The 72,089-nt window shown below is 42.1% G+C and overlaps 1 protein-coding gene across 1 annotated transcript; it reads left to right on the top strand.

Annotated features, from left to right (window-relative positions):
- Positions 1-15,462: 15,462 nt before the first annotated feature.
- Positions 15,463-71,002, top strand: LOC138783378 (N-acetyllactosaminide beta-1,6-N-acetylglucosaminyl-transferase-like). Its single transcript, XM_069958032.1, has 3 exons — positions 15,463-16,705; positions 58,448-58,537; positions 65,580-71,002. Exons 1-3 carry the CDS (start codon positions 15,784-15,786, stop codon positions 65,768-65,770), a joined length of 1,203 nt encoding a protein of 400 aa, XP_069814133.1. The 5' UTR covers positions 15,463-15,783; the 3' UTR covers positions 65,771-71,002.
- The last annotated feature ends 1,087 nt before the right edge of the window (positions 71,003-72,089 follow it).

The following is a 72,089-nucleotide window of genomic DNA, read 5'->3' as shown; positions in this document are numbered from 1 at the left end:
TTTTATCAATCCACTTTAGAAAATACGTCATAAAAGAGATCAAAAAGTCATATACATATAAAACTTGGTATCAATAGAAACTACAGATCTTCCCGCAAAAAATAAGCCCAAAACCAGCTCTGTCACGCAAAAGATGAGAACGCTATGGATCTTGCAATGCGGCAACAGTTTTTGTGGGTTTTTGCTAGGAAGATAGTTTCTATTGCGCCAAAGCGGTAATAGTTAAAAAAAACTATACAAATGTGGTATCACCGTAACCGTAGCGACCCAGAGAATACATGTATTATGTTATTAGTGACCGCCGATACGGATTTTTACGGCGATCACTAATGGGCTCTATTCTGCTGCCATCAGCTCTTTATGGCGATGGTGCAGAATAGTGCAGCAGCACCGGTAATGCCCGCAGCCCCCTCCTCTCAGCTATCGGAGGGCTGAGGGGTTGTGGCAGAGTGTGGGGTCAGTCCCGGCAAGTCCCCTCACCGGCTATCGCCGTTATTATCAGTATAATGGTGGCCACCGGTAACAGACATTGCCAGTGCAGCTGAACGCTTTCAGAGGAGATGAGAACATGTCCCCCCCCCTGTCCCCAGAATTAACCCTAGTGACCTGGCCACTGACCCTCCCCTCCCTGGGCGGTCATCTGATTCAAGATGGTCGCCGCCATGGATTCCTAAAAATGATCAAAGCTTCATTCTCTCCACCACCGGAGGTGGCGGAGCAGCATGGGGCAATGATCGGTGACTACCCGGTGTGGTCCCAGTACAAGTGATCAGTGGTATATACTATATAACACTGATCGCTTGTTCCAAATGGTGCCGGCACTTTTTTACGCCTATCACCAAAGTCAAGTGCCCTGGATTACTTGTAACCACCCTGGATTACTTGTAACCACCCCAGATTACCTGTAACCACCCCAGATTACCTGTAACCACCCCAGATTGCCCGTAACCACCCCAGATTGCCCATAATCTCCCCAGATTGTCCGTATCCACCCCAGATTGTCCGTATCCACCCCAGATTGTCCGTATCCACCCCAGATTGCCCGTATCCACCCCAGATTGCCCGTATCCACCCCAGACAGCCCATAACCGTCCCAGACAGCCCATAACCGTCCCAGACAGCCCATAACCGTCCCAGACAGCCCATAACCGTCCCAGACAGCCCATAACCGTCCCAGACAGCCCATAACCGTCCCAGACAGCCCATAACCGTCCCAGACAGCCCATAACCGTCCCAGACAGCCCATAACCGTCCCAGACAGCCCATAACCGTCCCAGACAGCCCATAACCCCATAACCATCCCAGACAGCCCATAACCCCATAACCATCCCAGACAGCCCATAACCATCCCAGTCAGCCCATAACCATCCCAGTCAGCCCATAACCATCCCAGTCAGCCCATAACCATCCCAGACAGCCCATAACCATCCCAGACAGCCCATAACCATCCCAGACAGCCCATAACCATCCCAGACAGCCCATAACCATCCCAGACAGCCCATAACCATCCCAGACAGCCCATAACCATCCCAGACAGCCCATAACCATCCCAGACAGCCCATAACCATCCCAGACAGCCCATAACCATCCCAGACAGCCCATAACCATCCCAGACAGCCCGTTACTACCCCAGATTGCCCATAACCATTCCAGACAGCCCGTAACCACCCCAGATTGCCACAGACTGCCTGAAACTACCCCAAATTGCCTGTAACCACCCCAGATTGCTCGCAACCACCCCAGATTGCCCATCACCACCCCAGATTTCCCGTCACCACCCCAGATTGCCTGTTGCAACCCCAGATAGTCAGTGAACACCACCAGATTGCCCGTCACCACCCCAGATAGCCAGTAACCACCCCTAGATAGACAGTAAACACCCCAAGATTGCCCATAACCACCCCATACAGCCAGTAAACACCCCAGATTGCCCGTAACCACCCCAGATTGCCTGTGACCACCCCAGATTGACCGTAACCACCCCAGATTGGCACAGACTGCTCGTAACCACCCCAGATTGCCCATAACCCCACCAGATTGCCTGTTGCAACCTCAGATAGCCAGTAAACACCCCGAGATTGTCTATTACCACCCCAGATAACCAGTAAACACCCACATATTGCCTGTAACTAAAATGACACTCCTTCTCTTCTGAGCCCTGCTGTGTGCCCATACAGTGGTTTATGCCCACATATGGGGTACCATTGTACTCAGGAGAACCTCCGTTACAAATTTTGGGGTGCTTTTTTCCCCTGTTCCTAGTGAAATTGAGAAATTTCAAACTAAACAAACATGTTATTGGAAAAATTCAATTTTTTTCATTTTTACGGTCTAGTTTTGAATACTTTCCTCCAATACCTGTGGGGTCAAAATGCTCACCACACCCCAAGATGAATTCCTTGAGGGGTGTACTTTCCAAAAAGGGTGTGAATTTTGGGGGGGGGGTTCTATTCTGTAGACATTACAGGGGCACTGCAAACGCACCTGGCGCTCAGAAACTTCTTCAGAAAAATCATGCACTGAAAATGCTTGGCGCTCCCTTCCTTCTGAGGCCTGCTGTGTGCCCACACAGTGGTTTATGCCCACATATGGGGTACAGTTCTACTCAGGAGTACCTGCGTTACATATATTGGGGTGAGTTTTCTCCCCTGTTTCTCGTGAAATTGAGAAATTTCAAACTAAACAAACATGTTATTGGAAAAATTCTATTTTTTTATTTTTACTGTCTTCTTTTGAATACCTTCCTCTAATACCTGTGGGGTCAAAATGGTCACCAAACCCCAAGATGAATTCTTTGAGGGGTGCACTTTCCAAAATGGGGTGACTTTTGGGGGGGTTCTATTCTGCTGACACTACAGGGGCTCTGCAAACGCACCTGGCGCTCAGAAACTTCAGCAAAATCTGAACTGGAAATGCTAATAGGCGCTCCTTCCCTTCTGAGCCCCGCTGTGTGTCCATACAGTGGTTTATGCCCACATATTGGGTACCATTGTACTCAGGAGAACCTGCGTTTACAAAATTTGAGGTGCATTTTCTCTCATGTTTATTATGAAAATGAGATACTTTAATCTTAACAAATATATTATTGGAAAATTTCTATTTTCCATTTTTTTCCGGCCTAATTGTGAATACTTTCCTCCAGCCCCTGTAGGGTTAAAATGCTCATTATACCCCTAGATTAATTCTTTAAGGTGTCTAGTTTCCAAAATGGGGTCACTTATGGGGGTTTTCAGTATACAAGCCTCCTAAATCAACTTAAAAAAAGAACTGGTCCCTAAAAAAATCAGTTTTGGAAATTTCATGAAAATTTGATAATTTGCTGATACATTTCTAAGCCCCGTAACACCCTAAAAAAGTGAAATATGTTTACGAAATGAAACCAGAATAAAGAGGACATATTGATAATGTGACTTACTAACCAATTTTTGTCATGTGCCTTTTTTTTTTTAGAAGCAAAGAATTTCAAAGTTTGTAAAGTGCAAAATTTTCAAATTTTTCATTATATTGATATTTTTCACAAAAAACACACAAGACAGTGACCAAATTTTGCCACTAACATAAAGTACCATATGTTACGAAAAAACTATCTCAGAATCGCTAGCATACGTTAAAGCATCACTGAGCTATAAGCGCATAAAGTGAGACAGGTCAGATTTTGAAAAATGAGCCTGGTCATTAAGGCCCAAACAGGCTTGGTCCCTAAGGGGTTAAACACAGAGATGTTTTCTAGAGCTGTGCCTGTATGAGAACAAAGCCAGTAGTGCACAACTCTGTACGGTGTAGTGGCCATATTGGATTACTGCAGCTCAGATGCGTTCAAAGTGAGTGGAGGGTGACCAGCAATAAACTAGCATGGCCACTCCACAACATATGGGACTGTCTGCTTCTGGCTCTTCTGGTTCTGGCTATGCCACTGCTGTGGTAAACACCTAATCAGTAAGGGCACCAGATGTCAGACCCTCACCAATCAGATGTTGATGGCCTATCTTGAGAATAGGCCATCGATAAAAAAAAAGTTTAGGAAATCCCTTTAACCCCTTTACAACCAAGGATGTAACTGTAAATCCTTGGTCGGGTAGGGCAGTTCAGAGCAGGCCGTGAGGTGACCGCGATCCCGCGTGTTATTAATAGCCGTGGACTGTGGCTTTTAGCAGGTGTGCTAATAAGCCATTTAGATGCAGCTGTCATGGCTGACAGCTGCATCTAAACTGCTATTTATGCTATCAGCTGCATCTAAACGGTTATTTATAGATCCCCCCCCCCCTGGTATTCTCTGTTGATCTGGTCTGCAGCAGACCACACCAACAGAGCGCCAATCTAACGGAACGGTGCTTTATTATATACGCAGCATTGATCTAAATGGGAGATCAACGCTGTGTACATAGAAGTCCCCCACATCTGGGACTTTTAATTACTTCTAAAACCCACCCCTAATAAAAAATTTAAATCACCCCCCCCCTTTTCCCACTTTATAAATAAAAATAAATAAACATATTTGGTATCGCAGCGTGCATAAGTGCCTGAACTATTAAATCATCACATTCCTGATCTTGCACGGTAAATGGCGTAAGTGCAAAAGTGCAAGATTGCTCATTTTTGGTCGCATCAAATCCAGAAAAATTTTAATAAAAAGCGATCAAAACGTTGCATATACCAATCAAGGTACTGATAGAAAGTACAGATCATGGCGCAAAAAATTACACCTCAACCAGCCCCATAGACCAAAGGATAAAAACGTTATAAGCATGGTCATAGAGCAATTATTAAGAGCAGTTAGATTTTTAAAAAGGTTTTAATTTTTTAAAAGCCATTAAATATAATAAAAGTTATACAAGTTACATATCGTTGTAATCGTACTGACTTGAGGAACATAGATAACATGTCAGTTTTACCATACGACAAACTGTGTAAACACGCCCCCCCCCAATAAAAAAAAATAGCGTTTTATTTTCAATTTCACTGTGCAAATATTTTTTTCTGCTTTCGCAGCTTATTGTATGTGAAAATTGAGTCTTTCATTGCAAAGTACAATTAGTGGCACAAAAAATAAGGGTTTGTGTGAGCCTGTGGGTGAAAAAAGGAAGTGCTACGGCCATTTGAGGATTACAGCCAGCCACAACACAAGGCAAGTACCACCATCATACCTGTGTGCTGGACTAGCACTGATGTCACAACAATACCATTTCTGGCTGTACAACAAAACCGTCACAAATCGAGGACCAAACTCATCACTCTCAGCTTTTGATCCAGTGACAGATGAAGAAGTCTACAAGCTCCTTTCCTCCTTTCATCCTCCTACCTTCCCTAGTGACCCTATTCCCTCACACCTCATCCAGTCACTCTCTCCTGATATCACTATTTACCTCACTAAAATATTAACCTTTCCCTTACCTCTGGTATCTTGCCCTACTTCTTCAATCATTCTGTAATAACTCAACTACTGAAAAAACAATCCTGTGCATCTATTGAACCGTCCCTAATCTCCATTTAATCTCCATCTGATTCTCCTGGATCTCTCAGCAGTGTTCATTACTGTAGACCACCAGCTCCTCCTCTCCATGCCCTGTCCTCTTGGCTTCAAGGACTCTTCTTTCTCCTGATGTTCTTCCTACCTCTCTGACTGCTCCTGCAGTGTATCCTTCTCTGTTTCTACTTCTTCTCCTTTACCTCTTAATGTTGGGTTTCCCCATAGATTAGTTCTGGGTCCCAACCTCTTCTCCCTCTATGCAGCCCCCATCAGAAAGACCATCAGCAGGTTTGGCTTTCAAACCCATCTCTACGCTGATGACACCCAGCTATACACCTCTTCCCATAACATCACCTCTGCATTCCTACAAAACACCAGTGACTGTCTATCTGCTCCTCTAATATTATGACCACTCTATTTCTCAAACTCAATCTTTCTAAAATGGAAATTCTTGTATTGGCTTTCTCTAACCAACCTAAACCTAAATATCTCACTATCAGCCTGTGGTACTAGTATAGCTCCTGTATAGTGATGAGCAAGTACTTAAATGCTCGGGTGCTCGTTACTAGAGACGAATATCTCCCAATACTCGAGTGCTCGTTTCGAGTAACGAACCCCATTGAAGTCAATGGGAGACTCGAGCATTTTTGCAGGGGACCCAAGTTAGGTAGGGGAAAGGTCGTGTGAAAACCTGTCAACCTCAGAAAATGATGGAAACACCATGGAAATAGAAAGAAAACAGCAGGGGCAGCATGTATGCATGCCTCTGAGGCTGCCTAATGGCACCATTATGCCTAATTCTTTGCAACAGCCTGATTAAAACAGAGGTAGGCATATGGACCACCCAAAAACATAGCCTGATACAGCATGGCAGTGAGAATACAGGAAACTATTAAAACAGAGGTAGCATATCATGAACCAACCAAAAATTTTAGCCTGACACAGCATGGCGGTGAGGACAGAGTGAACAAGGTAGAAGCGGTAGCCAGTTAGTCTTTCAAAAATTATGCCAGACCTAGCATGGCAGTGAGCACACAGAGAACCATTAAAAGTGAGTGAGGAAGAAAGTGACCCTCCCCAAAATTAAGCCAGACACTGCATGGCATTGAGCACACAGAGAACCATTAAAAGTGAGTGAGAAAGCAAGTGAGCCCACCCAAAAATTGGAGTGAGTCCAGGGGCTGGGATATTTAGTGGACACAAACCCGGGTGCTGACAGCTAACTGGCTAGGCCAGCTGTCAGTCACCATCAAGGGTACACCTGATGCCTCTCGACCAAGGGTGGTGAGGCCCCGGCCACGGCTAGACAAAAAATTTTTACATAAAACAGCCCCCGACAACCAGTCCCGCTCCTCGGCAGACGTAGTGTGACGTCAGAGCATGGCAGTAAGGACACAGAGAACAATACAGTCTTCTTAAGAGGCCCCGGAATTTGAACAAATACACTTTCAATCCTTTAAAGAGTCTCTAAGAGACGGCAAGTGCGGTAGCCTGTGTATTAAAAAGACCTGGTCAATCCTGCCTTCAAAAAGGCTACAACAACATCCAAGGAAGGTTAGAAGCTACTGATGAAAGGCCTGGTCAATCCTGCCTTTGAAACGGCTAAAACATCCAAGTAAGGTAGAAGGTGCTGTTCATCAGTTTTGCCTCGCACCCTCATGCAGTTTTGCGTGATAGGCATCACTTTGGAGGTAGGGACGAAGAATAACAATACAGTCTTCTTAAGAGGCCCCGGAGTTAGAACGAACACACTTTTAATCCTTTAAAGAGTCTCTAAGAGAGGGCAAGTGCGGTAGTCTGTGTATTAAAAAGACCTGGTCAATCCTGCCTTTAAAAAGGCTACAACATCCAAGGAAGGTAGATGGTACTGGTGAAAGGCCTGGTGAATCCTGCCTTCAAAAAGGCTACTACAACATCCAAGGAAGGATAGAAGCTACTGGTAAAAGGCCTGGTCAATCCTGCCTTCAAAACGGCTAAAACATCCAAGGAAGGTAGAAGGTGCTGTTCATCAGTTTGAGCACCGCCTGTTGGCGTTTACCCTCGGCAGTGCTGCTTCGCCTTAAACTAAAATAGCCGGATTATGGCTAGATTTTGCCTCAAACCCCCATGCAGTTTTGCGTGATAGGGATCTCTTTGGAGGTAGGGACGAAAAATAACAATACAGTCTTCTTAAGAGGCCCCTAGCTAAAAAATGAAAGAACGGCAGAGAACACCCGCAAGTTGACATCCACAGATTGTCTGGTACGAAATGGACAACACAAGGATGCTAAATTAGGATCCACCATTATCACTGTCTGTTCCTTTGAACAGTGGTGTGTTATCTTGGAGATACAATAGATGACCAGACAGCCCTGCAAAATTGCACTTGAATTGAAGTCGATTTGATTTTAAAATTTAAATTGAAGGTTAGAAAAAAAAAACATAAAGTGGCCATTACCAGCCTTTAGATGAGGCAGGCGTGGAACCTCACAAAAATTAGGCCTGACACAGAGTAAGAGTATAAAAAAAAAAAAATTAAACAGCTGGCTGGTTGGGGGGGCGCGATCGGCGGGCCACCGGCAACTAATCCCGCTTCTCCGCAGATGTAGTGTGACATCAGAGCATGGCATGGAGGACACAGAAAACCATTAGAAGTGAGTGAGGAAGCAATTGAACCTCCCAATAATTAGGTCAGACCCTGCATGGCGGAAGAAGACCTGGCTGTTGGCTGAGAATTGAAGGAAGAGAAGGAAGAGGAGGAGGAGGAGGAGGAGATAACAAGAATCTTCATGTTGAGCTGGTTTCCCCGGGTGGACAGTCAACAAGGAGGCAAGGGCAGGCACACCAGTAGTCAACATGGATGCCAGTTAAGGCCCAGCAACAAGGAGGCAAGGGCAGGCACACCAGTAGTCAACATGGATGCCAGTTAAGGCCCAGCAACAAGGAGGCAAGGACAGGCACACCAGTAGTCAACATGGATGCCAGTTAAGGCCCAGCAACAAGGAGGCAAGGGCAGGCACACCAGTAGTCAGCATGGAGTCCAGTTAAGGCCCAGCAGAAGCCAACATGGAGGCAGAGCCGGCACACCAGTAGTCAACATGGATGCCAGTAAAGGCCCAGCAGTAGTCAACATGGATGCCAGTAAAGGCCCAGCAATAGCCAACATGGAGGCAAGGGCAGGCACAGCAGTAGTCAACATGGATGTCCATTATTGCTCTGGTCAATCCTGCCTTAAAAACGGCTACAACATTGAAAAAAAGGTAGAAGGTACTGGTGAAAGAATGGCATAGGACACCCATAAGATAAGATGACATCCACAGAAAATATAGTTTAAAATGGACAAGACAAGGAAGGTAAGGGCAGGCACAGCAGTAGTCAACATGGATGCCAGTTAAGGCCCAGCAGTAGTCAACATAGATGCCAGTTAAGGCCCAGCAGTAGCCAAAAAGTAGCCTTCTACCCCCAGCACCCTTTCGATTTTCAATTTGACTGTAGCAGTTGGGTTAACATTCTATTGAAGTTCTATGCAGGTGTACTACAAATCCCAGCAATACAGTGTAGTACCCACTAGTTTTGGGGGGGCTGTACGAAAAAATCTGGTAGTGGCTGGAACTATAGACACTCTGTGATACCCCCTTACAATGAGCAGTGAAGTTTTATGCAGGTGTACTACAAATCCCAGCAATACAATGTAGTACCCACTAGTTTAGGGGGGCTGTACGGTACAATGTGGTAGTGGCTGGACCTAGACACACTCTCTGACACCCCCCTCTAATGAGCAGTGAAGTTCTATGCAGGTGTACTACAAATCCCAGCAATCCAATGTAGTACAGCAGCAGCACCACTAGCCCAAAAATCAAAAAAGAGTACACTGAGCACTTCTTAGGGGTCTGTATGCAACACCTAATGTCCCCTTTCTGCCAGCAGCCGATCACCACAGTGTGCTGCTGAAATCGTGGAAGCAGCACTGCAAGTCCCAGCCAGCAGTCTGTAGTAATATTAAAGTATTAGTAGTAAAAGGGCTGTTTGTTTATATTGCTAGTATATACCCTGCCTACTGGAACGCTAAATCCTACACTGACACTCTCCCTGACCAGCAGCAACTCTGTCCCTGATCTCTCACAGCATGCGTCTGAAGCGAGTACTGCCGGCGCCGAGTTTTATATGGCAGGGTCATCTGATTTGGCCAACCAATCTCTGCTATCGATATGTATGGGTCCCACGTGATCGCAGGATGTACCAAAGAGTCTTCTGCATGTTTATTGGCTGAGAAATAGCGCCCAAACTTACAGGAAACGGATTATGAGATTTCCTTGAGTATCGCGAGATGTTCGTCCGAGTAACGAGTACCATCGAGTACCCTAATACTCGATCGAGTACCAAACTCGAACGAGCATGCTCGCTCATCACTACTCCTGTATATTAAGCTCAATGTCTTCAGGTTGTGTTAGACTCTGATCTATCTTTTACTCCCTATATCCAAACTCTTGCACGCTCCTGTCACCTACACCTCAAAAACATTTTCAGAATTCGCCCATTTGTTTCCATTGTCTCCTCTTCCTCTCCAGCCGTTACACTGACATCTCCCCCTTGGGCCACTCACTGCATTGGTTACAGAATTTAGTTCAAACTCCTCACCCTCACCCATAAAGCTCTCCACAATTCTGCCTCTCCATACATCTCTTCCCTCATCTCCACCTACCATCCTAGCTGTGCTCTACGTTCTGCTAAAGATCTTACACTAACATCTTCCATAATCAGAACCTCTTACTCCCGCCTCCAAGACTTCACTTGTGCTGCACCAGTTCTCCTGAATGCTGTACTCAAAAACATCAGACTCATACCCAACACTTACAGTTTCAAGTGTGCCCCAAAGACTCATCTCTTCAGGTAGGCATATAAAATTCATTAAATTTTGTGTGGGAACATAAACAAAGTAAACTTACCTATCCACGTGCCCCTCCCAGCTGTCAACCAGCAGCCTCCTGCTGCTGCAGCAGCATCATGTACCTGGTAGAGAGATTGTCAGCTCAGCCAATCAGTGACTGGGGTAGGACACTGCTCCAGTCACTGACTGGCTGAGCGGGCAATTGTTCAACTGGGCTGTGACGTTGCAGCTGGAAGAGCCAGGTACGTCACGGATTCCAGTCAAAAATGACAGCCAGTGGCCGGTCAGCCCAACCTGGGAGTGGTGCTACAGAAGCATGGGGAAGGGTAAGTATATATTGTTTGTTACAGGGCAACTCCAATAAAATTCCTTTTCTTTTAATTCAATTGGTATCAGAAAGTGCCAGAGATTTGTAATTTACTTCAATTAAAAAATGTCAAGTCTTACAATTCTTATCAACTACTGTATGTCATAGATATAGACATAGATATGAAAAAAGTACTGGAAGACCTTAGATTTTTTAATAAAGGTAAATAACAAATTTCTGGCACTTTCAGTTGATTTGAAAGATTTTTTTTTTACTGGAGTTGCCCTTTAAGTTCCAGCACCTCCCTGCCTGCCTTTCTTTTTTATTTTTCATGGGACTTCCCATTAAAGTCCAGTACATGAGTCCACCAACATAATACCACTAGAGGGCGCTGGAAAATCACTAATGGCTTACAAATTTATACAGCTAGGTCCTGAGATGAAGAGGACAAGTTTTATTTTATAGCGTCACATCAGTGTTCTCGGAAGACTCAGAGAGGATCAACCCACTGAACATTTTTTTGTAAAAAATGGAAGTGTTAGATGATATCTTTCGAAACAAATAATAAGAGTTCAAATGTCGCCATTTATGTTGACAGCTAAAGTAACCTGTGTCAATACTTGTGGTCTCTGTAAAGCCAGCTTTATAGAGCAGTTGAGCTGGCAGACAACTCTGTGTACTGTTAAAAAGTTCATCCAGCTGCTGATCTGAATCCTTGAATGCTTTTGAGCGTGCCTATGTTTAGTTATTTGGTAAATGAGTTTTAATTGCAGCTGATATTACTCTTGGGTCAGTTGGTATGTCTTTGCTGAAATACCCACCTAACGCCTACCTTTTGAATCAATAATACATGGCATGGCGTTGTGTGCTCTTCTGTTGGATGTCTGTCCATGGTTCATCTAGTCTGGGTGCACTCAATACCAAGGTTTGGGAGCAGCCATCAAGTACAGCCTTTTCAGAAATACTGGCTATGCACCTCCCAGCCCATCAATCCGCTCTCTGTCAAAGATACTCAAGTCACCATGTTTTCTATAACTGGCAAATGTAGCCTTTTGCTGTGCATTTTACATTAACCATTAGGTACAGTATCACTTTATCATGTTATTGGCTGTAAGATGTCAGCTATTCCTAAGGTACTGATTGTTGAGTGTATATATAGTTGTAGGTGTAATTCTTTTCGCTCTTTAAAGTTTGTTTCCTCTCCATCCACACTGTATTTGCAATGTACAGTTGCTGTATATAATATCTAGGTAAAACATATTCATATGTCCTCATTCACCTTATTTAATAAGAGCCGTAATTGATTACAGTAATCCAAATAATGAACATGCTCATTATTCATGAGCTGCTTTTGTAAAATATGGCTGCTTCTTTCATCTGTTTACTATGTCGTATTTAGGTTTTATTTTACTGTGTGTGAACCCAGCCTAAAGTGGCTAGACATTCATGCAGCGAGCTGGGGTACTTGGAAGAGAGTGAGGGGAATGAGGAGAGGATGATGGTGATGGTAGTCTCTCCTGAGTGTGGCGCTGAGCTCCTCTGTGAGGGGATGCACTGAGGGCTGCAGAGTGAGGGTGTGCTATACCTGCAGGATAGCTGGATCTTGTCACGGTCACAGGTGGGCACGAGGGCTTCTGCAGGTACAGGGGAACCCTCTGGCGCTTCCCTAAGTTCTCTCTCTCTTCTGTGGACTACTGCAGAGGTTCCTGTAGGGGGGCTGCACCTGTATGTATGGTGGTCAATCATGTGGAACTGTAGTTCCCCCGGGGCCAACCCAAAATACTGTGTCCGGTACAATGGCCCTTGATGATGGTGTGGTGCAGATAACCAGGACAACAGGGAGACAAGGAGGGAGGCAGTATAACAATAACTCCTTTACTGATGGACTTGCAGGTGTTTTACAGTCCTGTGGCATACAGCAGTTAATACTGGCAGCCTTGACTGGGTTACTGCGCTTGTGGAGAGTCTGGTGGTGTGTGGAGAGGTGATCTGCCTCAGATTCTGGCCTGTCAGTACGAGTGGGACGCTGGTGGGCACTGTAATCTTGTGGACCTCTTCCCCAATGGCGCTTGAGTCTGTTTTCCCTCTGTGTCAGCTAGGGAGCTTCCTGCTTAGGTTACTGGGCCGGGCCTTAGGCCACAACTTTCGGGTCCCAGAGGTATCCAGGGGTCCTAGTCAATCTTACCCCCCGAATGTCAGGAAGATGGGTACAAAGGCCTCAGTTAACTCTGCTCCCTTTTACAGCCAAGTCCGTCTACTTAGGGTGTCGGTCTTTAGGATTCCCACTGACTGTATATGTGCTGCCCCTTTCCTGAGGGTGCACCTGACAAACTGTCTCTCAAAGTCTCTCTTTTCCTCTCACCTCCAGCTGTTTTCTTAGGCTGCTCTGTTCTTGTTCCCCTTAGCAGCTTTGCTCTGTGGTGATGGTCTCTCATGAGGTGATGTTGTTCCCTCAGCAGCTAGTCACTTGTCTCACCTTAAGGCCCCGTTCCCACTGAGCAAAAGTCATGTTCATTCTTCAGCGCGTACAGAGCAGGAGCGCGCGCCTCCCATAGACTCCCATTATGACCGGGAGGCTAACGGCATTCCGCGGCGGACAATTCCGTCGCGGAATTCTGCTACTTTTGCTCAGTGGGAATGGGGCCAAACACTGCAACTGCCAACCTTTTATGGGGGCCTATTTGCATACCCCGCTCACTTGCTGACACTTTCTAGGCTCACAAAACTACCTAGAGCAGTTCCCACTAAGGACAGGAGGTGTCGCTGTTTTGTGTGGTGTGCAGTGAAAAGCATGTAACCCATTCTCTGCCTGCCAGTTACACTGGTACAGAGAAATACACAGAACAGTTGAACATAAGACATGTTACCTCCTAGAATACACAATAAAACACTTGTGGACAGGTGCCAACCTCAGCCCAGCCGCAGGAATTACTCTCTGGTATACTACATTCATACATGGAAAGCCTCGGCCTCTTGGCATAAAGTATACACTTTCTTATATTCTCTCCTGTATCAACTATTACAGCTAACTAGCTGACGACATTTCCTGATACTAATACTCTGATGTGTCTACCTTGATCGCAGTGGTGAACCTCAGGATGCCAAAAAGTCTTTTGTTTCAAATGTATTAAAGGATATACAAAGGAAGAACTGTAAAAATAGTTATTTGTCAGGTCTTTGTTCTTTTTATGTCCGTCTATTATAATGGTTTTATTAAACAACTGGTGACATGAATAGTCACAAAATATCCTTCCACATAAAGGAATTTCTGGACTACAGACAATTTTTACAGTGTTTATCAATACTCCGCTCCTGGAATCCTGATATCAGACTTTTTATCTGGTACTTAGAGGGGGTTTGCTTTCTAAAATTAGATTCCCATGTCCTCCCCCCACTTGGCTGGCCACACTATCTACAATCATACTGCCATATTATCGGTAATCGCCTCCTAAAGGTTGTCTTTGATATCAAATGTCCGAGTCCAACTTATCACAATGAGGGGCCTTACCCTTCTCTTAGTAATTAGATTGCATTTGCTATGTGGAGTGGTGGTATACCTGTCATTCAGACGTTTCAATTCCGGAAATGAAAAACTGCTACAAAAAAATGTTTGCATACATGCCGCTTTAATCCTGTTCATATCCCCTAACAACAACCACCGTTTTAAAATCAAGACCATCCTGCATTTTCTGTCCCAGAGCTCAGTGAAAATGATAGAAATAATTTCCCTTAATTGTTACACATATTACTGTCTTCTGCCCCCTCACCCAAGGCAACTAGTACTAACACAGGGGTGCCTTTTTTCCACTGTTCACTACTACTGTATTCATGAAGAAATAACCAAATAGTATTAGCCACCTTATAATAACCACATCGAAATATTCAACTAGCTTCTATTCTACCAGACAAACAGCAAAGTCTGTGATGTTCCAATCATACAGCGATGCAATTTCTGCATGTCGCCTAAACAAATGTTTTCACCTTAGTGGCCCTAAGGCTAGAGCTACATGGTGACACAGCAACAAATCACATGGCCAGAATATTTTATGAAAATGGTCTATAACTCACTTTTGTGAGACTGTATTACAGATGTGATTTGGCTGTAAAAAAAAAAAAAAAAAAGCCAAATGGCAGAAAAGTTGCAAGCAGGTCGTAATCATTTCCATTGGTAACCATGGTGACAAAGTTCCATGCGACTTTTCATCTGCAACTAAACATCTATTAAATATAGGGGTTGTCATAGCCGTGTTGGGTCATTAGTCACAACACAACCACATTTTCAATAATTTCATGTTATGAATCCAATGTGGCCCTAGCCTAACACAATAATCTAACACAATACTCTTACACCATACTCTATAGCAGGGATGGGGAACCTTCGGCCCTCCAGCTGTTGCAAAACTACAATTCCCATCATGCCTGGACAGCCGAAGCTTTAGCTTCGACTGTCCAGGCATGATGGGAATTGTAGTTTTGCAACAGCTGGAGGGGTGAAGGTTTCCCATACCTGCTCTATAGCCCTGAACTGCAGTAACTCTCCCTATCTGTGCCAATACATGCAGTCAGATGAGAATAGAAGGCAGAACAGAAAGGATCACAGAGCAGTCCTGGTTTAGTTAAAAATAGGACCAGTAAAAACAAATCATTTATACCAAAAGAGAAAATATTATGCCGTTTGCAGACCTAAATTCCTGTAGACCAGAACCTATTTATACAATTGCTGCAATATAATTAGTTGTTAATCTGATGCTACTGTATTTCTAAATCCAGAGCAGATCCAGCAGCAGGGCTTGCTGGTGAAACATATGCAAGGAAACAGGGAAAGGACAGATTAAAGCAGTCAGTGACATGCTGCTGGGTGCCAAAGCCTTAACCAATGAGCGCACTCACTGTTTTCATATGCAAATGTTTAAAGTGAACAGAAGGTCATCACTGCTTCATGCAGCTTGCAGAAAATCATATGAAGAAAGGGAGAGAACATAGGCTGGTGCTGCTCCACACTCAACAGGGATGACACAAATACATTGCCAGAAAAGAGGCTTCCACAAGCAAAAGACGAAGCACCATTCAATCATCCGGGAGTGTGCAGTACATGAAAGGCACATTTAGATGGAGGTATAAGATTTCTCAAATTATTTAATAATGACTTCTTGGATGCGATGCATGTTTCCTATTCCTGTATTAAGTGTAACCCTTCTGTTGTTATATTATAATTATAACAATAGTCTCATAAAGAGGAAAGCTTTCCACAGGTTTAATGCAACTGAAGAAAAAATCCTTTTAGTGGAAGCTTGTGATGCACTTATAAGTGGACAAAAATCTCTATTTGAACCTACAGTGATTAACTCCCACGAAAGGTCGAACTGTCGAGATTATGTAAAGCGCAATCGCTACATCACGGCTCCCCTGTCAGATGAAGAGGCTGATTTTCCTCTAGCTTACATGATGACAGTGCACAAGGAATTTGATACCTTTGAAAGATTGTTTAGAGCTATATACATGCCCCAAAATGTATACTGTATCCATGTGGACGAGAAGGCAAGTGCAGATTACTTGCTGGCAGTAGATGGTTTAGTAAATTGCTTTCCTAATGCTTTTCTCGCCTCAAAAATGGAGCCTGTGGTTTATGCTGGAATATCAAGACTGCAGGCTGATCTGAACTGCCTGAAAGATCTGCTGCAATCAGATGTGCAGTGGAAATATGTGATCAATACCTGCGGACAGGATTTCCCTTTGAAGACAAACAAGGAGATTGTGCAACATTTAAAGAAATTTAACGGGAAAAATATCACCCCTGGGGTGCTGCCTCCAGATCATGCCATCCCTCGCACCAAATACGTCCATCGTGAGGATATAGTGCATTCTTTTGTGCTGAGGACCCACATTTTAAAGCCCCCTCCTCCTCACAATATCACCATATACTTTGGGTCTGCGTATGTGGCCTTGACAAGGGAATTTACGAAATTTATTCTAGAAGATCAGAGAGCTTTGGATCTACTGAAATGGTCTAAGGACACTTACAGCCCAGATGAACATTACTGGGTTACACTGAACAGAATACCAGGTATGTCGTAAAAATTGGCTAGATGCAGTCTGGTTGTTTTGTGTTACAGAGATTAACTCAAAATAACATTCTTTTAGAAAATGTATGTATCGTTTGTTATATATACTGTACCTTAGAAATATTTGCATTGTTTGTTAGAATGTAGCTAGTGGGCAACTTTGTTCTGTCTAAAATATTTTGCTAACTTTTGCTTGAATATATGACCTCTATGACTTTTGCACTATGTGCCTATTACACCTATTTTATTCAGCCTTTCATTGTTTCTATTTTAACGTCAAGGCTATGTTCACACACTGTATTATTGCTCAGTATTTTGGTCAGTATTTTGCAACCAAAACCAGGAGTGGAGTGAAAACACAGAAAGGCTATGTTCACACACTGTTGAAATTCAGTGGATGGCTGTCATTTAATGGCAAATAATTGGTGTTATTTTAAAACATTGGCTGTTGTTATTAAATAACAGCCATTATCTGTCATAAAATGCTGACCATCCACTGAATTTCAACAGTGTGTGAACATAGCCTATCTGTGTTTTTAATCTACTCCTGGTTTTGGTTGCAATATGACCAAAATACTGAGCAAAAATACTGTGTGTGAACATAGCCTAATAGTAAATCCACCCTGGTTTGACACTTCTACTTTAATAGTGCTATATAGTTGTTTTGGATAACATTATTCTAACATATTGAGAGCTGACTGTGGACTGTACTATTACTTCACTGTAGATGTAACAGTCTCTGTGGTCCAGCCCAGAACTTAACATATAAAAGTTGACGTCCACTACTTACACATTTTGCTGTAAAATTGCACATTTTTAGATTTAGGCTATGTTCACACTACGTAAAAGTACAGCCGTTGTTGCCATCGGCAACAATGGCCGTACTTTATGCAGTGTTTGCCTACATTTCTATGGGATCCAGGCCGGAGCGTATACACATCGTATATGCTCCAGCCGGGATCCCGTGCGTACCCGCAAATAACGGACGTGTCAGTTTTCTGCGGCCGCATTTCAATGAATTGCGGCCGTAGGAAACCCTGTCAGTTTACACAATGAAGCGAGCGGCCGGAAAGATCATCCGGTCATGGAACGGCCGGTCTCATACGTAGTGTGAACAAAGCCTTAGGTTGAGTTCACACACAGTATATTTCAGTCAGTATTGTGGTCCTCATATTGCAAACTCAACCAGTAGTGGATTGAAAACACAGAAAGGATCTGTTCACACAGTAAATATTTTCTGTTATTTTAAAACAACGGCTGTTGTATTGAAATAATGGCAGCCATCCACTCAATTTCAACAGTGTGTGAACAGAGCCTATCTGTGTTTTCAATCCACTCCTGGCTAGGGTTGCAATATGAGGACCACAATACTGACTGAAATTTACTGTGTGTGAACCCAGCCTCAGGCTATGTTCACACTGCGTATGATTCCGTCCGCAGTGCGAACTGCGAATATACGCACGTAGTTTTGAGGTTGATGCGTTCGCTTGAAAGTATACGATATACGCCCGCACAATGCACACTACGTATGAGCTTATGGCCGGATCGTATACGGCGCCGTGAAAAAATGAACAAGACCATTGTTTGAGGACAGAAATGTTGAAACTCACGGCCGTGGATTTCCATGCGGTCCCGTACGAAGTACTTATTTCAGCTAAACTGAACTTGATTTTTCGATCCAAAAGGTTCTGTGTGGTTTACGGGGCTGGGCGAAGATTTCCAAGTAAATGACCTGTTTCAGATCGCTTCGTAACAAGCTAGGGAAGCATAACTGTACTACGGGCGTACGTTCGCGGTTCATACGCATCCGGCCGCATGTCTATTTTTCCCACACCCGTTGTTTCAGCCGCACATGTACGGCGGCATACGATCTACGGACGGAATCATAGGCAGTGTGAACATAGCCTTAGGCTGCATTCACGCGTTCTGTGTTCCGCACGCAACACGGATGTGGAATGCCTGTAACAGACTTCTCCCCCTGCCTGGGCAGCATCTGTGATAAGATGCTGGGAGCGGGGGAACTGTACAGATATGCGCCATGCTGAAATGACAGAGCTGCTTGGCTGATTCATTACAGCTCGGCGCATATCTGTACAGTTCCCCAGCTCCCAGCATCTTATCACAGATGCTGCCCAGCGGGGGGGGGGGGGGGGGGGAGAAGTCCGTTACAGGCATTCTACATCCGTGTTCCGTGTTGAACAGGGAACGTGTGAATGCAGCTGAGCAAAACTGGTGGAATTCCGCAGCAGAATCCCGCCAGCCTCCCTGTCATAATGGCACTCTATGGGAGGCTTGTGCGCCTCCTCTCTCCGCACTGAAGAATGAACATGTTATATAACTTTGTATTGTGTGTTAATTAAGCAGAAAAAGTAAATGTCCGCACTACCCCTTTAAAGTAAACATATTGCAAATGTCTAACCCTTATTGTTCAAGGTCAAAGAAACCACCTGTCCCAGCTTCTAGAGGCCAAAACACCCAACTATACACTTAAAATAGACTCTAAGGCTATGTTCACACACCGTGAACATCCGGCCGTTCCGTCACCCCAGCCGAGTCACGGAACGGCCGGTCTCTGCCCGGATCATCGCGGCCGGTACTTAAGTACCAGCCGGATGATCTGTCCGGCCGCATCAGAGCGCACCCGCATCAGAGCTTCCCCCTGCACACTATGGAGCGAGCGGCTGGAGCCGCTCGCTTCATAGTGTGAACTGACAGGGTTTCCTACGGCTGCAATTCATTGAATTGCGGCCGCAGAAAACTGACATGTCAGTTATTTGTGGGGCTGACGGGATCCCGGCCGGAGAGTATACGATGTGTGTACGCTCCGGCCGGGATCCCATTGAAACTAAGGCATTGTTCCAGCCCAAACTATGGCAACAACGGCCGTAGTTTCACGTAGTGTGAACATAGCCAAAATATGCAAACCAAGTCATACTGTCGTTGTATGTCAGTGGAGTACCCTGGAGTAATGTGCCCTTACTGATCAAGCATTGTGTGCATAATTATTAAGCACTTTATTAAATATACATATTCAATGCTTGTTGTCTATTCAGATTATAGAACTACTTCTAATGCTCTTAAACATTTATACACCTGAGAACCACAAATATTTATACACAATTCAAATGCAAGATATTCCCTCATGCTACACCTACAATGACTATCTATGCTCAAAAGGAATTATCACAAATGTAATTTTATCACAAATCTTTATTAAATACTATCACAATAAAACAACATAAAAACAAGACTTGGGGAGGCGGGAGGCCATGTTACTGGGACAGTTCCTGTCAATATAAAGTGCTAGTGCATCATTACAGGTTTACTAATCCATTCCTACAGCATAAATGCATGTGATAAAGTGCAGCAAAATATCATGCTATCAGTAAGCTGAACAAATCATAGACCATATTGTTTATATAGATGCACAAAAGCACAACGCCGTTTCGCTCCTGCTTCGTCAGGTCTATCATTTGTTGAGCATACTGATAGAATGATATTTTGTTGCACTTTTATTACGTACATTTATGCTGTAGGAATTAATTTGTAAACCTGTAGTGATGCACTTATATTGTCAGGATCTGTCCCAGTAATATGGCCTCCCACCTATATACAAAGCTATAGAGCAATAGTCCTATTGGTTTCTATGGAACATGTTATGTTGTAGCTTTGTGTTACAGTTTTCCCTGTCAATCTTTACTCAATACCCTATAATGAGAATGTCATAATTCAACATAATTTTAGAAATTTTTGCACATGTATTAAAATAGAAAAACTAAATTTTGCAGGTTTAGAAGTATTTAGACCATTTGCTGATTGTGATTTTCATGCTGAGTGAACCACAAGTAATTGGCCCAGTCCCTGGCACTTTCTCTCTGCCCCACCAGGTTTGATTGATCACTTCCTGTTTAGGTCTAGAATTAGATCTATTAGTCAAGGTTGGTCCTGATCACCAATGGTTCCCTTGTAGGTTCTCCTCTAAATACTGTCAGGAAGGCTGTTGCAATATTACACACTTTCAGATTGCTGGTACCCTTGAGACGAAGAGCCCAGTACACCTGCAATAAAATAAAAATTATATATACAGTATATAAATCATACACATTCACATACCTGCAAATTAAAAATTGAAGGGGAACTATCAGCAGGTTAGATGAATCTAACCTACTGATAGCTCCCTATTGCATATGGAGCGCTGAGGAGGAAGGTATGTGTCTTACCATCCTCCTCTGGCCACTACTTCCCAGATGGGCCCCACTCAGCAGTATAACCCACTCAAAAAATCCTTGGCCACAGAGTTGTCCCGTCTTAGTCAGTGATTTGATGAGTATGCTGTCACTGCTGGGACAGGTCAGTTTTGGAAGTAACATCCGAAGCGACCAGCGGAGGACCTAAAGATATCACAGAGGGAATATGGAAGGTGAGAATAGGATGTGTATAGAAATTGTTATTCACTGGTGAATCTCCACATTTATCTACAAGTGACCTTACCCAAACGGATGTGTATATAAGTGCACTTTTGCTGAACATTCTATTTGGCACTTGTATTTTTTTTCACAAGACTGAGGTCTGACTTTATTTATGGTTTTGATGTGAGGTTTGATGCCCGTTTAGACTTGTTTAAACTTGGTGTTTCATGTCTGCCTTGTATCATACTTTATAGGGATCTATTTGAATAAAGGATTTTTTTAAACGCAACCGTTTGTATACATGAACTTTTCCCCCTTTTTTTGTAGTGTAACAAAAAAAAAATCACCTTTGCTGTTTTTTGTTTGTCTTGTCTCTGAGCAAAAGGTCAATAAAGGGGTTATTTAGCATTCAAAAGCATTTTATATGTTGTTGCCCACATAAAATATAACAAATATCTTATGCTTACTTCTCTGTACTCCCCTGGTGTCCTTCTGCAGTGTCTTTAAGCGCCCCATTGACTCTCAGATGACTTATTCAGCCAATCACTGACTGAGATAGAACAGCGCTGTGGTCACTGGTCACTGGTCTGAGTGGGCTGCCACTGCCGAGACGATTTTCAGTCAGTCATTGGGGGACCCAGAACCCAAAGATATAGCAGGAGGACATCGGGAGAACTTGGAGAGGTAAGAATAGGATGTTTGTTATGCTTCATGTAAGGGCAACAACAAATAAAAAGTGGTGGATAACCTGTTTAAAACAGTCATGTTTTCTAAAATGGAAACAACAAAAGCTATAACTTGTCCTACATTAAAAATCCCTCACACAGGTCTGTCAGCAGAAAAAAATATATACGGCTTTCAGAAATAGCAGCACAAAAACAAAATTATATTATATATTTTGTTATCTATTTTTATTTGGTTTTAGGTGTATTTATATTAAGCTAAAGTAGGTAAATATAAAAGAAAGGTATATACATTTGTTATTGTCATAGCTGTGCTAAAGAAAAAAAAAAATATATAAAATTAGCTATGTTAAAATTGCAAGTTTTTTTCCATGCCCCCAGAAGGAGCTAATAAAAGCTAATCAAAAAGTTATATGTATTGTACACCAAAGTTGCGGCATTGAAAATTGTGGATCTCAAAAATCAAACCCTCATATAGCCGTGACAATGAAAAAAAATGTAAGTTTTAGCAAAATATTGTTGCACCCTGAATACTAAAGTAGGCTGCATAGGTTTATCAGTTGTATTATTATTATTATTATTATTATTATTATTATTAGAAGGATAGAAAATAAATGTCTTGTCGGCTTCAATGGCCAACATTACATTAATTACTATGGAATTACAGCCGGAGTGTGTTCAATATCTATTGAATAGTGGCCGCACAAAATAGACTGTGCAGACAATGTAAAGTACAGCTCTGGATGCACTTTCTATTGTCTGCTATGGCTAATTGGAGTGCAAGCACACCCTAATGTGATAGAATTACAATTAAAAAGAAGTGATGTTAACCCGGCAGATACTGCAGTACCGGCTGGGTTGAACATCTCAGATGTTCTGTTATACAGCCATGTCACACAACGGCCGCTGCTTTACAGCATGTGAATATGGCCACGAACTGTATTTAGCTGTTGTTGTCAGTTATATATACTTTGAATAGAGCTGCAAGGTGTAGCATGCTTGACTGCTGGCCAATGTTTGGCTAAGGTGGCATGTCTTGCTTATGAATGCTTGTATTGGAAGTAGGAACAAGAGACAAGATAGGATGACTGAGGTGAATGGGAGCTGTGGGGAAGAAGTTGGGGTTAGGTAAATTCCCATCCGGCAGCATATATATTTTTATTCTAGGGTCAAAATACCCTTTTAAAGTTCTTCCAATTGCGGTCATGAAGTAAGGGCAAATGGAGGGCCCCAGCAATCCTACATTTATCACCTATCCAGAGCATAGGTCCTCTGTGCAAAAACCCCTTTAGGACCATGTTTACAATAGGCAAGAAATAGGCTGTTCTGTGACATGGCCACATCACTTCTTTTCAATCGGAATGCAAGCACATTTGGGTGTTCCCACACTCCAATTAGCCATAGGAGAAAATGTAAAGTACGGCTGGAGCCGTACTTTACATTTACATTGTCTGTACAGTTTATTTCATGCGGCCGCTATTCAATGTGGGGTTAAAATAAGTTTTACATTTCTATTAATGGATATTGAGGTTATAAACAAAAGCTCTATGTTTACTGTAAAATATCAATGTGAGAAAGTTATGGTGCGTTTCCACGGAATGATTATCGTTCGAATTTTTGCAATAACGATCACATTTGAGCGATAACTGGCTCGTGTAAACACAGCGAATGATCAAGCGATGTTCTTTCAACATGTTCTCAAATGGTCGTTGGTCGTTCGCAAAAAATTTGCAGATCGCTTTGTGTAAGCAGTCTTTCAAAGATTCACCCTATGTGTGAGATAGGCTTAAGCGATCTTAAAAACTATCGCAATAACGATTTTTCTAATGATTATTCTAACGATTTATTCGTCTAAACACTGATCGTTATAAAAACTAAATCGGTGCTTCAAAATCGTTAAACGACCGATTGGGCGAATTATCGCTTCGTGTAAACGGACCCTTAGGATTTGTTACTGCTAGGACAGTTATCGATGACCCCAAACCACATGCTTAATGGAATGTAAGAACCGAAGGTTCAGAGAAGTGAACTGCAAAAATGGGTTAAGCGGTTAAACAGTGCACTCTGTATCATAGAAATCATTAACTTTCTGGAAGACATATGCTGATTAGCATTGTGTGAGTTAGCTTAATCATTCTAAGACCTAATATATGTACGGTTATATAGATAGGAAGAGTACTTTTTAGTTCAGATAAAAAAGCAACATGTGTCTTGCGTTTGCCTGTGACAAATTTCAGCAATTCACTTCAGTCTTACGAAAGCATAAAACTGTCTACTTTCTGCTATGTATCTGTTCTCATAAATACAAATTGGATAGTTCTGTAGTTGCATGGCTACTATAGTTATGCCTTTAGGATCTTTTTTTGCCAGCAGCACATGAGAAATTCTTGTTCTATGAGCACTTTTGGTTATGTATGCACAATTGTATTTCACCAGTGCTGTGTTTTTTATTAACACAAAAACGACAAAGTTGACAAAATAAGAGATAAGAGCCATATAAAAGCAACTTGTTTAAAGTTTCATTTAAATGTGTTGTTTTGTTTTTTTTGTTGTTTTTTTGCAGGAATCAATGGTACCAAAAAAAAAAAAAAAGCTTCTTTCTGTACTCAAAAAGCTGTTCTCCAAACTCCCCCCTCTTCACTTCTTATCTGAGCATTATTGGGCAAAGCCATCCTTATTACAGAGGAGCAAAGTGAAGACAGGTTCTGCTGAATCCCATTATGACCCATAGAGGGGTCAAGGTAGATGAGTGAGCAGAGAGAGCAGAGAAGCAGCTGTACAATTTAGAGACTGTCTAGGAACATAAAACGCTAGATTCAGAGGTCAGAAAGGTCAGTGCTTATTTGGGAGCTTGATGAGAGAAGATTGCAGGAGGTTGTGTTTTGTACAGTTTTGCCTTTTCTCCTCTCTGTGCTCACTCATCCTCCTCAGCCCCTCCCCTCTCCATAGAGCATAATGGACACAGAAATCCTGCTTTTTCTGAAGGGAAGGGGGGAGGTAGGAAAACAGCTTTTTGAGTACAGAAGGAAACTTATTTGCTTAATAAATCCTATTACAAAGTTTCTTCAAATCACTTGTACTATTGATATTTATTGATTTCTGCAAAGTTACATTTAAATGACAGTTGCACGTTAAAAAAGAGAACTATTTAAAACATTGAATAAAGTAGAATAGAAAATATAGTAACAATATTAATAGTATTAGTAATAGTACAGTAATGTTATGGTACTCAGCTGTTACTTTGTCTTTGCAGTCAATAGAAGAAAAAGAATCAACATTTTCCACATTGGTTGGGACATACAGCTAAATACTATGCTAAATGACCCTACACGTACAGTGTTGTTGAAAAAAAAAAAAAAAAAAAAAACATTTTACTGCTCCAGTCTCTGGTCCTGTTAACTTCTTCTGGTTTCTGATACTTAAAAAGTGTAGATTTTCTTATAACCTTCTCACACTTCAGCTATTGTACAATCCAGCTATCGTGGCTGTATACCTGTGGCTCGGGACACGATTTATTTGGCCTATTTATTGAGTGAAGGCTTGGCAGAGCTCGCTGAATAGAATTTGCTTGCTAAGTACCATCAGGCCATGTAAAGCATGAAAACCAGTGATTTTAGCAGAATTAGGTGATTAATCTATGTCTGAGGTTTCCAGACTCTTCCCCAATGTTGAGGGAAGAAGAATCAAAGATATTTGATTTCAACATGCCTGATCCTTTACTTTAAAGATAAGCCTCTGCCAGAGGAGCCTAGCAGCAGCTTATAGAAATAAATGCATGCTTGGTCTAACATGCATGTATATACTTTGTGTGTGTGTGTGTATATATATATATATATATATATATATATATATATATATATATATATATTCTGTCTTGTTTACGATTGATAGCATAGTCTCCGGGGAGACACATGCTGAGTTTAGACTAGGACTTTTATTTAGGAATTGGAGCATAGTAAGGTGACAAGTGTATTGTTACTATCCCAAGGTATTTGGAACTACAGGTTTTGCTTGTATTGGTGTCTGCCATGGCCATTATTTTGGATGGATATAAGGCTGATCTAAAACTCATGCTGATTTATCTCTGTATTACACTGAACCTATGTTTTTGATGTGAGTTTTAGCTATAAACCAATTAAAAGTTTAGTTTCCAATGATTCATCATTCATTATGCTCTACTGAAATGTAATTTTTTTTGTGAAGCATGATGTCTGTTTTCTCATTATCTAAGCAATGTTTTACCAGGGGTTATTGAATCAATATCACAGCCATTCTTTTAAGTAGAGATTTGTCATTTTTTCACTATATTACCTACCTGGATTTTTGGCCAGGCTTTTCTAACTTTTCTACTTGGGTTTCATTATCCAGAATATGGTGATGCATTGGTTGGAAATTATGACACCTTTCCGAAAAGGTAGTATTTCCAAAAATGTCAATATTTTCTATATTAAACACAATCTTGTCCTGTGCTTATTTTTCCATATGGTCAACATTCAGCAGCAGTTGACATATTATGTCTTTAATATTTAATAAACTCTTAATTCAACACATACTTTTATGTCCTTAGATACAGTGAATTACTAATAACAAAGGTAAGGTTTAGTAGCATGTTACTTGCAGTGTATACACGTGTAATATGGAAAAGCTGGTCTCAAAAAGACCTTGACTCTCTTCCACAGTTGTTCATTAACTAGTCAAATGTGATTGTGGGAAAAGGTAAAATGAAAGATTCAGGGATATACAGTATCCAAAGTATAGCCAAGTATGCATCTCTCCCATCACTCCCCCCTGCCATATATCTGCTGTTAGGGGAGAGACCTTATACTAGTCTCTATACAAGATGGTCAACTGGTCATACAGAAATTGGTGGGCTTGCCTAAATTTAATCTAATCAGTATGATCAGAATTAGCATTTTAACCTCTTCCTGAAACTTGACATACGTGTTCTTGAAGATGTTAGAACTGGGAGCATGGAGCAAACATAAGAACTGAGTCTACTCCATACATGTTAACAGTCTAGTGTGAACAACAGATGACACCAGCTATCAACTGAATGAACTGTTAAAACCCATTAATGACACTGTTAAACCGGGTTTACACAGGTAAGACACCAGGCGTTCTGTGACCAGGCCGTGTAACAGGCCGGTGTCTGTGAAGATCATCCTGCACTGCAATTAACATTTTTCTGCTGTAAAAATGTCATTGGAACCTGCGCCAGATCTGAGCTGCCATAGGTTTCACTCTGTGCGCACTGAGGGTCTCCGGCGTTGCACCTCTACAAAATCCTCAGAGCCTTGGCACTGCAGGGATATTTTTAAGCCCGAAGCAAAAAATACCAGACTTAATGAATGTGGTTAATAAAAATAAAGCTACACTATAGCTATCTATGAATTTGCTAGACCACAGATTTTAGAGCAAAGGAGTGGTTGGTAACCTAGGAAAGGATAAGAGATGAGCGAACCGGGTTCGGGTTCGAGTCGATCCGAACCCGAACGATCGGCATTTGATTAGCGGTGGCTGCTGAACTTGGATAAAGCTCTAATGTTGTCTGGAAATCATGGATACAGCCAATGGCTGGGTTCACACTATGTATATTTGAGGCTGTATTTGTGAGGCTGTATAGCAACCAAAACCAGGAGTGGATTGAAAACACAGAAAGGCTCTGTTCACATAATGTTGTAATTGAGTGGATGGCCATCATTTAATGGCAAATATTTGCTGTTATTTTAAAACAACGGCTGTGGTATTGAAATAATGGCCGTTATTTACTGTTATATGGCGGCCATCCACTCAATTTCAACATTGTGTGAACAGATCCTTTCTGTGTTTTCAATCCACTCCTGGTTTTGGTTGCTATGAGGACCTGACATGAGGACCAAATACAGCCTCAAATATACATAGTGTGAACCCAGCCAATGACTATATCCATGTTTTCCACATAGCCTTAGGGCTTTATCCAACTTCAGCAGCCACCGCTAATCAAATGCCGAAAGTTCGGGTTCGGATCGACTTGAGCATGCTCGAGGTTCGCTTATCCCTAATGCTGATGCCAGAAGCCTCACTAATAAAGCTAAGGAATTAGAACTAATAATGGTGGAAGAGGAATATAATATAGTGGGGATAAGCGAGACATGGCTGGATGATAGCAATGACTATGCGGTTAATCTGCAGGGTTATAGCCTGTTCAGAAATTATCGAAAAAATAAGAAAAAGGGGAGGAGTCTGACTATATGTTAAATCTGCCTTAAAGAGGTTGTCCACCTTAAACTAACTCTATAGGATACAGGACAAGATCTCGCTGGGGGTCCAACCTCTGCACCCCTGCCGATCTCCTTCGTTATGAGTATGACACGTGACCCACGGCTCTATTCATTCCTATGGAGCAGCCAGAAAGAGCCAAGTGCTCCATAGAGAATGAATGGAGATAAGGCGGGCAACCTCTTTAAGCATGTGAGGATACATGTGATAATAATGTGGAGTCTTCTTGGGAGGAAATAAGGGGAGGAAAGAATAATAATCAAGTCTCTAAGTATAGTAGAAGAAGCTGAAAATCTCCTAATAAGACAAATAGATGAGGCAACAAAACAGGGTGAAGTCATTATTATGGGGGACTTTAACCCCTTAAGGACAGAGCCTGAAATGGCCTTAATGACAGAGACAAATTTTATGAATATGACCAGTGTCACTTTATTCATTAATAACTTCGGGATGCTTTTACCTATCCGGCTGATTCTGAGATTGTTTTCTCGTGACATATTGTACTTTACATTTCTGGTAAATTGGAGTCGATAATCATAACAAATCTTTATGAAAAAAACCCAAATAATGTGAAAAAATGTGAAAAACTGCATTTTTCCAACTTTGAAACTTCTTTGCGTATACAGAAAGTGGTTATACCACATAAATTATATATTAAATAGCATTAGCAACATGTCTACTTTATGTTGGCGGCATTTATTAAACTATCTTTCATTTTTTTTAGACGATAGGAAGCTTAAAACATTAGCAGCAAATTTCCAAATTTTCAGTAAAATTTCAAAATCAGATATTTTTAGGGACCTGTTCAGGTTTAAAGTGTATTTGAGGGGCCTGTATGTTAGAAAGCCCCACAAAGCACCCCATTTCAGAAACTGCACCCCCCAAACTCTGCAAAAGCACATCCAGAAAGTGTTTTAACCCTTTAGGGGAGTCACAGAAATAAAAGCTAAGTGTGTAAGAAATTTGAAAATTTTAATTTTCTGTGCAGAGATTTTATTGTAATCCAATATTTTTCATAATTATAAACCTATTACCAGAGAAATGCACCCCAATAATTATTGCCCCGTTTCTGCAGTTTATAGAAATACCCCATATGTGGCCCTATTGCGCTATTTGACGCAACCACAAGCCTCAGATACAAAGGAGCGCCTAGTGAATTTCAACGCCTCCGTTATATTTGGTCATTTCTGACTGTACCACTTCAGGTTGGCAGAGGCTCTGGGGTGCCAAAACCTAAAAAACACCCCTAAAGGGACACCATTTAGAAAACTACACCCCTCAAGGAATGTAACAAGGGGTGCGGTGAGCATTTGGACCCCACAGGTGCTTCACAGATTTTCCGAACAATATGGCGTGAAAAAAGAAAAATGTATTTTTTACACTAAAATGTTGTTCTAGCCTTCAATTTTTCATTTTCTTAAAGGGATAAGAGGAACAAAAAGACACAAAATGTGTAGCGCAGTTTCTCCCGAGTACGGAAATACCCCACATGTGGCGATAAAGTGCCAAGGGGGCGCAGGACGAGCCTCCAAAGGGAAGGAGCGCCAATTGGCTTTTGGAAGCTGAATTTCACTGGAAAGGATTTCAAGGGCCATGTCGCATTTACAGAGCCCTCGTGCTGCCAAGACACTGGAAACCCCCCACAAGTGACCCCATTCTGGAAACTACACCCCTCAAGGAATCTAACAAGGGGCACAGTGAGCATATGGACCCCACTGGTGACGGGCACAAATGTGGAACAATGTGACGTAAAAGTAAAAAATTTCATTTTTTCACTTTCATGGCACAAATGTGCCCGTCATCAAGGGGTCCATATCCTCACTGCACCCCTTGTTAGATTCCTTGAGGGGTGCAGTTTCCAGAATGGGGTCACTTGTGGGGGGTTTCCAGTGTTTTGGCAGCACGAGGGCTCTGTAAATGCGACATGGCGTTCATCATCCATTCTAGCCAAATCCAACCTCCAAAATCCAAATGGCGCTCCTTCCCTTTGGAGGCTTGCCCTGCGCCCACATGGCGCTTTATGTCCACATGTGGGGTATTTACGGACTCGGGGGAAATTGCTCTACACATATTGTGTGTTTTTTTCTCTTTTAACCCCTTGTGAAAATGATAAATTCAAGGCTAAACCAACATTATAGTGTAAAAAATGTAATATTTCATTTTCACGCCACATTGTTCCACATTTGTGCCCGTCACCAGTGGGGTCCATATGCTCACTACACCCCTTGTTACATTCCTTGAGGGGTGTAGTTTCCATAATGGGGTCACTTGTGGGGGGGTTCAACTGTCTTGGCAACAAAGAGGCCTTTTGAATGCAACATGGCCCCTTAAAATCCATTCCATCCAAATCCAGCCTTCAAAAACGAAATGGCGCTCCTTCCCTTCGGAGGCTTACCCTGCACCCGAATGGCGCTTTATGTACACAAGTGGGGTATTTCCGTACTCAGGGGAAATTGCTCTACACATTTAGTGGTTTTTTTTATCTTTTAGCCCCTTGTGAAAATGAAAAAATCATGACAAGATTAATGATTTAGAGTAAAAATTTTACAAAAATTACACTAAATGTTGGTCTAGCCTTGATTTTTTCCATTTCCACAAGGGGTTAAAAAAGAAAATTAACACAAAACGTGTAGGGTAGTTTCCCCTGATTACGAAAATACACTACATGTGGGCATAATGTGCCATATGGGCACAGGGCAAGCCACCAAAGGGATAGAGCGCCATTTAGAGGCTGGAATGGAGGATGGAGGCCATGTCGCAATTACAAAGCTCCTGTGCTGCCAGGTCAGTAGAAACCCCCGACAAGTGACCCCATTCTGGAAACTACACCCCATAAGGAATCTAACAAGGGGTGCAGTGAGGATATGGACCCCACTGGTGACGGGCACTTACGTAGAACATGTGCCGAGAAAATAAAAAATACCATTTTTTTCATTTTCACGTCCCAAATGTGGCCGTCACCAGGGGGCCATATCCCCGCTGCCCCCCTTATTAGATTCCTTATCGGGTGTAGTTTCCAGAATGGGGTCACTTGTGGGGGGTTTCTACTGTCCTGGCCGCACAGAGGCTTTGTAATTGCATCATGGCATCCTCTAATGGGAATGGCGGCCATACCTATTTAGCTGGGAAAAAGGGACAATTCTAATTTATTTGGGGGTATTAGGCCAATTATTAGTTTATAAGGTTGGAAATGACAGGTGTCCATCAAATTCAACGTGTGTTGATCCAGAGGAAGGCAAAAACCCCTCGTGAGGCAGACGACAGTAGCCTCATCACAGGGAAAAATTCCTTCCTGACTCCATAATGGCGATCAGAACAATCCCTGGATCAACGTGACCCCTGAAATAGGAATAAGGGACAGAATTTAGATAATGTAGAACCCCAGTGACGTGTGGTGCACCTTGGAGCGATCCAGTATGCAGAGGCCGGGGGGATCAGGACAGGTGTCACACTGGAAAATGGTGTTCTTCCTGATCCCCCTGTTACGCCACACTCTGCACTTCTTCTGGGGTCTCCTGTTCTCCAGTGTGGGGGACGTCACCTGGAAAATGTTGTCCTGGTGCGATACGGGGTCCTTCATATCCAGAAGCGCTGGGTCCGCTCCATGGCTGCTAAATATTAGGGCGCTATTACTACTTCTGATATGTTTGGATCGTGCCGCAAGCTACAGGGCAGCGAGGGACTGGAAGAGGGGGTGCTGGTATAAAAGTTATCCCCGTACAGGTGGTGACCTTTATCCAGCAGTGGGAAGATCAGTTCCCGGACGATCTTCCCACTTGTTCCGAGGATGGGAGGGGGGAGGGGGCATCTGGGGCTGGATTCGGGTGTTCCTTCCTACATACACTCTAAGGGTACATGCACACTGCGGAATCGCGACAGATAACCCTTCGTGCATTCCGCAGTTGGCACCCGCCGGCGGACTGATGCAGGCGCACGTCTCCGTCCGTGTCATAGACTCCATTCTATGCACAGGCGGATTCCGCTCTCCGTCCAACGTGTTCATTCTTTGGATGGACGACGGAATCCGCCCGTGCATAACATGGAGTCTATGACACGGGCGGAGACGCGCCCCTGCATCAGTCCGCCGGCGGGTGCCAGCTGCGGAATGCACAAAGGGTTATCCTTCGCCATTCCGCAGTGTGCATGTACCCTAAATCTGTAAGTGAACCCTGAGGTACGCTCACACAGTTTGTAGAATTTCACACCATACCGTGATCTCTTATTGGGACGGTACTGGCGGAAAAGACGTGTCTGGGGGGCAGCGTACGCTACGCTACCCCCAGACACGTCACTGGATGATGAGGATGAATGGAGGAAAGAACGATCCCCCCCATTCATCCTCACTGGCTGTTTCGGTGTCGGAGGCAATAATAACGTATCCCTCTGACACCGAAAACACCCTGGGGGCCATCTTTATATGGGGACTAGTATATGGGGTATGTAGTGGTGTAGTGTCAAACTTTATTCAATGTAGTGTGGTGTAATGTAGTGTTTTTTACGTGTTTTTTTTACAGTAAGTATAAAAAAAACCTACGCCAACAAAGGAGTTGCGGATAAATGCCGCACTTATGTGCGGCACTTATAAGCAGACCGTGGCAGTAGAATATAGAAAAAAAACACCCTACGCCAAAAAGGAGGAGATGCTGATTAGCAGCGCACTTTCGTGCGATGCTGATCAACACTCAGCGGCGATAGGGTGCGGAAAATAGGAAAAAAAAAATTTGGGAAAAAAAAAAAAAAATTTTATATTCTGAATATCCCTGTAGCTGCTGATAAGTGTATTACACATATCAGCCGCTAGGGGGCAGCAGAGCGCAAAATCCGGAAAATGACGAGGCTGGAGCCGAAAATAGCCGAAAGAAGACGACGAGGACCGCCGGAAAGACCCGAAGACCGAACGGAATGACGGAGGACGCCGCGAACCCGGAAGCCGCCGATCAGGAGCCCGGGACAGTTGAGTAATGTACAAATACCTGCTCTGGACCCCTCCGCTACCTAGCTGAGGGGTCCAGGGCAGGTATTTACTATTTTGTGGGACTCTGATCGCCGTGCCACCGGCCCGATCGCCGTGAACGGCCGGCCGGCCGTTCACGGCGATCGGGCCGGTGGCACGGCGATAAACATTACTTTTTACAGTAATGGCGGTCGGTGCCGTCCTCGGACAGCACCGACCGCCATTTTTTTCCGGGTCATCGGGTCACCGATGACCCGGAAAGGTTCCGATCGCCGCTATTGGCTGATCTGAATTGATCAGCCTATAGCAGCGATCGTAAGCACGGGGGGTGTTAACCACCCCCCGTGCCGAGAAGCTATGATGGCCTGCTATGATTTATAGCAGGCCATCTTCCCCGATCGCTGTGTGTGAACACGCAGCGATCGGGGAAACATCGGGCGTAAATTTACGCCCTGATGCGCTAAGTACCAGGGCGCCAGGGCGTAAGTTTACGCCCGATGTCGTTAAGGGGTTAACTGCCCAAATATAAACTGGAAAGCAAAAACCTGCAACTCCAGCAAAGGATACAGGTTTTCGGAAATAAAAAAAAAAACAATTAGTGCGCACACGTGCAGGAACCAACTAGTGCGGGTGGTGGGGGACACTTCCAGACCTAATTTTAACTATAAGGCCAGACAGAATATCAAAGGTAGAGGTGTGTGTGTGCGTTTGTTTGTGTGTGTGTGTGGGAAAGTGGGGGGGGGGGGGGTCACCCAGCTAATAGTGACCACAATATAATAAGTGCTATAAAAGAAACTCTAAACTTCAGGAAGGCTAATTTCTAAAATCTATGAGAGGACATTGGTGACCTAGAATGGGACTATGCCCTCAGAAGTAAAAGTAGAAGAGAAATGGGACATATTTAGGAGCATTCTGGGTAGATTGTGTGAACAACACATACCATATGGGAATAAAAGTAGTAGAAATAGGTGACAAACAATGTTAGGGATGCAATATATTATAAAAACAAAAACAAGCATTTTAACTACTAAAGACAGAAGTGGGTAAACACCGAATAATTACAGGCCGAAAAATAAATTATGTAAAAAAAAAATAGAAAATTTCCAACGGAAAGAAGGATTGCTACAGAAAGTAAAAAGAATCCCTAAATGTTCTTCACCTATATAAATAATAAGAGACTTAAAACTGAAAATGTTGGTTCCCTCAAAAACAATCTGGTTTTAATGGTGGAGGGGGATGAGGAAAAGGCCAACCTTCTAAATACATTCTTCTATACTTTATTAACGGAGGAGAATCCCATAACAGACGACATGACTAGGGATAATGTAAATCTTCCCATTAATCTCACCAGCCTAACACAACAAGTGTGAGGGTGCTTTAAAAGCATTAAAATCCAAAAATCCCTGGGCCCAGAAGGCATCCATCCCAGAGTTTTGCAGGTATTAAGTACTGTTTTAGACAGACCGTTATTCCTAATATTTAAAAATTCTATAATGACTGGCACATAGCTAATTTGGTACCAATATTCAAGAAGTGGTCAAAAAGTGATCCTGGAAACTATTACATCTATTGTGGGTAAAGTATTTGAGGGTTTTATAAGAGATGCTATACTAGAGTATCTTAATGAAAATAATCTTATAACACAGCACCAGCATTGGTTTATTAAAGTCCTATAATCTAATCAGCTTTTATGAGGAGGTCAGTTACAGACTGGACCTGGGGGGGCTGTGGATGTTGTGTATCTGGACTTTTCAAAAGCATTTGATACTATACTGCATGAAAGGTTGGTCTACAAAATAAGGATGCTGGGATTAGGGGAAACTATATGTAAATGGTAAGTAACTGCCTGAGTGATAGGAAGCAGAGGGTGGTCATTGATGGAACATACAGTACTCAGATTGGGTCACAGTTACTAGTAGGATTCAACAGGGGTCAGTATTGAGTCCATTTCTTTTTAATATGTTTATTAATGACCTTTTAGAGGGGCTACAGAGTAGAATATTCATTTTTGCAGATGACACCAAACTGGGTAAAGTAATAACCACAGAGGAGGATATTATTACAGAGGAATTTGGAGAAGCTGGAGGCTTGGGCAGATACATGGCAAATGAAGTTTAATGTGGATAAATGCAAGGTTATGCACTTGGGCCATAGAAATACGTACAGTTATAAACTAAATAATAAAACTCTGGGTAAAACTGGACCTGGGGGTATTGGTGGACAGTAAACTCAACTTTAGTGATTAGTGCCAGGCAGCGGCTGCCAAGGCTAATAAAATCATGGAATGCAACAAAAGAGGCATAGATGCTAAAGATAAAAACATAGTTTTGCCCCTTTATTAATAACTGGTCAAACCACATATGAAATACTGTGTACAGTGTTGTGCACCTGTATGTAAGGAGACAGCTAAACTACAGTGGGTGCAGAGAAGGGTGACTAAGTTCATTAAGGGAATGGGTGGGTTACAGTACCAAGACTGGTTCTGGCCACTGGGTCTGCTGATATCCACATAGAATAGTCCCGCATAAACAAGTCTTTAAAGTAGCCTCCACACAACCGCACTCCACAGGTCCCGTATACTCCAATATGTATAACACAATAGGTATGGAGGAAATAAATGGTTATCTCACCAATCAGTAGATCCACTCGGTCCGATATGAACCTTCATGCTCAGAGGATCCAGAACACAAAATACTCACGAATGTATCCATCAGAAACGGACGCCCAGGTACAGCCTCACCGCGGACGTTTCGGAGGACATAGACTCCTCCTTCCTCATGCGCAGGGACACAAGGGGCTGGACAATGTTATATGGATACTGCAATTAACTCTAACATGACCTGCACAAAGCATAATGGCCTATGATGAATACAACACACGCAATCCAAATAACATATACAATCCTAGGTGTGGGACACTGGATCTAAATATGCAAATGAAAATCATAAAAATGCTCTAAAGCTACAGACCTCATTGAGTCCATTCGGACTCAATGTGTCTAATCTAGAAATCCAAAAGGTCTCACAGCAGAGTAATCGCTTACGATTCTCCTCCTTGTCGGCACAGACTTCTACCTGCTAACTTGCCACCTTAGATCACAAACATTGTGGCGTGATTCACAAAAATGCCTGGCTACCGTAGTCTCACCAAAAGTCTTAACATCTCCTCTTGTCATCATCTCTGTTTCCTGATTCATACTGAATTTGCGGATCGCGGCTTTGTGCTCGTTCAGACGCAGCTTGATAGGACGGCTGGTCTGACCCACATAGCCGTACCCGCAAGGACAGTTAAAAAGGTAGACCAGGTTTTTGTCATTACAGGTGAAAAACCCTTTAACCGGGTACTTGGTACCTTTACTGGGATGACAAATGGAGTCACCCTTTATGATAGCACTGCAGTGCTGACATGTCATGCACCCAAAGGTGCCTTTCCGACGGCTGGCTAAAAAAGTCTGCCTACTCACTTTTCTCCTAGCTATGTCTCCTCTCACAAGTTTGTTCCCAATAGATTTATTTTTCTTGTAACAAAACAACGGTCTCTCTCTAAATATACTACCGTATTTCGGATCACATTGTAGCAACTTCCAATGCTTCAAAACGCATCTTTTAATAATCTGAGAGTGTCTATCATAAGTGCTACTAAACAGCAATCTATCACAGGTTTTTTCCACTTTTACTTTTTTTCTCCTCACTTCTCTCCTATCCAATCTACCAACCTCCCTCTCCGTGGAATTCACCTCCCTCTTATTGTATCCTCTCTCGATGAATTTAGTTTTAATTTTTTCAGCATTTTTATGATACTCTATTGCAGTACTGGCAATTCTCTTAGCACCCATAAACTGAGATTTGGGCAAGCTCTTAAACACATGGGGGGCATGCTGGCTCTCACGGTGCAATAAATTATTCCTATCAGTGGGTTTGGAAAATAATGTAGTTTCTAACATATTATCGCCTTTGCGAACTTCCAAAGTCATACTCCAAAGTAAACTTAATGGAATCATGACAGCTGTTTAACGTCTCCACAAATTTGAGCAAAGATGTTTCATCTGACTTCCATAGCAAGCACACGTCGTCCACGTAGCGCACCCACGTGGATGACGCGGGTAAGCAAGGGACGACAAATTTCTCTTCAAAAGAATGCATAAAAATGTTGGCTAAACTGGGGGCTACAGACGAGCCCATAGAAACACCATGGGTCTGTAAATAAAAATCGGTATCAAACCTGAAATAATTACGGCTGAGCACCAGGTCCAGTAAACCCATCAAAAAATTGATCATACTATTGCTAAGTTTGCAATCCTTATTAAGCTGTTCCATGATGCACAGCATGCCCTCCTCTTGTGGAATATTAGTGTACAAACTTTGCATTATGGGCGTCAGCCATACACCCTGAGCATCCCCTCAGCCCGTTCCGCCCTTGCGTTTTAAAATATGCATAGTAAGGCCTCTAGTTACCGTGTATGTGCAGGGAAGATCTCCCATTGGAAATGGGCTGCTTCTCGCGCATGCGTGATTCTCACTGTGCTCCTGTGCTCCTGAGTGACTGGCTGTGAAGAATCATACATATATGAACTTACATTTTCAGTGACCTCTGAGATGCTGAAAACGGTGCTGCATCAGGATTCTTCACAGCCAGTCAGTCAGGAGCACACGGAGAATCGCGCATGCGCCGGAAGCAGCCGCCTCCAACGGGACATCTTCCCTGCACGTGCAGTAAATAGAGGCCTTACGATGCATATATGAATATGCATAGTGGGAGGGATGGGTGGGGCGGGCTTGCTTGGCCAAGGGGGGTGTTGCGGGCACCAATAATGCTTTAAAGCCCAGCATTTGCATATCTGGAATTAGCAACAAGTGCCACAAAACAGGACAACAAAGAAATAAGATTAACAGCACTGCAATCAGATGGTAAAAAAGCTGCTGGGGGATATCAGCAGCTTCAGGGTGTGTTCACACCTACAGGATCCGCAGCAGATCCACAGCAGATTTGATGGTGCAGATTTGATGCTGTGTTCAGTTATTTAAATGAAATCTGCTGCGGATCTGCTGCGGAACCGCTGCAGATAATACGCTGCGGATCCAGTAAGTGTGAACGTACCCTCAATGGCCAGAACCTGCTTATAGTGTCGCTCTAAGTATTGTGATAACGGCTTCAAATTCTCTAATGTAGCCATATTGTAAAAAAAATGTTCTAAATGTAAGTAGTTTACATAGAAACAAAGAAGATTGTCGGCAGAAAAAGACCACTGGGTCAATCTAGTCTGCCCTTTTCGTATTTCTATTCTTATTATCTTAGGATAGATATATGTTTATCCCAGGCAGGTTTACATTCTGTTATTGTAGATTTATCAACCACATCTAATGGAAGTTTGTTCCAAGTATCTACTACTCTTTTAGTAATGTAATATTTTCTCACGTTGCTTCTGATCTTTTCCCCAACTAACCTCTCACTGTGTCCTCTTGTTCTTGAGCTCAGTTTTTTCCCTCATGAACCTTATTTAGTCCTTTAACATACTTAAAGGATTCGATCATGTTCCCCCTTTCCCTTCTTTCCTCCAGACTATACAAATTCAAATCCTCCAATTCTTTCCTGATATGTTTTTGTGGCTGGCACCCTCCACCGTTTGTGTAGCCTGTCTTTGGACCCATTCTATCTGTATCACCGTAGTACATGTATAAGACAATGTCTTACAATTGTCCGATACGAAATTGATTGCTAGATTTATAAAGCAGGTAATACACAAACATATTCAATGTAACATGATTAATAGACTATTTTGTTATCACTCAAGGTATACTGCTCATAAAACACGAAAGATCCAGTTCATAAAGCTCTACAGCATTGCTTAAAGAGGATGTACCCAGTACATCCTCTTTAACCTGAACCCACGGATCGATCAGCGCCGGCACGGGGAAGCCGGTGCCGCGGTCCGTTTTTTGGACCGCCACCCGGTTCCCGTGCACGGTGCCGTTCGAGCCAGCCGTACCGGCCGGTGCTGAAGCACTGGAGGTCGGCCGGGCCGCCCCCAGTAGAAGGGAATTCGCTCCCCTGTATGACGCGGCTCCATTCATTCTAAGCGAGCCGCGTCATACAGGGGAGGGAATTTCCTCCCACTGGGGGCGGCCCGGCCGACCTCCAGTGCTTCAGCACCGGCCGGTACCGCTGGATCAAATGGTGCCGTGCACGGTAACTGGGCGGCGGTCCGAAAAACGGACCGCGGCAACAGCTTCCCCGTGCGGGCGCCGATCGATCTGTGGGTTCAGGTTAAAGAGGATGTACCGGGTGGTACATCCTCTTTAAACTTCCTTCATTATTCTATGCACTGTGGTTACAGCTGACTGAAAATGATGCTAGCAGCAGCATAACTTCCAATATAATTTGAACAGCCACAATAGAAAAATAAAAGTGCTGTGCAGCAGATCTTACTCCCACGGTAATTCTTACATAGAAGTGACAGAGAGCAAAGTGCAAGCTCACACCAGTGCCATCAGAGAAGTTTGTAGTTAAAAGCTACAGAATAACCGTACTACTCTGTAAATACTGGCCGCTTGATAGCATTAGGGGTTCCATAGAATCTGCCCAGCTGCATCCTGGGCGTGCTACTCAGATCTCTAAATAACAAAGTAATAATAAGACACAGCTGGCCCACATACAGTAGAAACAAATATTAAAACAAATGAATGCAAGCAAACAGGTATGAATCAGTGCACATATGACAGCAAGGCAGCAATAGCATATAATAGCGTATATAGACTTAAGATGATCTTTCCAGCCGCAGGGTTCTAATGTGGGCGCATCAGCGCCCGCCCGCATCAGAACTTTCCTTAGCACACAATGAAGCGAGCGGTTGGAGCAGCTCGCTTCATTGTGTGAACTGACAGGGTTTCCTACGGCCACAATTTACTGAACTGCAGCCGCAGAAAACTGACATGTCACGGGATCAAGGCCGGAGCGTTTACGATGTGTATACGCTCCGGACGGGATCCCATAGATCAATAGGCGGTATTCACAGGCGTACAAAGTACGGCCGTTGTTGCTGATGGCAACATTAAAGTATGCTTATTAAAGTATGCAATAGAAACTAGTAACACCCCTACAGATAATATTCATGAGGGCTAAAAAAATCTAATTAACTGGCCCGACAAGTTATAACATTTAGATTAAATCTTGAATGTTGTATAGAAATGCTCAGGTTAGTGACATTTATTTGTGGAAAAAAAGATAACTACATCATTTACCTTACACAAATGCCTGTGTGATATAAGTCATGTAATTAACAATATACCACTTTGTATATACTTAACCTACATTCCATTGGTTCCTGTTGAGTCTCTAGTAGTCTAGTTAAGGTTTATTCTCTATAGGATTGTACCAGTTTTGACAGCTGTGTCTTGCATGACTTGATTTACATCCTTTGTTTATGACCAACCTCTGCATTATTGTGTTCCATTTGGTTCTTGCCTGACATCATTTTCTTTTTATAGCTATTGGTTAGTCAGACCTCTATGCAGTGGCAAAGAGTGGATTGCCTGCACCAAGGGCTAGGCAAAATATTGTGTTATTTGCGACACCGCACGGGATCAAGGCCGGAGCGTATACGATGGGTATATGCTCCGGCCAGGATCCCATAGATCAATAGACGATATTCACAGGCGTACAAAGTACGGCCGTTGTTGCCGATGGCAACAACAGCCGTACTTTTACGTAGTGTGAACATAGCCTAATACTGCATAAGGGCCCTTGCACACTGAGTAAAAGAGGCTGAATTTTCACACATAGTATTTCCATCAGTCTTTCGGTCAGTATTTTTTCAACCAAAGCCAGGAGTGGAACAGACAGGACAAAATTATAATGGAAAGATTTGCACTGTGTTTACAACCCACTTTTAATTTTGGTTGAAAAAATACTGACCAAAAGATTGACGGAAATACTATGTGTGAACATAGCCTAAACCTGACATGCCTGGATGCTCCTGGTAGATTGTGAGTATCTGGATTCCATATCTCATATCTTTTTTTTGCTTCCGATATTTCACTAATACCTTTTCATGGAAGTTATCTTATCTTTTTTAGCATCAGAACAGTGCCGTCAACAAAAGAACATATTACTGCTTATTAAAGTATGCAATAGAAACTAGTAACACCCCTACAGATAAATGTCATACATCAGTCATACAAACATTTGCCGGAATATTCATGAGGGCTAAAAAAATCTAATTAACTGGCCCGACAAGTTATAACATTTAGATTAAATCTTGAATGTTGTATAGAAATGCTCAGGTTAGTGACATTTATTTGTGGAAAAAAAGATAACTACATCATTTACCTTACACAAATGCCTGTGTGATATAAGTCATGTAATTAACAATATACCACTTTGTATATACTTAACCTACATTCCATTGGTTCCTGTTGAGTCTCTAGTAGTCTAGTTAAGGTTTATTCTCTATAGGATTGTACCAGTTTTGACAGCTGTGTCTTGCATGACTTGATTAAACAACAAGAAAAATGGCTGAAGAAAAGTACACTGCACCTCCTGATAGTAAGTAAAAAAAATATCTATGAGATCTTTATTAATTCATCAATGTAAAGGGACAAACATTTAAAATCATTTAAAAATACACACATACCAGTTCACCGGTTCCAATCAAACACGGCGAAAAACTGTTGTTGTTTGTACACGTTGTTTAGGTTGAGTTAACTAGCACTCCTTTCATATAATTTTTGTGGTGCCATCCCAGTTCTTTACATATATTGCATGACTTGATTTACATCCTTTGTTTATGACCAACCTCTGCATTATGCTACGTTTGCACGGGGCGATAATTGGCCCGATCGCACGATTAACGATGTCGGAGTAACGTTTTTTTTAAATAACAATCAGCGTTTAGACGGTACGATATATCGTACGGTAAAATCGTTTTGCGCTCATCCGCAGCCCGTCCCCTCGCTCATCCGCAGCCCGGCCCCCCGCTCATCCGCAGCCCCCTGCGCCGGCTTGATCGACACCCCGCCGCCCCCCCCCCCTCCGCCGCTCCGATAGCCCTCATCGCGAGCATACCTTACCTGCTAGGCGTAGCGGGTGTTCGAAATTCCCGGCTCACCTCTTCAGTGCATTGATTGGCTGAAGAGGGGACCCGGGAATTTCAAACAGCTCCTCTTCAGCCAATCAGTGCTGAAGAGGAGCACTGATTGGCTGAAGAGGAGCTGTTTGAAATTCCAGGCTCCCCTCTTCAGCCAATCAATGCACTGAAGAGGGGAGCCGGGAATTTCGAACACCCGCTACCCCGAGCAGGTAAGGTATGCTCGTGGCTGGGGCGGCGGGGGCTATCTGAGCGGTGGCGGGGGTGGTGATCGGAGCGGCGGTGGGGGTGGCGATCGGAGCAGCAGGGGTGGCGATCTAGCCGGCGCAGGGGGCTGCGGATAAGCGGGGGGCAGGGCTGCGGATGAGCGGGGGGCCGGGCTGCAGGCGAGGGGCCGGGCTGCGGGCGGCCGGACTTTCGCGACGACTGTTTACACGGAACGATCTGATAATTTTTTGCGAACGATCAAAGACGATTTGAGAACATGTTGAAAGATCAAAATGAACGATTTCTCGTTCGTCGTTTGATTGTTCGCTGCGTTTACACGTACGATTATCATTTGAATTAGATCGTTATCGGGCAAATTTGCATGATAATCGTCACTTGTAAACGCACCATTATTGTGTTCCATTTGGTTCTTGCCTGACATCATTTTCTTTTTATAGCTACTGGTTAGTCAGACCTCTATGCAGTGGCATAGAGTGGATTGCCTGCACCAAGGGCTAGACAAAATATTGTGACCCCCTGCAAACTAACCCCCCCCCCCCCCCCGATCCCCCTAGCATGGCATTATGCATGATGCCTATAGGAGTGTAGTTATTACCCCATGATGCCCCTAGCAGTGTAGTTATTCCCTAGGATGTCCATAGCAGTGTCGTTACCCCCCAATGTCCCTAGTCTGTACCAAATAAAAAAAAATTAGCACTTTAATCTGAACCTTTTCCCTAGTTTATGCCAGACATATTATTGTTAAATTCCTTCCTATATTTTTACATTACATGTATATATACCAGCCAGGACACAGCTTTTAGAGCAGAGTGGTGGTCAGTAACTTAGACGACGATCTGTCAACAATGTGAGGGAAAAAGCGGCATGTCAGGAGAAAGAAGTTTGCTGAATGAATGTTTTTGCTAAAATAGTTAATTTAATGAATCCTACACATATAACTGTATTAGTTTAGATGGTAATACATCTTTAGGAAAGCAGTTGGGTAGCTAGACCTCTAAAGGCCCTATTACACGGCCTGATGGTTTTCTGTAAGCGAGCGCACATCTCATAGATCAGCGCTCGCTTACTGAGGCCGTACACCTCCTGATAATTGGGGGGCAAGGGCTGCATGGAAATTGTTAGTGATGTCCGTGCAGCCCTTGTAAAAAAAATAAACTCCCACATACCTATCTACGCTCCTTGATGACCACTGTTGGCACTGTCTGAAGTCACAGGCCTTTCAGCAAATCAGTGGGACAGTGCTGCACAGTGTCAGGGTGCCTTCTCAAACGCCCCCCCCAAAAAACGCCAATGTGTGAAAGTCTCAAAGAGACTTTGGGCATTTTTAAGGTCAGCATTTTTCCCCGAACATGGACTTTAATACTAGACAACATGTTCAGGTCAAAATGATGACCCGAATGCACCTGCTCCAGAAAGGAAGGGGTTAAAAGACCCCCTCCTTGTTGGAGTGGTGGCAGACATGACACACAAAGGGTGCCGTGTCCCGGGAGGAGATGCAGAATGGCACAGTCTGGTCCACAGGGGGTTAAATGAACCCCCTGTGGACCAGACTGTGCTCCGTTCCAGGGGGAAATGCTTAACTTACCCTACGGTCTTTTCCCCTTCGTCTTCTCATCAGCAGCTGAGCAGGGACACTGCTTCAGCCGCTGATTGGCTGAGCTGATGCGTGAGCATCGTCAGCTCAGCCAGTCAGCAGCTGCAGCAGTGTCCTGGCTTTTTAAAGAGGCAGAGCCTGGTACACTTGTATCTTAGTGTGCCAGGCTCTGCTAAAGAACAAAGAGTATAAATAGGGTCCCTCTTTCTTGCTGGGATGGGTACATTGTGACATCAGTGTGACCCCCTAGGGATAAAGTGAGGATGTCAAGCACATTTTTTAAATAAATAAATAATTAATAATAAAAAAAAACAGTTGCCCCTATTTCCATAACCAGCTAGATTTAAAAACCATACCACAGCAGCCTAGTAATACCAGGGTTAGGAAGGGGCATTTTTTGGCCCTCCACAGCCTTATAATACTAGCCTGCTACCACCCACTCCAAGAGCGCCAAATTTGACACCCCGGGACTACTAATATCCGGCTTTTCCAAGTACCCATCTCAACAAAAAAATGGCATGTGTGCAAGGCAAATCATAAACTTCCATTGACTCCCAGCTGACATCTGGCCGCAGGCATTTTTGCACCAAAAAAAAAACAACAAACACAAAAAAACGCCAAGGTGTTTTTATTGACGTTTTTAACAAAAAAGGTAGCCTCAAACACTAACAGGGATACCAGGTTATGTAACCCAACTTCTAACAAGCAAAAAGGGCCAGATAGCCCACTAGAACCTGGGTTTTCCTCCTGAATAGTACACATTTTTTTTGTGTGTCATGATAAGAATATCATTTAATACATGATTAAAAAAGCTCTCTGCCAGAACCCTCCAAATAGCGTATGTAATATACTTATCTTGTGTGTTTTGAAATTTCTATCAAGCCGATTTGATTTTACTTAAAGGGGAACTCCAGGTAGAGGTTAAAAAATGAAACTTCTGCAGAAGCATATAGCATTACTTACCTGTCTATCCCAGTTTTGAAACGACCAAAAATCCATTTGTTTGGGGGGGCTTTGTTCTGTACTGTGTTTCTGTCCTTCCTGGTTGAGCAGTTCCCAGAATGCAATGCTTTCCCTCAGCTGATTATCACAGTCGCCCACCCATCACAATCAGTAAAATTAGTGCTGCACCTGCTTCTGGCCATTCAGAGATGGTGAATCAATCAGGGGATTGGGGGATCCAGCCAAGCCTCCTGTGACATCACGCCCTGCCCCCTGTCTGCATCATCAGCCTGTCTTTTTTTTTACTTCCTGGATTTCTATCAGCTACCAGTGTGGCAAAACAGTATAGATATGGTAATATATTGTATCGACACATCTATATGACTTTTAATGTACTTTTAATAGAAAACAAGTTTTTCTTATCCGGAGTTCCCCTTTAAATCCTGTAGACTGGTACTCTTTTCTGGCTATATGTCCAAAAAAGAGAACCTGTCAGGTCCCCAGGCCCTCCCACACTGGCCCCAGGACCTGACGGATGAGAACAGAATTAATACAATGGTGTGCCAAGCTTTCTGCATTCCCACAGAATGGGTTTCCTATGATTGTTATTATGGGAGGAGACATGTGCAACCCTGAGGACCTGGCAGAGTCTTAATAGATTTTAAACAACTAACAATTAGGTCATGCTGTAAATGAGTCTGCGACTAAAAAAAGCTGTACAAATTATATCTAGATGTGCCAGAGGCTATCATGAATACCTAGGTCCATCATTTTTGAACAAATGGGGGGACAAAACTATGCTGGTATACTTACCCATCCAGCTCCCGTACGGAGGAAATGATTGCTAAGCACAGACACCTTAGTGGCAGTTCAGAGGAAGATTAAATGCAAGCTTGACATGCTTCACAAGTTTCATCCACACACAAAGAATTCCTTTGCAGTTGGCATTACTCCTAGCAATGCAATAATCCAATAATGACTTATGAACTTAAATAAATCCATACAAGTATAGCTATTGCAGAGAATCAATACAGTGGCACTCACTAGTAATAGCACCAGTCTCTGAAATAGCCATCTAAATTTAACTATGTAATTGAGATGAAATTATCCCTTTAAGGTACCAGTTAGTGAATTTATATCATCATGTTTCCTTACTTATTTTGCAAGCTACTTAAGCGAACCTAGTTTAAAAAAAAAAAAAGCATAGTTTTTAGTTTTGCATGCATCCAGTCTATTAAATATCCAGCTCAAATTGTCTAAAAAGAGTGATAATCTATTTATGTAAAGTAGATTTTTTTCCAATAGCTAAACCTTTTGATAATATGGTCTTGTCTATTTCCGCCACTGCTCTAATATCCCTCCTGAGAAAGTATACCAAACAGCGCTCACTCTAGTCTGATGAAACGGGGTTGTTTCTTTGCTGACTAATGTAATAAATACTTAACACACAGAACACTAAAACTAATCAAAACTTTTCATATGTCCCTACAACATTAACTATAAATGTCCCCATAATAACAAAACACAGTCTAAACATAGAAAGTTCCATGTTTCTCAGGTCATCTGACCATGCACAGAGAAGACAGTCATGTGATTGATGGACATATTGGGGGAGATTTATCAAAGGGTGTAAAATTTAGACTGGTGCAAACTGGAAACAGCAACCAATCACAGCTCATCTTTCCTGGAAGCTGAGCTGTGATTGGTTGCTGTGGGCAGTTTGCACCAGTCTAAATTTTACACCCTTTGATAAATCTCCCCCATTGAGCTGTGACACTCTGTTTAGTCTCTTTTTTTTTTAACTAGCACTAGTCTAAAAATATGCCTTCAGGAGACTGGACCTGGATTTCAGAAAGTATAGCTTTACTTTACAGCATGATAACTAAAAAAAAAATATTAAATGTAAATTGCATGGATTGGATTTAACATCCCCTGTTGATTTAGAAAGTTATAATGACAGTGACACTTAAAGTGCATACAGTAAGAAAAATGCCCTTAACAAATTGACACAAGAATAAATAAAAAATAAATTAATTAATAAACCTGGACCTTAAAGTGACTGTGCCACCAGGCCCAGACTGAAGCACTAGAGGCGGGCCGATCCACCCTTAGGCTGCATTCACACGTTCCGGGAAGTTGTCCGTGCTCACGGATCCGTGCGCACAGACAATTTTACAGCCCATTGCTTTCTATGGGGCTATTCAGATGTTCCGTGATTTCACGGATCCGTGATCCGTTCCGTTAAAAATAGGACATGTCATTACTCGGAACAGATGCACGGAAAGGAGTCCCCATAGAAATCAATGAGATCCGTGTTTTTCACGGATGTACACGGATGTGACATCCGTGTTCATCCGTGAAAAACACGGATGTGATGTAATCAATGTCATTTAAAATGCTGTAAGACAGATTCGTGAAAAAAACGGACACTGATACAAAACGGATGCAAAACGGACTGTTTTGCAGGGATCACGGAGGTAGCTGCCAAACCACAATCACGGACCGGGAAAATCACTGAACGTGTGAATGCAGCCTTAGTGGGAGGAAACCCCTGCCCCTAAAAAAGTAAGAAACGGTAATGCACTGCTGAAAACACTGACATAGTCCAGACTACTGCGTAGATGCTTATATGTAAGATAAGATAGCAGGCACAAAACGGATACATTCTAATAAGATATGGAGAGAAGAGATAAATCGTAAGCAAAAATAAAACTCTCCCACTATATACTGTGAAAGTAGGGCATTTAAGTAAAAGCATGCAATAGCGATTTAAACAATTTATTGAAACAAAAGCAAACTACAGTGGTGGGTATACCCCTAAAAATGTCCCAATAACTTTTCCAGTGCCCTTGAGCATCAATTACAGCTTGACACCAACATCTCATGCTGTTCACAAGTTAACTTATTTTCTGTTGAGGCATGGCATCCCACTTTTCTTGAAGGATGGTCATTGAGGTTCTGGAGTGCAGCATTACGATGTCATTCACATCGTTCTTGCTCAGAGTGAATCGATGTTCATTAGTTAACAGCATTGAGGCCCACTGGTCTCTCATCCAGCATAGAAGAACAGTGCTAACACCACCACCTGTGCTATTACACTTAAAATGTAGCTTTGGGGTCAGCCATTTCTCTTGATCATCTCTGAGATTTTTCTACAATTTGATTGAAGTCAGCTATGTTACATTCAATTGATTGAACATGATTTGGAAAGGCACAGCCCTGTCTGTTTAAGGTCTGTCGACCTTATACAGACATTACAAAAATGCGAACAAAGTCAAAAGGTCTGAAAATGTTCTGAATGCATTGTATATCAGTCTGTTTAACTACTCCTCCTCTATAATATGCTGCCTGCAACAGTTTTTTCAATGGCACAAAGGTAGTAAAAGTATGCTGGGAGATTTTTCACAAATTAGATTCTTATTATTACACATTATCACTGCAGACCGTACGGTCATTCATTTTCTTTTTGTCTCTATCTGGCCTAGACTGCGCAAAACCCATATCTACAGAGTTTGCTGCAATGTCTTTGGTGCTGAACTTTTAATAAAACAATGTAGTGCCCAATCTGGAATCTGAGTCCTATTTAGGAAGAAGGAAAACCCCACGCGTAATGCCACCTCTCATGTGGCTTCATCAGTGGTAATCACAGTTTCTATAAATCATGCTACATGTGCCGCTAAATATCCAAGTACGCCATATCATATCCCTGGACCCATAAATAAGGAAGGAAGATCATTTACACTAAGAAGTTTTAGAAAAGAATCCTCCTAGTGCCTTCTTGTCACCATGTTGAATTTGTATCTTAGACCCTACCACCAGCCTGGAACCACATATGAAAGATATGGCAGGTGGCATGATCATTGCACCATGTACATCCAAGAAGAAGGCGCCAAATAGCAGGGCAGAAATTTATAGGATTCCCATATAGCTGCCAGCACCTGTTAATTTTACTAAAAGGGGTGATCCACATGAGCATTCCACTTCTGACATGTTCTCCAAATTGGTAAGATTTTAACAATCCTTTTGGGAGTACTGAGAAAAACCAACAGGACCCCTCTATTGCTATAGATACTGGCTTGACATCACACTGCTATTCCTTATGTATTCTGAAGCATATATGTTTAAAAACTTTAGTGCAGTGACCTGCCTTTACCTACTATATACTTTTTGTGTAAAGTAATTCAACTTGTGACTCTAATGGGCTGTGATAGTGGTATAGGCCAATAAGTTAATTTTTCAATTCACCCACACAAGTGCAAGCAGGTCATACAGACAGTCATATTAGGGCACCGCTTTGTACTGAGCCATTGTAAATCTTCCATAGAAGTGATTAAGACCTTTGTATGAATCCAGCACAAAGAAGTTGTGGCATGCCCCATTGTGTTTTATATAATATGGCTTATTTTTCGTACTGTAAATATGTGCATTGTACACAGTGAGCAATCTTTCTCACTGTTCTGCTCAATGAGTATTCTTGCTTACTTTGCCTGCTAGTCAGACCTTTGTTATGTGTATGTTTATATTTGCCTCAGCATACATTTAGTTTGGCTGGTCTTGAGAAACACTATTGTGTACTGAATAGCAGAGCATGTGAGAGGCATGTGCTGCTCTCCATGGGGTTAACACATACTTTCATTGTATGCCTCATAGATTGTTGAATTTTGTACAATTAGATTGCTGTTTAGTTTAGTAACAAACAAAGCTTGATTCAAGACAACTTTTATTCCACTAAAACTTATAAAAATAACTGTAATATATAGAGAAATTATTTCCGGAAAGACATCAAAGGGGTTGCCCATTTTATAAAGTGATGGTTTATTACTGGGATATGCCATCAATGACTGATCGGTGGGGATCCAAACTCAATGATCCTAAAAATGAGATAGAGAACTAGGTCCTTGGCTGACTGCAGATGAACTCATTTCGGGAGTGACAGCCCTCTCAGCCAATTACTGACTAAGACTGGAGAGCGCCGGGGCCAGTGATTGCTTAAGCGGGCTGTCACTCACGAGACATGTTCGTCTTGGAAGTGGCGACGGCTGCGGTCAAACACTGCAGGAGGACACCGGGGGAGAGTGGAGAGGTAAGCATGGACTCTTTATTATATTCTATAAAACAACAGGTATGTATAAGGTGTTTTTTAACACCAGATATCACCTTTAAAATAAAATCTAATTGAGGCTCGAATCACACATGATAGTTTTCTGGAAAAGGGGTGTGTCACAGAACGGCCACTGTCATACGCTGTGTGTACCCGGCCTAATACTGGGCAAAGTGCAATGTGTACTTTGCCTTGCTTTCTTGCGTGTTGCATTCTTTTTTGCACGTATTTGCATTCATCTGCAGTTCCACCTTGACCTTATACTTTAACTGTTAACTATCTACTGCCCTTATTGTTATCTATTTTATCAGGATAATTCTGAAATACAAGTTTGGGCTGTGCAATAAAGGCAAGCAAGCAATACCAATTTATGCTGTGCAATGGCTTAGGGGGCAATGTCCGGAGTGCTGAACCTATTTAAATCTTCCCACTACTGTAATGACACAGCTGCACGTCTGTGTCACTACAGTAGCTAGATTTGAACAGGTTCTGAGCTCCCGGCATCATGTATTAATATAATGCTGTTTCATCCTGCAGCTTCACGCTCCGTAGCATCTGTGATCTATGGAGCATGTGAATGCCCCCTTAGATATATCTGTATGTTTATACTGTATATACTGTCTGTGCATTAACTATCCCATGCCCTAACTGTTTTGCTACCTGATTATCATTTGTGTAATACCTTACAGGCTATTCAGTCTGTATTAGAGATGAGCAAACCGGGTTTGGATTTGAGTCCATCCGAACCCGAACGTTCAGCATTTGATTAGCGGTGGCTGCTGAACTTGGATAAAGATCTAAGGTTGTCTGGAAAACATGGATACAGCCAATGACTATATCCATGTTTTTCACATAGCCTTAGGGCTTTATCCAACTTCAGCAGCCCCCGCTAATCAAATGCTGAAAGTTCGGGTTCGGATGGACTCGAGCATGCTCGAGGTTCGCTCATCTCTAGTCTGTATACATCTACATATCTACACCTGCCTGTAGTTAGCCCTACCTTTGCATCTATTGTCTGTATTGTCCCCTGGGCCTTTTCAGGGTAGAAAGGAAATATATACTTGCTTGTAGCCATAACCTGTATACATTTCTTGCCTTATCTTTGATGGACTAGTAGCGCTTATTCGGTTGATACTCAACCCAGGTAAAAGTGTCAGAGATCAGCCGAGCAGTAGGAAAACACCTACTCATCAGCTGACCGCATCTTTTATGCAGTCCTATAACTAACTGTTTATTGGCTGCACATCTTTTTGTGTAAATAGAGGATGTGCAGCCAATACCAATAGATTTAAATTGCCATGCAAACAATGCAGGAATCCTTCATGTAACCTGGCCACTCAATTAGTTGTGCCACGTAAAGCACTGGAAGCGAGCGCCGAGCAATGAGGTTGCTTCTGTAAATGGACACAAATCAGGCTGTCTAAAAGGACCTTTACTTTGGCAAATCATAGTTGTATCTTTTTTAAATTACTTATTGTGGGTATTCCCATCCTACACCCCTGTTTTTTTTAATTGGTGGATCTTTTGTGCAGCCATTCAAATGCATTATTAGCAGCTGGCCATACCCTGTTTAGATAGGAAGATATGTGGCTGATAAAGATGCTGTTGTTTGCCAGATGATCACTGGCCCTTTTACATGGGCTGATTACTGGGTTGAAAAGCATTCTTAGGAACACCCATTACCAGCTTTTATTGACATGTGTTCAGTTCACACACAGTAATAATGCTACAGTCTCCTTCTATGAATGGTCATAAGAATGAGATCACTGGAACTTACCTTATTCCCTGAACATGTTACCAATGGCATATCCTATACGTTTATGCACATAAGCCATGCCCAAAACTACCCTACCCAGTAGCGAAGCTTGGTGACAGTCCTAAAGGAATTATAAGCTCATCGGACAAAAAGTCACCTAAAGAAACCATGAAAATCATCATTTATTATCTTGTATATCCGTCTCTGACCTTGATAACCCGTCGCAATGTTTGCTCACCAACAGTTTGAGAAAGACTTTCATTCACTAACTACAGCAATTCCTGTTTTCTGACCACAATTCTGACTGTTTTGCGGCCATGTGTATTACACCACTGCTTGTAGACACGTTGAACAGTTTACTGGGAAACACCAACAAATCCAGCAACTTTACTCACCATATCGCCATGGGCATGGCCAAACACGATTGCCCCTTTTTGCCACTCTCTCCCATTCTTACATTTTCACATGGTTACATACAATTACTGCTTGAAACAAACTAACTGATCACTACTGCCTTATGATCACGTAGAGGCAGTGTGTGCACAGTTAAGTACGTGACTCAACCTCTGCCCCATCTGCACAGACTTGACCATTCATCTGTGCTTGTGCACTAGGGTGACTGTAACGACTGGAGTCATGGATCCACTGGACCGTCACTAGCGGTGGCGTAAGCTGCACCAGGGAGTCTAAGGGGCCACTGGTCTTCACCAGAGCCCACCGCCAGGCGGGATGGACTTGCTGCGGCGGGCGACCCGCAGGTCGCTACCCCTGGCTTGGCTTGCTAGTGGTGGCAGACGAGGTGTAGCAGGAACAGTAGGCAAGCAGGCAGACAGGCAGGTAGGCAGCTGGATACAGGGAACCACAGGTGGCAGAAACAATGTGCAGGAACAAGGGATAGGAACAACAGGTAGCTGGGACAGAACACACTAGGAAGCATGTAGAGTATCCAACACCTGTGGTGGGGCAGGGCTGCAATTTATAGGAGATCTACAGAGCAGCAGCCAATTAAAGGCACAGTGACCCTTTAAATAATAGCAGAGCCGGCGCGCACGCTCCCTAGGAGACAGGGAGGCGCCCGTCGAGCTGACAGGGAGCTGGAGGAGGAGGAGCCCTGGCACAGAGCAGGAGATGGGGCAGTGACTGTGACAGTGACTAATGTTTTGTCCGGTGAGCCTATTGATTGTTGTATAACTTTGGAAGTAATCACTTCATTTTGAAGACTCCTCAAAAGCTGGTAATTCACTGATTTATATCTTTATAGATAGTCATGTTTGGCATACTAGCACTATATAGCAAGATCCATAGTATATTGAACAGGGGTGTAACATTAAAATGCATTCACTATTATAAAAGTAACTATGTAAGGAGTAGCATCTGTTGGACGTGCTGGGTATGTACTAGATTCTATCATTTCCCAGACTAATTTGAGTTTTTGCATCTGGAACTCTGCAGAATAAAGAATATTACAGCACTTAAGAAATAGAATTACTGGACACAGATACTTTTAATAGTTTACTTCATTTGGCGTGCAGCTAATAATCCCCCCAGGTCAGTAAACATAACTCCATGTGAAAATTCTAAATATAAACAGCATAGGACATTTATCTATGTCATGTGATACATACTCTATGCCCACGTTAATAGCTGCCTTTGGAAAAAGAACTGGAATTTTTTCAGATGTGACTTCCAATAAAATGCTAAATTCTATATAAGTTACTGTATATTAACCATTGATAGGTATTGTTAGTTTTAAAAAAATTATTCAACAATGATCCAGCTTTTTTAGGGTCTGAACTACTTCCTGTAGTTTAGACTCTGAAAAAGCTTGACTGTTGCACATGTCTGCATCCTAACCATACAAAAGGATAGGATTCAGTCTGAAAAACATTCAGAAGGCTTCATTAAGGTCCCCAGACCTCTTGTAGTATCTTGGATATATGCACTAATCGGTAGTGGTGCTAACACCATCCATCCAGGACACATGGACTTTTATCCTATACGGCGGGAACCAGGCGTCGATTTGAAACATAGACCATGCCACCGGGATCTCCGTGTCAGCTAGTTTTGCTCAGTGGGAACGAAGCCTAAAAGTGACACACATTTGCATGTAAAGATTTTTTTTTTTTTGCTTGCACTGTAAACTCCCTTGTGAATTGAGCACATACTGCATGGTTTTCCAACATATTTCTGCTGTTTACTAGTGGTTTAATTGAAAGAAGACACCTCCTTTATCTCTTTAGGGCTATGTTCACACAACGATTTTCTGTTACTGTTATTTGATACTCAAAATAACAGCTGCTGTTTTGAGTACCATGGTTTAGCATATTCCGATGGCCATCATTGCAATAACGACTGCTGGAACATTATTCTAATTCAAAGTCAAAGATGGCCCTTTTGGGTTTGTCTCAAGGTCAATTGATTGTAATACATAGGACGGTTAAAGGACAGTGAAAAAAATTAGTATGTGGGAACAACTTAAAATAATAGCCACTGTTCACACAATAATGGAAGCACATTAACAACACATACATTAATTTGATGGCTGCTGAGGACATTATTTTACACATTGTGTGAGCCAATACCCATTGTTTCCATAGACATCAATGGAAATCATGGAAGAATGAAAACAATGGCCGTTATTTTAAATTCAAATGGTGGACGTTATTTTACATTGTGTTAACATGGCCATTTCGCTCTTGTTTAGCCAGTGGCTGCATTCTTCTTCTAAGCTAGTGGCAACTGCCAATAATATTTTACATGTATGTAGAACAATACCAAACAAAGTAGAGCTAGGATAGACAAAAAAAAATAGCATTGTACTTAATAATATATAACTTAATAACATAAAAATACTAATTCGTTATCCAAACCAAAGAAAACCACAGAGTTGAAACATTCTGTGTATACACGCTTGTAAGAATCCAGACCAATAGTCTGTATTTAAATACATAGCGTAGGTTTATTAAACAATTTTCAAATATCACACTGCATAGGATCAAAGACATGTAAGAAAAACATAGCTACCAGCAATAAAACTGTCTAAAATACTATTAAAACATAAATCTTACACGCAAGCTTATACCAATTCCCCCCCAAAAGCTAACATGCATATAAAACATATCTGGCACCCCTTGTATTATACATTGTAAGTAATATGAGAAAATGCAGTGGATACATAACTGGTCCATCCACTCCAAGAAATAACAAGATGTTGTTTCAGATTTCACAATGTCCTCTATCTTTCCCTTTAACATCATTGGGTAGAGGAAACCATTATACCCCTTCTATTATACAAAAACCTGAAAAAAATTACTCAACCCATATAAACACTACACTACACACCATACTTACTATTATGATATTGTAGACAGGAGATAACAAAGTCTTAGCCTGTGTTAAACGTTCCTTTGGTAGAAAAGTGCTTGTAAAATCTGTCCCACATAAATCTTTTGGCATAAACAACATGATCATGTAATTGATTTAATGTCTTAAAGGGGTACTCCGGGAGGGAGGTGTTTTTCAAGTATCGACAGGGAGGGGGTGGATGAAGATAATGACGGTCACTTACCTCCCCGGCTCCAGCGCTGGGACCCACCTTACACTGCCCCGGTCCCCCGGTCTCTGACTGCTAGCTTCTCAAAGGGATCTTGAGATGTTATGTTGGCAGCCCTCTCAGCCATTCAGCGGCTGTAACGGGATCCTATCTCTCCTCACTCTACTTTTTTTCATTTTGGTGACTGGATACATTTTTAAACCTAAATAGAGGAGGTATGCAAAAGTAAATAATCTCAACCTGTTTGGTAGATGACCCCCCGATAGGTAGATAGTTCCTCCACAATGGTTAGATTGGGACAGTAGATATATAATCCCATTATGTAGATGACCCCCATAAGTAGAAAATGCCTCTTCTTTGGATAGATGCAAACAGTAGGTAGATAATATCCCCCTCACATTATGTAAATGCCCCCCCAGGAGGTAGATAACCACCCCTATTAGATACAAACCCCATCTAGTTTGATAATTTTCCCTATTGTGTAGATGCTTCCAGCAGGTAGGTAATCCCCTCATAAGCTAAATGCCCCATTAGGTAGGTTGTCGTCTATTTAGGTAAAAAAACCCTTTAGGTTGATAACTCCCCCACCATCCATTACACAGCACCAAAATAGAAAATAACAAATATCCCATTCACTTTTCCTCTGCTCCAGCACTGGATATGGAGCAGGGCAGGCTCTGTATTGCAGATTTGCAGTGTGTGGATGCCAGTGGCGTAGCTACCATGGAGGTGGGCAGGCAACTGGCTCCCCCCTCAGCACAGCATGGCCTGCCTCCATGGTGCTAGCTCCCCTCAGCCCTCCCGCCCCACAGAGACAGTGCCTTAGTGTGGCCTCTCCAGCACCTAAGCTGTCAGCCAGCACGATCCTTTACCCCCGCCTTACCCCACAGATAGGGTCTCAGCGCTGCCGCAGCATTTCCTTGGCCCTGTACAGGAGCAACTGTGCCAAAGACTGCCAAAGTGCTTAACCCTTCATGTACTGCAGTGTGTAAGTGACACAAACTTCACTTACATGCTGCAGCACAAAGAAGAGTTAAAGAGCAGAAGACAAGGAGGTCTGCTTCCCTGCTTGTACACTGATAACCCCTGACCTCTGTTTCCAGCTGCCAGCAGGTAGAAAAATGCGCGAGGCTCCATGCAGAGGTCAGGGGTCATCAGTGCAGAGCAGTGAAGCAGACCTCTACTTCTCTACTTGTGCTGCAGCTTGTAAGTAAAGTTTGTGTCACTTACACACTGCAGTACATAAGGGGTTAAGTAGAAGCTGTCTCCCTTAACTCCCAGGCACACTGGCACAGTTTGAAGGAAGAGAAGAAGTGAGGGACTAAGAATACCAGGTGAAAATATACTGTATGTATGTTTGTTTATTTTTTTTACAAAGGGGGCACAGCTTATCAGTGTATGTGTGTGTGTGTGTGGGGGGGGGGGGAATTACAGAGGGGGAATTACCTACAGGGGAGGATGTTTATTGCTGGGGGAGCACTACAAAGAGCATTAACTAGAAAACTTACTATAAGGGCATAACCTGCATGAAGAATGCATGGGGGGGGGGGGCAACTAGGGGGAATATCCTATATGGGAGATATGTATATGGGGAATACCCTATATGGGGGATTGGTATATGGGGTATTGTACTTATTGGGTGGGGGCTACCTAAATAAATGCATACAGGGGCCTGAATACTATATGGATGCACTGAAGACCTCCTATACCATATGGGGACACAGAGTGGCACATAGGGCATAACTTCTCATATAGGGCATGGGGGGTGGGGTCACACTATGTAAAGCGTTTTATGTGGTGTGTACTAGAGTGGGGCCCCATATATGTTTTTTGCTATGGGGCCTCATGAATCATAGCTATGCCCCTGGTGGATGCCCTTCATCCCTGTACAGTATAGGAATGGGGAGTCCTGAGCACTGGACTCCCTGTTCCTTTATGTGCATTTCATAGTATGCTATGCTGTTGGCATAGGATGCCACAGAATGTACATACTGCTTACTGCTAGATTCCCTTCTCCTGCATACATATATGCCTTGCCACTTACTTTACATTTTTAAGGGAACAAAATTGTGTGCCCAGGGAACCTTCCTTCCCCCGTTTGTGTGTCAAAAAACTGACTCTAGAAACTATAGTGCTGTAAATGTAACATGTATTGTAGGGAAATTGTTTAAAGTGTTGCTGTCGTTATAACTTTCAAAATCTAAATCAACAGTAGATGTGATATAAAGCAAGTTTACAATATATATTCATTATTTTTTTGTTATTATGCTGTAAAAAAAAGCTGAACTTACCAGAAATCCAGGTCCAGTCTCCTGAAGGCAGATTTTGTGACTTGTGCTGGTTGAAAAAAACAGACTAAACACAGGAAGCCAGTACAGTGAGTCACGGCTCAATGTGCCCATCAGTCACATGACTGCCTTCTCTCTGTGAGCGCTCATATGGCCTTTAGGAAAAAAAAGAAGAGTCAGAAAACAGGAAGTGCCGTGTTTTCCATGTTAACTAAAAAATAAATAATGTAAATTGCAAACTTGCTTTATATCACATCTACTGCTGATTTTGATTTTGAAAGTTATAACGACAGTGACACTTTAAAGGATTTCTAAGAAATGCTATGATGGAGTATCCCAATGAAAATAAATGTATAACCCAGCATATCAGGGTTTTATGACAGACCAGTCCTGTTCAATTAGCCAGATCCACTTTCGTTGAGGAGGTAAGTTAAGAACTGGTCCAGAGCAACTTGCTGAATGTCATATATCTTGATTTTACCCTAGCATTTGATATTGTGCCACATAAGAGGTTGGTACATAAACTGAGATTGTTTGGGCTGGGGTAAAATATGTGCAAGCTTGTAAGTAGGTCAATGATGAAAAAAAGAGAGTGGGTATTAATGGGGTCACTGTTATTAGTGGAATACTACAGGGCTCACTGGAGGGTCTTTTTCTCTATAATCTATTTATTATTGAGCATGTAGAGCAGGGAATGGGGACCTTATAAGTGCACATGTAGGTACACTTTAAGGATGATGAACTTGCTATGAGAATAAACTTACATGTTGCAGGTTGGCATAAACTATGTAATGAACTGTAGTACTAAATCATCAATAATGTATCGATTATGTCCCTGAGTTCTTTTGAAGACATAATTCACAAATGATAATCTCATTTAATCTTTTGATTTGTAGATGTACCAGGATCTATGCCAGATGCGCAATGGGAAGGTGATGTCAGAGCAATTAAATGGAAGGACATGACTGACCAAGGAGGCTGCCATGGTAATATAATTGGTATCATTATTATTATAGCAAATTCTAATGTATTCAAGCGGGCAGAAATGCATTACAGAGATGCAATTTAACAAGGCTCGTATTCCACTTTTTGGCATATAGATTGCATTTTTGTGCAAACTTTTCCCCTTTTTTAAACTACTATGGTCAACTTTAGAAAAAGTGAGTATAGCTGTGTGTGTGTATGTAGAGAAGTTATTGCATTTACCTACATAGTGTGATGCCACCCAGGGGGAAAGTTATCAAGCAAAAAAGTTGTATTTGTCAGCGTAAAATGGCCAGATGCGACTTAATTTATTCACAAATGGCCGTTTTGCGAATAAAATATTTGCATCTGGGCATTTTACGCCACCTTCACCAGTGGGGCAGGGAGGGTGTGTGGAGGGGGCGGGACGGCGGGCGCGGACTCTGGGTCCGCTGCATTCATAATTTTTAGCAATGAAAAATGATACTGAAACCTATGCCAGCTCTGAAATCAGGATTTATGTAGAGGCAATGTGCCTCTACATAAATCCCTGAGCTCCAGAGCTGCGGGAACAATTTTACGCCCAGCGTAAAATAAAAACGGACTTAACCCCTTAACGACAAAGGGCGTATATTTACGCCCTATTGTCAGTAAGGGGCTTCAGAACGGGGCCGCGCGGCAACCCCGCTCTGAACCGCCGCGATCCCGGGTGGCGCGTGTAGCCCATGACTGTGGCTATTAGCGGGCACGGCCCGATCGCAGTGCCCGCTAATAAGGTAATCAGATGCAGCTGTCAAAGTTTACAGGTGCATCCGATTACCGGATCCAGCGCTTCCCTGGTGTCTAGTGGCGGAGATCGCTCCCCAGGGACGTTGTCCCGGAGGAGCGATCTCCGTATCTATTACTTGCCGGGGTCCACTCCAAGATGGCGCTGACCCCGGCTCGGCACTCGTTTGTTTTCCGGCTGCAGCAGAGTGCCGATCTCATTGATCTTTGCTCTATAAGTATACAGCAAAGATCTCAATGAGAGATCAGTATACTTATACTAGAAGTCCCCCAGGGGGGCTTCTAGTATATGTGTAAAAAAAATAAATAAAGTGTTGTTGTCAATAAAAAGCTCCCTCCCCTAATAAAAGTCAGAATCACCCCCCTTTTAAGCACGAAGAGGAAAAAACAAAAACGCAAAAATCGAAATTGGCTCTGTCCTTAAGGGGTTAATAAATGTCCCCCCTAGTGTTTAAAGTGTTTATCCATGTGCATGTTCACCTACTGAGCTAAGTAATGGTGGCCATACATGCCCAGTCACTCTCCTCACAGACAAATTTTTGCAAAGTGACCTCCTGTTCAGAGCAAGAGAAATAGCTTTATGCCCCGCTTGTCAGGGAAGGTGCAGAACTAGAGATGAGAACACCGGGTTTAGGTTCGAGTTGATCCGAACCCAAACGTTCGGTATTTGATTAGCGGTGGCTGCTGAACATAGCCATATTCCACATAGCCTTAGGGCTTTATCCAAGTTCAGCAGCCACCGCTAATCAAATGCCGAAAGTTCGGGTTCGGATCGACTCGAGCATACTCGAGGTTCGCTCATCTCTATGCAGAACGTCTGCAGTGGCTGCCTAAGGGGAAGTGATTCTGTCCCACCACCACCACAGATTGGTACCATTGTGGACACATGAAAAAAATATACAAAAGGGTAATTTTTTGTTTAACCCTTATAAATTACTTAAAACAACTAGTATCAGCCTTTGAAGTGTACTGATCATGATATTAAAAAAAAAATTAAAGGGTAAGCAAATATATAGTTAACGCTTACCTTTTATATGCTGTCGGTTTTGATGACATTTGCCTTAGATCAGTAAGTTTACTCTGCTGTTGGGGTGAACGGGGACGTGTACAGGGGTGTGCATGGCTGCTGGCCAATCAGCATTCACCCTCACTGGGCCAGTCTGTGCAGAGCAGAGGGACAGCTGACATCACTTCCTGCATTTGGTCTCTTTTTTCTGTTACTAAAGACCAAATAGAGTCTTGACTGCAGTTTTCCAGTACGTGAGACACAAAGTGGCCGGGTTTTATAGCATTTTATTTCATATAGAAGACAAGCAAAAAGAAAAAGAAAAGAAATAAAGTAAATTGAAAAGATGTAGTATATCACCTCCCCTAATGATTTAACAATATTTTTTGTTAATGACAGTGCTCATTTAAATCTGTCATCAGACATGTCAAAAATTATTCATCATAGCTGGCTTCACTGCTGAGACCAGTTCTGATCAGAAGATGTAGCCAGGAAAAGATTGCAGCAGCACGATCCACTCCCTAGCTGGCCACTGATCCTGTCTATATTTCCAATTTTGACGGCCGTCCGGGGATGGATTTGCTCTACTGTAATCTCTCCATGGCTTCATCTTCTGATCAGAGTGGGTCCATGCTAGAAATGTTAAGAGAATAATAGCTTATGTCTGGTAGCATGAGGACATTCTAAAAAGAGAAGGAGAGATTATGTAAGCATGTGCAGCATGTCATTTATTTAGATGCATGTAGCGGGATCAAGGAGCTATTTACATAGGGGGTGCTGGCAGCTAATTGAAGCCAGTGTTCAGCATATGGAACAGTCTGAACCATTAAAATATAATTTTATATATTCTTTAGGGGGGGGGGGGGGTTCACAAATAACGTATCCACAGCGGATTTCAATATGCAAGTTTGCAGCAAAATCTGCTCCGGATCCCTTTTCTGTCATTTTGAATTAGATTACATACTCACAACAAAATTGTCATCCCGCTGCGAGCATGTAAAAGGCAGCACCCTTACCCCCCGCGGCCCAGTACATACATTACAAGTTCACAATCCAGCTCGCTTTGGGGTTCCCGGCATCTGGACATCCTGCTCAGCCAATAAGCAGCAGCGGCGGAGGCTGCTGCGGATATGTTACGTGTGAACCCACCCTAAAAGGTTTTATTTTTAACCCCTTCCCTCTGGAGGACGTACCGGCACGTCCTACGGGGGGGGTGGGGAGGTTCAGTGGCCCCGCTCTGAACCACCGTGATCCCGCCTGCTTACTGCAGCACGGGACCGCGGCTATTAGGGGGTGCTGCCGACTGTCCGCGCCCGCTAATTAGGACAAACATGACAGCTGCCTCTAACTGCCTTGTGTGCCCCTCTTCCTGGTGTCTAGCGGCTGGACCTCCCCCCCCGCAATGCGACCGCGTGGGGGGGGGGGAGATCCGGTTTGCTGAGTCAGCCGGGGCTCAGCGTCGGAATGACGCTGATCCCGGCTCGGCAATCTATTTAGATGGTCTGCTGCAGACCATTATAATAGAGCACTGATCTGATGAATCGGTGCTCTGTTACATACACAGCATTGATCTTAAAGGGAGATCAGTGCTGTGTATATAGAAGTCCCTATAGAAGAGCTTCTAATTACTGTTAGTGAAAAAAAAAAAGTGTTTTTAATAATAAAAAATCCCCTCCCCTAATAAAAGTTTAAATCACCCCCTTTTCCTATATTATAAATAAAAATAAATAAACAAACATATTTGACATCGCCACGTGCATAACCGTTTAAAAAATTAATTTATCACATTCCTGATCTCGCACGGTAAACGGCGTAAGCGCAAAAAATCCCAAAGTAAAAAATTGCGTATTTTTGGTCGCATCAAATTCAGAAAAATTGTGATAAAAAGCGAACAAAAAGTTGCATATACGCAAGTAAGGTACCGATAGAAAGAACAGATCATGCCGCAAAAAATGACACCTAACACAGCCCAATAGACCAAAGGATAAAAGCGTTATAAGCCTGTGAATAGAGCGATTTTAAAGAACATTTAGTTTTTTTGAAAGGTTTTTATGTTTTACAAGCCATCAAATAATATAAAAGTTGTACATGTTAAATATGGTTGTAATCGTAACAACCTGAGAAACATGCCTAGCAAATCAGTTTTACCATATGGCACATAAGGTAAACACAAAACCACCTCAAATAAAAAATATTGCGTTTTATTTTCAATTTCACTGTGCATATAATTTCTTTCGCAATATATTTTATGCAAAAATTAAGTCTGCCATTGCAAAGTACAATTAGTTGCACAAAAAATAAGGGCTCATGTGGGTCTGTAGGTGAAAAAGCCAGAGGAGGGAAAAAAAAAAGCAAAAACGAAAATATTCCAAGGAGAGAAGGGGTTAAAATGAGAACTGTATCAATTTAGTATTGTTGTATTCAAAATGACCTGCATAATAATTTTTACAGTATGAAACTCACAAAACGCAATTGTGTTTTTCCTATTTCATCCCCCAATTTTTTTTTTCTTGTAATAGATTAAATGGTAAAATAAAATTTGCAATTAAAAAGTACAGCTTGCCCTGTGGAAAATAAGCCCTATCGACTCTATTAATGGAAAGTAAAACAGTGATGGAAGGAATAATAAAAGCAAAAAAAAAAACACTTGCTATTACATACTGCACAGCGAGAGAAATGAAACTGTTTTGCCTTTGTAAATATTTTATTTCCTTCTAATGGAAAAATTACATTTTGTCATCTGAGATTCCTCTGTTGTATCTCCATAGCAGCTTAGATATCAAGGGAATCATCCAATGCATCTTTGTGAGAGATCTTGCGGATGTGTTTATAGAGAACCTGTGTCAGGGGATAAGACCTGTGTCTTACTTCACGCATCCAGTAGTTATCATAGCATAGAACAAACAAAACACCATCCCAGACACAACACTCAAATTATTTACCCCTTACCCCCAATCATACAAATTAATAATGCAGAGAGAGGAAGCAAAACAAAAAGACAAACATCATTACTGCAGCTAGTTGCTACATTCAATAAAAAGGAATTGGCCCTGAAACCAATGCACTTGGAGAAAGCCGCAGTCAGGAACTATTAGAGCTGATGTCTCTGTTTATATATTTTTTCACATATGTTCATTGTATTTTAATATTGTGTGCTTGTTACTTGAGTCGGGCATTTATCAATGCTCGAATGCTTGACTTATTGAAAGCAATGGGAGACTTGAGCATTTAACCAGGTGCCCCCTGCTCTGCAGGGCAAAGGGTGTCTGGTTCTGCTACTGACCTAGAAGCACCACCACGTTGGCAAAAAGTTGTAGATTTTCTATGAAAATCTCTGTCTTTTTTCAGACATACACCAGGAGCAGGAATAAAAAACCAGGGGAAAAAAACGTTTTGCCTTTTGTCTATTAAATAATTTGTCAATAGGTCAGAAGTTTCAGTGAAGTTTTGCAGTTGTCACACAGAATACTAGTATCCAAATGTTTTATTCCTGCACTTTGCACTATGGGGACAAATAATCTGTAGTTGGGCCCACGGGGAATCTAAACTACCCTGCCATATGACATATCTGAAGGACTACTACAGTCAGCTAGCCTGCACTGTACATGCCCCCTTGTGCTACAGAATGCTTTCCCTTACCTAGGCCAACGAGCTTCTTTCAGGGTAGAAATAATAGTAGGGGTATCCTGGGAAAGCATTTTTAGGGGTTCCACCATGTTAATGATTTTTAGGGGTTCCACCATGTTAATGATTTCTTTGTTAGAACACTGGGGGACATTTACTAAGGAGTCTAATTTGTGTGACTCTTTTAATGAGGATTGGTGTATATTTTTTTCAATATCTTGTGACTGATTTGTTAAAATGTAGTGCTGACATAGTGAATGCATCTATGTAAAAAGATGCAAACATTGCGCAAATTCACCTGGTGTTAACCAGACATAGGCCTGCATTAGTCTGTGTGACTTGGGCGCTAATCCCGGATTATGCAAACTTTTGGGTGAATATAAAAAGAACTTAGACCAAAGATGGGTGAAAAATCCATTTATTCACCTAAAAATACACTCAAAGGGGGAGATTTAACTGGTGTAAAGCAGAATTGTCTTATTTGCCCCTAGCAACCAATCAGATTCCACCTTTCATTTTTCAAAGGATCTGTGAGGAATGAAAAGTGGAATCTGATTGGTTGCTAGGGGCAACTAAGCCAATTCTATTTAACACCAGTTTAATAAATCTCCCCCAAGCCCTTGATAAATTTCCCCCAGTGTGTTACATAGAGCCTTTTGCAGGTACTAGAATGTTTTGTTTTTTTATTGCCAAATTGGTCAACCTGCAGCAAAATATTGCACAATATGTTCTATACATTTTTTCAAAAGATAAAAAAAGTTCCTTTTGTCAAAATAAGAAGGATATTTTTTCTTTTAAATTTACTAATGCAGATAACTCATCTGGATGGCTAAATACCCTGCGCACCATTGGCGGCCTTGGTTAATTTACTAAATGTTTAGTTTTGTGCCAGATAATAATTTCTTTACTCATACGGGACCAACAAAGTTTGCAAAGTGTAGTCCAGAGTTTTTCATTACTACCATTGGTCCCTGTTCTCAATGGAACTATCTTGCTTTATAGGAGGACACCCACAAAAACACATAGAAAACATGTAAACTTTACACAGATATTGCCCCGGGATTTAACCCAGGGCCCATATAGAACAGTTGTCTAGTATTCCTAGATCATAAAATTAGGTATAATACTAGTTTAGCACTGGTGAGGCTTCACATACAGTACAGTACTGTATAAGACTGCTGGAGTGCATATACAGTACAGTAGTAGTACAGTCAGTGCACCACCATCTCCCATCTGTTACAGTGATGGAATGGGGGGGGGGGATGGGGCTCTATACAGTAAAGGATGAGTGAGGAGTTAGTGACTACTGTACTATAATTGCTGGTTTTGTTGAATGTTTCATGTATATAATGTGCTGTATAGTATAGTTCTGTTCTGTACTGTAGAGATTAAACTGGGCACCTTTCAATGTAATATATGGGAACTGTAGGTAATTATTGGTGGGCGCTGGAACCAATTAAACACATTTACATTATTTCCTATGGGAAGACACTGCTCGCTTCTCCAACTACTCGGTTCTCAAACTGCCTTCTGGAATTAAGTTCGAGAACCGAGGTATCACTAATATATATATTTATATATAATCATCGTTTGAACAATCCATGAAAAAAAACCTGTATGTTCACTTAAATCTATCATGTTTTTCCTAGGCCACTACATACGAGATATCTGCATCTACGGAGCAGGAGATCTACAGTGGTTAATGAAGTCCAATAGCATGTTTGCTAACAAGTTTGAAGTAAAATCTTACCCACCGACAGTGGAATGCCTAGAACTGAAGATCAGAGAGCGAACTCTAAATCAGAGTGAGGTCACTGTTCTGCCTGACTGGTACTTGTAAGCAGAACACTGTGCACACAAAAACACCATGAAGAATTGATAGATGTGCTCTAATATGGAGAAGCAGTGGAAAGTAAACATCTATTTCATAAGAATTGTCCTTTAAAGGCAATATGAGGCCAAGAAGAAGATATCATCAAGTTATTTCGCCTTTTTCAGACAACAATAAAACTTAGGTCAAAATGCATACATCAACATTTTGTTAACTGGTAGTAAGAAGATGTATGTATATGTTGCTGCTAAAAGATGTGATTCTCTGGAAATGAATTGCATCATATTAATATACTGACTTGCGTGTTGTACAGAATAAGCCATGTAATATATAGGCTTTCCCATGGTTGAATATTAGATTTATTAGATCATGGGCCTGAGGGAGTGTCTTCTTGGGGGGATTACCAAAGTGGTGTTTATTGGGCCAGGCAATGCTCCCTTGGAAAAATATGCAAAGTAGCTCTTCCAATAGATGACTGTACAGAACCAGAATTTTTTGTGGAGAAAGTTTCTTTGCATTGTTGCTTGCAATAAATAGCAGTTTTTTAATTTGAATCATTGAATAATTGCTAACAGAGAGGGGCCTTTTTTACATCAAAAAGAAAACAGCAAGCACTCCCCAGCTGAGACCAGGCACCGTTAGGGTGCAGAGGAGCAAACAACTCTTTTCAATGACTGCAAGCAGAGATATTCAATATGTTCACACTGAATCAATTCCATGAGAAACTGATATTTAAAAACTGTATAACTTCTTAGTTCTGCTAATATACCGAGTATTGCATGCACTGATATTGCTGCTTTTAGATCTTTCTTGAAGTGCATCTGTCATTGGACACAACTTTTTACTTCAGAACTTCTATAAGATGCCTCATTAAAAACAAGATATTGGGGGGGGGGGGGGTTATGAAAAGGTGTAAATATACACAGCCTATGTCTGTGGCTGTATCCTGGTTTTCCAGGTGGTCCTCCCACTGTATCCACCGTCTCCACAGAGGTTTAAGACAGCGGGAATCATTGCCGAGAGTCCGGGTTCGTACAAACTCGAACCTTCGAAGGTTCGCACCATCCCTAGCTTTTAGCTCTGGTAAAATATAAGAGGAGCTGTGATTGGTTGCTGTGGGCAGTTTACACGGGGTGTATATTTACACCCTTTTATAAATCTGCCCCATTGAATGCACCTGTGCTCCATACTTTCTAAGGATGTGCTGAAATACAGCCACCAATGGCTACACATTTGGTTAGCTATGAGACAATTTCTTGCAGCATTTCTGACATCTGCAGCTGACCACTGTGAATCTGGGTCCTCTTATAAACCCCGAGTGTGAGTAAGAATTGGTAAGTGGAGCCGCTTGTCTGAGTTACCATACAAAGACCTCATTGATGTCCTGACCTAGAGTGCATAATCTTGTTCTTTACTCTAAAAGTCAACTGATAATAATGGCAGTTTAAGAGTTAATGTATTCCATAGTGTTCTAAAGTGCTCCTAAGGCGTTATATAACGGCTTCACACACAGAAGCTATATATTATTGTGACTTACAGGGTTGGCTTAGAGGCTGTCATCTTTCATGTTACATGATTATTTCTCGTTGCATCTGTTACCTGTAACAAATGTTTTCAGTTTGATTTAATCTGAAATTTGGAAATTTGTGTCATCTGACCTAATAGTGGTGGATGCCATTCGTAAACATGGGTCTCTTTCATCAATGTAGAAATGAATGGCCTCCTAATATCTGACTGCGATCAGTATTATTGTTTAAGATGTACTCGATGCATATCTTCAAACTCTAAGGCTCCCTTCACCCTCTTTCTAGGTCTCAATTAGACTTTCTGTCACCTTCATGACGAGAAAAATGCACTCGGCAAACATATTTTTGATGTCAAAATACCAAATCTCTGACAGACCCCATTTAAGTGTCACTGTCATTTGTAAAAACTTTTGACATATCATAGAGACATGTCAAATGTTTTGCTCGGACCGGACCTGAGTGTTCAGACCCATATCGATAGGGAGAATGAGCGGGAGGAGACACGCTGCAGCATGTCCACCCTCGGCTCTGAGTGAGAAAAAAGGAGTTGGGCTCTATAGACACATTATGAGCACAACTCTTTTTTTCTAACACAGAGCAGGAGCAGACCGCGCTGCATTGCATCCTCTCCAACTCATTCTCCCGAAGGGGATGGGTCTGAACACTGAAACTTGAACCGATCAAAATTATTTATTAATTAATTGATAACTGCAGATTTTTGCGCAGACCGGGTGCTTTGTGCAAAAATCTTTGATAATTAGATCAAGGTTCGGGTTTGTACAAAGCTGAACTGTCAGCTTCTGATATTTGCGGTCTGCCCGCTCAGTGGAGAGGGTGGATAAGGCCTAGGGACCGCCTGGAAAACTAAGATACAGTCTATGACCTATGGCTGTATGCCAGTTTTTCAGACAGTCCTCAGGCTGTATCCACCCCCTCCACGGAGCATGGAGACGGCGGGAATCAGAAACCGCCAGTTCAGGTTCGTATAAACCCGAACCTTGGCCGGTTCAGTCATGATTATTTTCACGTATTCGCCAAGCTCGGCGTTGATAAATCTGTGTGTGTGTGTACATAGCCTCACAGTCAGAATTCTGGCATTGTGTTATCTGTTACTAATAAATCTGAACTCTGCATCACAAGTTCCGAAGCAGAAATGAGTGTCACAACTCAGGTATTCAAATCAATATTAGATATGAAGCAACACAGAAGCAAGTCAGGAGAAATTGGTTGTAAATCAATGTTCCAGGTAATGGTGCAAAGTAGAACAAAAGATAACTGTGCTAACAAGGGGTTTACATCATTTTTATGAAGAGCAGCAAATACACGACCATCAATATATGATTGTCAATATACTGTAGCTCTTACATTTGCTCTTTAGTGCTAATGTACTCAGGACTTCATAATTATTATTGGAAATGTTAAAATCATTCTATTCTGAGAACAATTACTATACTACTATACACTTAATATGAAAGGAGCATCTTTGCTAGGAATTATTCTCAAAAATATTGTCCACAATAATTATAGTACCATCATGTCCACCACTGACCTGAGAGATTTAGACCCTAATCAGCTACCTCTGCAATTATTTCTGGACCTGAAGTCCAATGTAGTTGATAAGTGTCAACCTAAATCTTATGAATACCACAGCCAGAAAGGTAATGGTATTGACTATAGAGAATGTATTTTCCTTGTTTCTGGTGTCAGCACTACTCTTTCTTTTGAGCAATAGACCCTGTATAGTGATAATGCCTACAACTATTTTATTGGGAAAGGAAACTCTGGCTTGATTTAGCACAATGCAGATTATGAACATATATAAAGATTATAATTAGAGATGAGCGAACCGGGTTCGGGTTCGAGTCAATCCGAACCCGAACGTTCGATATTTGATTAGTGGTGGCTGCTGAACTTGGATAAAGCTCTAAGGTTGTCTGGAAAACATGAATACAGCCAATGACTATATCCATGATTTTCTACATAGCCTTAGGGCTTTATACAAGTTCAACAGCCACCGCTAATCAAATGCCAAAAGTTCGGGTTCGGATCGATTCGAGCATGCTCGAGGTTCGATCATCTCTAATTATGATTAGTTTTGACAGACTTGACAAATTGTTCAGATTCGGCAACGTTCTGCGAACATGAACGTTCAGCATTTGACTCCCGGCACCTGGAGAAGTTGGGTACTACCCTAAAGATTCCTGGAAAATATGGATACAGCTATGGGCTGTATCCATGTTTTCCTGGCAGACTTAGGCTATGTTCACACACCTTTTTTTCCTCTCTGTTTAAAATGACCTTCGTCATTTTGAGGTTAAAGTGACGGATGTCATTTCACTGTTTGGCTGTTGGTACATTATTCTAGTTCAAATGGACTAATTGGCCTTTGGGTGTGTCTTTAATTGAAAAGTCCATTTAATTTAATAGAAAAGAAGGAGAAAGAAAAACTGTGTGTGAACAACTAAAAAATGATGTCCACAGTTTGCAACAAATGTCCAAAAATAATTGACATGATCATTATTTTATTGTCTGCACAGACAACGTCCGTTATTCAATACATTGTGTGCATTGGACGTCCATCATCATTCCATAGACTTCAATGCATTGCACTGAAGTCAATTAAATTGCAACGTTAACGGACATCTTTTTAAATAGAAAAGGTTGCTGCCTTTTCTCTTTTTTTGGTTGTTGTGTGAACATAGCCCTATGGTGGCGTCCAACTTCTCCAGCCACTGCGAGTCAAATTCCGAACATTTGGGTTCGGAGAACGTTGCTGAACCACCGAAACATGGCTAGTTTGCTCAACACTTATTATTATCTATCCAATGTACTCAGTGGAAGACAAATACAACAGTATCAGTATTTGTAAGGGCAACTCATTTTTCTTACATACCACCAGGATTTTTCTTAGATACCATCAGAGGTAGAAACATAAATATTCTTTATATAAAGGAATATTCTAATATACTGTATTTCCAATATGTGTTCCTGCCATGTATGAAAGACCATAGTCCAGGCCTCTACAAACGAATCTCTGCATTGTGTACTGTATGTCTCTGTATGTTTTATTATTGCACTAAGCCCAAATTGCAGCATGAAATGCAATTTCCCAGGGTATCATTTTGTATATTAATATTCTGACTATGAATATTTGTTATTTTTCTATTATTATTATTATGCAAATGAATAAACTGTACAGTGCTATAACTTATAGCTTGTGAATAAAACAGCTCTGACTAATGTGTCATTAGGCAAAGACATAAAGAAAATGCAAACTTACATTTATTTCTAAGCATTTCTGTTCATTAGGGATAGCAGATACACTATGTGTGTATGCATACTGTGATAATAAAATAAAAATTCCAAGTCAAGAGATATAGATATAGTCTCACATAATGCTGTTAGTTATGAAGCCACAAACCAATCACAAGACATGTACAGTAAAATTAAACATCCTTTTTTTAATGAAAGTCTGCAATCTGCCCTTAGGGTGCGTGCACACTACGGAATTGCCGCGTATAACCCGCAGCGTATTCCGTCGCTCATCTCCGCACGCGGCGGCGCGCATTTCCGCCCGTGCCATAGACACTGTTTTGTGCACGGGCGGATTCCGCATTCCGTCAAAAGAATTGACATGACATGGGCCTGGGGCTGGGTTCACACTACGTATATTTCAGTCAGTATTGTGGTCCTCATTTTGCAACCAAAACCAGGAGTGGATTAAAAACACAGAAAGGATCTGTCTACACAATGTTGAAATTGAGTGGATGGCCGCCATATAACAGTAAATAACTGCCATTATTTCAATATAACAGCCGTTGTTTTAAAATAACAGCAAATATTTGCCATTAAATGGTGGCCATCCACTCAATTTCAACATTGTGTGAACAGATCCTTTCTGTGTTTTCAATCCACTCCTGGTTTTGGTTGCAATATGAGGACGACAATACTGACTGAAATATACGTAGTGTAAACCCAGCCTAAAAGTGTATTGCTAAAAACATCCTTATTTCCAAATGAAGTCGGATGTAGAATCAGCCAGCTAGATTATATATGGTTAATCTAACAACCCTTGTAGCACCCCTTAAAGGGAATCTGTCAGCTGTAATTCATATTAAAAACTGCTGACAATGTTAGGTAGCTGTTAGGTCAAGAAGATGCACTGTACGGTTCATATATCTAGCTGTGCTTCCATAATGTTCAAATGTTATTCTCTGGTCAAAGAGGCGACCCTGAACTCCTGAATGGTGGGATGCTGGAGTGTTCTCTCCCCTCTATCTGCTTGATTGACACCTAGAAGCTGAATCCCAAGCAGGGTCAGTTTGTCTTAGGAAAGCCTCTTTGTTGCTTTGTACTATAAAATAAAAGGTAAAAGGTTTCTTCTGCATCTCTGGAAGCACATACAAATATCTAAAAAGTGTCTTCTGGCCCTAACAGCTATCTTACACTGTCAGCCTCTAACATGCTGTTATGTTCCTATAGAGCATAGCTTCCTTACTTTGATCTTTGGTTATGTATATATATATATATACACTAGTGGAAATTGATATGGGTAAATCTAGAACTAAAGTTTTTAGTGTTTTTTTTCCAAGCTTTGTGTGAACACATTTAAACCCTTGCGATGACTATCGTAGTGCTTAGATGTTTGTCACTGAAAAACCTGTATATAATGCCAACATTATTATAAAGTACTATCTGCATTTTATATAAACTCTTACTTCATAGTTTTCATTTTAGTGTTACTTCTTGTTTTTCTTTATTATTAAAAGCCTCAAAAAGAGCTATTTTAAAATATAATGTTT

Source organism: Dendropsophus ebraccatus, chromosome 2 (assembly GCF_027789765.1).
Source record: "Dendropsophus ebraccatus isolate aDenEbr1 chromosome 2, aDenEbr1.pat, whole genome shotgun sequence".
Lineage (NCBI taxonomy): Eukaryota > Metazoa > Chordata > Amphibia > Anura > Hylidae > Dendropsophus > Dendropsophus ebraccatus.
This window is presented reverse-complemented; position numbering and strand designations above follow the sequence as displayed.

What these genes read in the sequence shown, in the direction of transcription:
- LOC138783378 (XM_069958032.1), top strand. Translation starts at nt 15,784, where the DNA reads ATGACTTCTTGGATGCGATGCATGTTTCCTATTCCTGTATTAAGTGTA. An exon ending in TACACTGAACAGAATACCAG is followed by an intron (nt 16,706 to 58,447) that starts GTATGTCGTAAA and finishes TTTGATTTGTAG; the next exon opens with ATGTACCAGGATCTATGCCA. An exon ending in TGACCAAGGAGGCTGCCATG is followed by an intron (nt 58,538 to 65,579) that starts GTAATATAATTG and finishes TGTTTTTCCTAG; the next exon opens with GCCACTACATACGAGATATC.